We start from the raw sequence: 70851 nt of genomic DNA, 5'->3' as shown, positions 1-70851 counted from the left end.
CCCTGGTCCGGGGGTCCTCTGTGCAATCTCCTTGACTCTGCAAGGGAACTTAAGCCAGAGGCATTCGGCTTCCTTGGCTCTGCTTTGTGTCATAGGGCAGGAGGCACTTACATGGTGTGAATTAGGAGAAACAATTAGACTCTCTGCAGCCTGGAGGTTTCTCCAAATGCCACCCCCACAAGTCAGGGGGTAGTGCCTAAAAATTCATTAGTGACTCAGTCCCTTGGTTAAAGCAGTGCAGACTTCACATCTGACATAATCAACCATTAATATTTTAACCATCTGTTTGCTTGATCTTTTTTATTATTGCAGCAAGATAAGGATCCTAGAAGGTTAGGGCTGGAAGAGGATTCAAAGATCTCACTGCCCTACACAGCCTTCCCGTTGCACGTTTGAACACTCCAGGGGAATAGGAGTGATGGGGGAGGCAGTGGTCCCACCCTGGCACAGGTGGGTCTCTTCTGGCTTCAAGCTCACTCTGCTCTCCTGATTCTCAGAACAATTATTTTTCCCCCCCGAGCTGAAGCTGGGGGTGGGATCCAGAGGGCGCACCCACTAGCTGAGCACACCAGGCCCTGAGGGTTGCAGGAGAAGTGCAGACCTCATGGCCTCAACCACGCACGGATTCCACTGCTCCCATTCGTAGAGGGAAAGCATGAGCTGCCTCCCCAAGTCACCGAGCCCCTTAAATCCTGAGGCCGGGTGATGCATGTGAGGTGAGGAGGGTTCCACACTCCTGCCCCTGTAGGGACTGGTGTGAAGGACACTGCTCGGGGACCCAGCCTCCCGATCCCTCACCACTTGTGCTCTGACGCTGGGAGCACTCCTGACTTTGACATGTCCAGGCGGGGTCTCCCCACCCCGAAACTCTGGGGCACGCTCCCCATTCTTAATTATCAGTTAATATCAGCACTTGATAATAAAGGGATGACTGTTTGCCCAGAGCCTTGTGCACATTTCGTTGGTGGGTTCTAGTAGAGGAGAACATAGGTGAGTCCTAGAGTCCCTAGACTCTGGCATTATTTGCAGAGCTCTGGGAGGGCCCGGAGGGATGAGTGGCCACTTTCTAGGTGGGCCACCTGGCAGGCCTCCCCTCATCTGTGAGATTGGGATAATGACCACACCCACTTTGCAGGGGGGGTGGGAGGACAAAACAGGTTAAAGCAGAAAATGTTTAGCCTGTAGTTGGCACTCAACAGTGTTCACCATTAGATGACAATGATGATGTTGTCGTCTACATTTGAAGTAATGAAGAGTGAGGATTATTCGAGCTAAACTCAAGTCTTTCACCTTCTGAGAAAGTCACAGAAAAATTAAGGTTCGGGGACAAACTTTTTAAAGATTCGAATCTAAGGTCCACAGCTAGTTCAGGTGGAAAAAGACATCACCACATGGTGACGGCTCTGCTATGACAATGTTAAAAGTTGCCAAATTTGGGGAAAGAAGAAAGAGTGAGAGTGAGACACATTTCTGAGTCTGGGATTTGTGTCATAACATCGTTGCAATTTTAAAGATGATTAATGTCCACGCTGACACAGGAGAAACTGAGGCAAAAGGGAATGGATGTGTGCCTTAGTTGAGGTTGATGAGAAGGTCAGTAGGGTCTTTTGCCTTGAACAGAGAAAGTAGAAATAACAGTGTTGGAGAACGAATAGTATGATGAGGGAATATAGGGCCGTGTTATGAGGAACACCCAGTCTGGGGGGGGGTGGGACACAGCCATGTCCTCGGGGAGGTCTAGTTTAAAGGAGAGGCAGGGCAGATTTTGCTTTTGTCATTTGTCCCCTGCCCTGATAATCGTGTGTCTTCCTTCTGCGCTGGCTCACTCTGTCTTGCCTTTAATAGATTGCAGTCTCCCAGAGGACAGAGAGGAACTATTTACTCAGAGTCTGTATAGAGCTCAGAACAGCAGGTGCTCCATAAATATTTATAACCACTAATGATTTAGCACAATAAATAAACTTAACCTCCGTTACAGAAGCCTGGTAAACAGTGTGCAGCAGCTGTGCTGGCAGGGCCATTGGTGGGTGGGAACCTGCTGGGGAAGGAGTTACTAAAACGCTGGCAGTAATCAGAGAGGACGTGGGCAGGGGGCCCTTTGTCCTCTGTGGCTCCCACATAGGGTGGCCCCAAAGAGAACTCCTGAGCAGGGCTGCATGGGCTCCAGCCAGTTCTGCCTTGGAAGGTTCCTTCCTTCCTTAGAAAAAAAAATCTGTTGTCACAGCTGGCCACCTTTTTCCCGGGCAAGGAGGCATCCTGCATCCAAACTACACCGAAGCCTAACCCTGGATTCGGTGCAGCTGGGCTGGAGGGAGATTAGATTATCACAGCTCTGCTTGCATTAATTCCTACCGAACCTAGAACAGAATTTCCTAAACCAGTGGCAAGGTCCCCTGGGGTGCTGAGTTCTATGAATATGTTTTACATTTTAGCTTCTTATTTCAGTAGCAATCTAAAATTCATTTTTTTTTACCAAAGCTGCTCCTTGAGAACAGCCCGTTGCAACTTAAAGACAGTGGGAAGAATAAGAACTATCATGGAGAACGCTGTTTTGAGGTTTTACTATGTGCCCAGCCCTGCTTAAAGGTTTTACAGGATTGAGTCCGTTAATCCTCACGCTGTGAGATTATCCAGTTTTACAGATGAGGAAACCGAGGTATTGAGAGGTCACATGACTTGCCAAGGTCACAGGGCCAGGATCCCAGCTGAGGTCAGTCTTCGTGCTAGGAGGTAGCCGGACACCATAGGCCACGTGCTTACCGGCGGCTGCCTTGCCGCTAAGTCAGACTTCGTAAGAAAACACTTCTCAAGCCGGGGCCTCCTGAAGAAGCTTCCTTTCAGAGGTTTCTGTCGTTGTGCACCTGTGGTCGATCTGCCTCTGTCCACTCACAACGCCTAGAATCTTTGTTTTTCCTTCTAGAATATCCTCGTGAAGGACACTAGCCCTCCCTGCTGAAATTCTACCACCTGTCAAGGCCATAGTCATCACCACTCCTCCAAAAACCCTTCCCTTTGCCCTTGGTGGTGGGAGGGAGGGAAGTCTTTGGCAGAATTCCCATGGCATTTTGTCACTTTGTTTTTTCTCTACCTTGAGATCGTGTCTTCTGTGAAGGGGGTCACATCCTAGCGTACCTGAGCTCGGATGACAGCTCTGACTTTTGTTGTAAGTTGTTGAGCAAGTTATGCAAGCTTCCTGAGCCTCAATTTCTCCACCTGTAAAATGGGCAGAAAGTATTGCATTATTGAATGGTTTAGATGAAATAGCATGAATAAAGTGCCAGACACACCGTGGACACCTCCTTCCCCCCCTGGATTGTAGTTATCCAAGTATGTGTTATAAGCTCCTCCTGAGAAGAAGGGACAGGTCCCATCCAGCTCTGTCCCCCCACCCCGTGACCTGCACGCCCATACACAGCAGCGCTTGACAGAGGCCTGACTGAATGGTTGCGTCGCTGCTGCTGTGGAAAGCCCGTTGCCACGTCTGTGGGGGTAGGGGCAGGGCAGAGGGGCTGCAGGAGGGAGGGATTCACTGCCATGGTCCAGACCTTGACTCCAGAGAAAGTCTTCAGGGAGGAGGCCAAAGGCAAAAAAAAAAAAAAAAAAAATATGATGAAGAAGACAGGGGCAAAGGGAATGGGAGAGGCAGCAAATTGAAAAGGACAAAAGAAGCTCTATTTAGACTCAAGGACCCAGAGGGAGACAAATTCTGTCCTCTGTCCTCACACTTGAAGGGGCCGGGGGGTGGCCAGTGTGCTGCAGTGATCTCAGTCTTCACTGCCCCTCCCCAGATTTCATCCACACGGGGCTGGAAAGAAACTTGAATTGGTCACCATCTAGCCACATTGCCCAAATGAGGAAACCGAGGCACAAAGAGAAGTGGCTTGTTGAGGCTGAAGGAGGTCCAAGGCCGGTTCAGGGCAGGGACCCAGCAGACAGAACTGTCCCACGTGGTATCGGCGTGGGTGAGAGCCAGGAGGCTCCTTGCAACCTGAGGACAGAGGTATCAGGATGCAGAGAGCAAATCCCAGGGTAATGGAGCCTGGTGTTTGCAATAAAAATTTAAATGTGCTGTCCTGGTGGCAGGGCGGCTTTTATCTGATCGCCTGTCTGCCTTAGAAGGCTGGGTCCTGCAAATGCGAAACCAAATTGAATTCGTACTTACTGCTCCTGAGTCTGTGGGGTTTATTGTTTCCAGTGGATTAGCCTGTCTCCTTCTCTCCCTCCTTTTCCTGTCCCCCATCCTTTCCCTTCTCCCCTCCTCCTTCTCTTTCTTGTACTTCTAAGTGGTTTCATGATCCAACAGCTCACTGGGAAAGTTGACAAGGACGAAGGCTCTCTGTCTGTGCTGGTTACTTTTCATGTATTTGCTCCTCCAGATAAAGTCTCCGGCTTCCTCTGTCCTGCTCCGGGCACCTGCAGGCAACCCTGTGTGGTCCCCTGCATGCGGGTCTCTCACCTGCTGGCCTCTGGTGGGTCTGGCTGCCGGGGTGAGAGAGACACGCTTATTCCGTGCCCGGCTCCCTCCTGGGCTGTAGTCATCCACGGCTTGTGTCTGTCTACCCAGGGCCACAGCTCCTGTTGGCAACTCCTCTCCCACGACTGTAACCCGGGCTGGGTTCTTGAAACTAACGTCTGTCATTGTCCCTCCAGGCCTGGGGGGGGAAAGGATGAAAGGCTCCCCTCTGTTGCCAGCCCCTGGGCACGACACCACCCTTCTTAGTTTCCCCTGACACTGCCCACATCTCTATGAATAGTCCCTTCTTTCTGTTTCCTTCAGGCGCTCCTTTGATTCTGTCTTCTGTTCCCTCCCAGGACCCTGACTGACCATGTGTCTCTGCCCCTTCTCCCCACAACTGGGGGCCACGGAGAGCAACGTAAAATGGGAGCAGTTGGGGGCTTCCGTTCCATTGCCTTTTGCTAAGGGGGAGGACAGGTCAGGGGCTCAAGCTGCCCCTGATCTCTGGGGAGGCATTTGCAGTCTGTGCATGGGCTAGAGATGGGACGTTGGCCTAGCACCCCTCCGCCCCCCGAGGCCCTGGAAGTCCTGTCCCTTTAGTGCCACTGGGGAACACCACGTGAGGTGGGGAAGCCTGTTGTGAGGTCCCACACATAGGCCTTTCCCTGCTGTGCCTTTTTTCTATGACTTCTGTCTGCTGGGGGAATTTGGGGGGGCTCAAAAACAGCAGAGGTAGCCCCAGCTGAAAAACCCTCTTGCTTTTGTGTGTCTTGGTTTCCCGCAAGTCCAGGTTGGCCAGCAAGTGAGGATCCTGTTCCAAGGCCAAGGCAAGACCAGACCCTGGGGGTACAATGTGGGATTGCTTTCCCTGTCACCATGTTCCCCACGGTGGCAGCCCCCCGCATGCCACCCATAAACTGGCAAGATGAAACATGCAAATAACACCCTTTGGGAAGGAAATTTGATTTCCTAACTTTTTTTGTTTTAATAATCAGAGGTGTTATTAAGAGCCCAAGATTAAATACGCCATGCTCAGGTCCTACCAACCTCATCATAGCTGGGCAGGGTGATAACTGCAAGCCTGCGTAATGAGACTTGTCCTCAGAGCAGTGGGAGGACGTGATTCCCACGATGCTCAGCTGGGCCTGCCCTGCAGGGGCCCAGCATTGCTCCACAAGAGGGGCTTCCAGCCAGCCCCCCACCAGGCCCCCTGCAGTGAGAGAGGGGGCTCTGGGGAAACAGCAGGGCATTGCTAACATCAGCCGCAGACCTGGGAGGCAGAACTTCAGGCTGATTCTGGGTAGAAAAAAAGAAGATATGGCCCCGTCCTCGGGGAGCCCAGTCTGAGGGGACACATGGCCCCGTCCTCGGGGAGCCCAGTCTGAGGGGGACACGGCCCTGTCCTCGGGGAGCCCAGTCTGTGGAGAGAAATACAACCCCTGCCTCCACTGACTTTCAAGCCTGGTGTCAGGGTCGGATGTCAGCCCATCATTGCGGTCTTGCCACAGTGAAGTTTACTGCTACCCAGACTTTGCCAGGCCCCTATCCTGGGTGGCTTGAAAAAGAAAAAACAATTTTAATTTCAACTCTTGCCCACTGTAATGAGGAGAGTAAATCACAGGGTGAGCACCCAGCAGCAAATGGAAAGGAGTTTGGGATTAACTGCCTCTTCGCATTGTCCACCCCACTGCTCCCTCATCAGCCCCATCCCGGAGAGGCCTGGGCACTGGCGCTCCCTGGCGTGTGGGGGCTGGGGGAGGGCCAGGGGGTGCCTGGAGGGCGGGGTGCGGGCGAGTCAGTGCACAGGGTGCTCTGTGGTTTCGAGGAAGGGAAGAATGTGTGGGGTGGAGACAGCGTGGCCTGGGCCTGACGCTTGGATCTGCTGGTGGAGACTTTGGGCAAGTGAGAAAGGCCTGGAAATGCCCTGGCCACGGGAAACGCATCCCTGTGTGTCTACTTCCTCCACCCTCCCCCTCCGAGGTGAGAAGGGAGGGAGTGGTCCACCCGGCTCCCCGCAGCCCGGTCCTTGCTGGAGAATTGGAGATGCTTGAAATAGGGGCAGGGGTGGGGGAGGTTTAGAGAAAGATTCGGGAAAGTCAGGACTGAATCCAAGCTAAAATCTCTCAGTGTGACACCAGGGCCCCCCCCCACTCACACCTGAGGGCTGGGGTGAGGCTGACAGGTGGGAGCACGGGGGGACATCCAAGGCCTAGATCAGGGGTTGGGAACCTGCGGCCTTAAGGCCCCATGTGGCCTTCTAGATCCTTAAGAGCAGCCTTCTTCTGTAAAATTTAGATTTTAAGACTGCACGTAAGGATCTAGAAGGCCACATGGGGCCTTAAGGCTGCAGGTTCGCCACCCCTGGGCTAGATTGATGCTGAGAGCTGCCAGCCCGTGGGCTGTCTGTGTCCCCAAAGCAGGGACAGATCCCAGGCAGCCACGGAGATGAATGTATTTGGAGTTGACAACACGGCAGCAAAATAGCATTTGTTTCCATCAAAGCTGAACAAACAAGCCATGCTCCCTCTCCCCGCCCTTGTCAGCCTCACTCACATCCAGGCCCCACTGGTGACCCCCGGCCCCCCACCCGCACAGCCCTCAGTCGGGAAGCACCTGGGTCACTCCTCGCTCACCTCCATTCCCGCGACACCCCTCAGGCAGTCGCACACGCCCGCTGCCACACACACTGCTCCATTCACATTCCCACCTCCGCGATCACACGCCTCGCCCCACCCGTGCAGGGCCTCCCTCCGTTCAGACACAGACACGCGTCACACACTGGCTCACACGTGTCTCCAGACAGCAGACGGCTGGTGCTCGGCAGCCCAGGTTGTGAACGTGTTGGGTGGAAGACGTTTTCCATGAAACCATTCCTGCCAGTCGTTCCTGCAAGAGGTGGCTAGCGTCGCTGGTCATTGAGGAGAATGCACGTGGTTTTCCTATCACTGTTCATTCCCTGTGTCTCAGGTTTCCACGGTGGCCCAGCCTCCGTTGGCACCTTACGTAATGACAGTTATAATTAAGAAGTTTGTCTGGGGCTGGATTTCCCAGAAGCGGAACAGTGATTTGAAACAGGACTGGAGTGTGAGTGGTTGATTTGGGGGATGGTTGCAAGGAACGAGGTAAGGGAAGTGGGGAAAGGAGAGGAGGAAGGGAAGGAGGCCCATTAGGGTGTGTTCAGGAGCAGGGGACTACGAAGGGAAACTGAGGCTCAGCCCCGTTTGGGGCCTCTAAGAGACCATGTAGGACGTACCTGAGCATTTTCCTCCCTCCTAGGGGGTGAGGAAGCTGAGGTATTTGCCCTCCATCTGCCTCCTTGGCACTGGTGGGGGACTGCTCTCTGGGGGCATTGATTCTGCAGCTCGGCTGGCCTGCCCTGCAGGGGCGAGCCTGCTCTTAGAGTGAATCAAAGGGTGCAGGGCATCAGATGCGACAAGAGCTATGACTGCTCTTGCTAGAGCACTAATTCATTCATTCATTCACTCACTCATTCTCTCATCAAACGTATCCCGGGTGCCCACTCAGTGCCAGGGACTGGGTCTGCTACTGCCAGTTCGGAAATGAACGATAGACAATCCCTGCCAAGAAGGGGTTCCCGGGTGAATGGGGGTAGAAGGCAGACAAACACGTAATTATACTGCAACACAATAAACACTATCATAGATGCGTTAACACAGAGGCATAATGCTGTCACTGAGAACAGAGAGGAAGCAGTTCTGAGCTTAATAACTTACTTACGATAACAATTGCTTATCTTGCACAATAGAAGTTTAAACAGAGCCTAAATGGGCTCATTCTGCCCTTTTGATGTTTTAGACATCATCCTCCCGCCTTTTTTCCTGTCGTCTGTGCACCAAAGACTGCTCTTTTACCCAGTTTATGAAGAAGTCTGGGGCTTCGGGATGTGGTTCTTGTCCTCATGGCTCTGTTTGGAGACAGCACAGGGAACGCTCTTGCCCGTCCTGGGTGGGTGTCTTTCTGCAGCAAGCAGACTAGAGCCATTTGGGGACAGGGGGCTCCTTTGGAGATCCTCTCTCTCTCTCTCACTCTCTCCCCCTCCATCCACAAACCCCATCAAATTACAAGCTGTGACTCCAAAGTCAAAATAGTAGTTCCCTGAGATCAAAGGCTCCCCTGCCAGATCGGAGCTCTCTGGGGTCAAGTGCTGTCTCCTTCCCCAAAATGCACTCATTGAGCTTGTCCCCCTTTGCCTCTTCTCAAGGTTCTAGAAGGATCCTTAGGGTGGCTTTGGGGAAGAGGGTTGGGAAATCAGCTCTCTGATGCTAACTTGTTTTTCTTACCCTTAGAAGAAGCCCCAGACTGTCGGGGGCTGTGGGCACCATTCAGGGAGGTGGACGTAGTGGACATGGGGCAGGGCAGGGACGGGGGCTTTGCGCTGGAGCTGGCCCGGCACTAGTGGCAGAGTCACCCCCTGGCAAGTCCCCCACCAGAGAAGCAGCCCCACTCCTACCCAAGTGGAAGCCAAGTTTCCCTCCCCACCCCCACCACCCAGGGCTCACCTTGAGCGTTATGATTTGGGGGAGCAGCGACGCTCCCTCCGGGTGGGGAAGTCTGGAAAGAAAGCTGCTTCTCCCTGGCAGATCCCGCCCCTCCCACTCTTATTAATTCACACTTCCCAACCCAGAGCACCCTGGAGGGGCCATTTCCTTTTACCTGAAGCAGAGACAGGCATCTTACCTGATTTACAGGCTCCAGGGGCGGGTGGCTCTGCGGCTGGTTGCTAAGGTGTATTTTAAATGGAAATCAGGGTGGAGAGATATCACATATATCGAGCCAGCCATCTGCTAAATGTTGCCTCTTCTGTCTGGAGCAGCTCGAGGTGGTTCTGACAGGGAGGCAGAGCCCAGGGGTGGGGGGGAGGGGAGGGAGGCCTGGCTGGGAGGAAAGTCTGTGGTCCGTCCTCTTCGAGCCAAGGAATAGGACATTTCCTTTTCTGCCATGTCCGTTATTTTCCCGCTCTCTCCGCATCTTTCCTTTTCCCTTTTGTTTTAAATATAAAATCCCATCTGGAGATTCTGATCACAAACCAACAGCCTAGTTCCACAACTCTATGTTTATTGGCAGTATATATTTATGAGTGTGTGTGTGTGCGTTTGTGTGTGTGCGTGTATGTGACTCTCCCCCATCAGGGTCTGGCAGGTGGGTCTTTCTAAGCCAATTAGGCCTCTGCTTCTGAGAATACCCGCGTTCCTTCCAGCCCATCCCCAAGCAGGAAACACACGTGCCCAAATGTAGCTGAACAGCTGGGTCGTCACCAGTTACTAAGCAATCCTATAGTGGAAGCAGCCAGTTTCTCTGTGCACACACAGGCTCATGGAAGCCTCTGGAGGGGACATCTCTACTCTGAGGATGGCCTGGAGCCAAAGAATCCTCAGTTTAAATTGTGGCTTTTCGCAGAGTAGCTAGAGGAGCTTGGGCAGGCCCAAACCTCTTTGAACCTTACTTCCTAGTAGTTCAAATGGGGATAACGATACTCAGGGCCACAAGGGATAGTGGGACAGGCTGCTCACTGCACAAGGTTGCTCAGTTAAAGATCCAAAGTGCCCTTGTGCACTAATGGCGGCACTTACCTTGCGGAGTTGTGAAGATCGCATGAAGAAATCCAATCAAGGGAGGGAGGACCTACTGTTCCTATCCTGGGTAAACACCCAAGACTGGGCTGGTTCTCTGGGACACTGTAGATTTGGGGGGTAGGGGTGTGTCTCTCTTCCTCTCCCTGCTCTCCTGTTTCTGCCTCTCCTTGCAAGCCCCTCTCCCTCCTTCCCCCCCAGTGCAGCCTCGCAGACATTCTGAGCAGACAAGCGCCCGCTCCTGTGCAAGATGGACTCCTCCCACGAAGGCTGATTTGATGCCAGCGTCCATCTCACGGCCTGGCTTCTGATCCCCGCACCTCTCCGCTTTGCCCACAAGTAGCCCGTGGCTCTCCCACCCCCTTTCATTCGTCCCTTTGCTCCTGGTCCTGGACCTCTTCCAATTGCCACCTCTCCGTGTTGCCTTCCACCACTCAGGCTGCGCTTAGATGTTGGGAAGATCTAGGCCTGGGGTTCCTTCTTCCAGCGTTTGTCTGAATTCCTGACAAAAAGAGAGCCCCTCACCCCGGACACCTATTCATCCTGTCCTCTTATCTCCCTCCCAACTTGGGGTTTAAGCCGCCTTTTGTTTGGCTGTTAGAATAATATATAAAGTGACAGCTCTCAGAATACAATTTTAATTAAGATTCAATAGTCACTTCTCTGTCAGTAATCTTCTATGCTGATTACTTAAAATATATTTACCCAGCTCTATTATGTCACAGATTTGAATTCATTAGACGTTTGTTAATCCTCAACAAACTTTTTCTTTTAAAATGTGGTTCGTTTAGCATAATTTACAAGGACGCAACTGTTTGAAACCATGTGCCTCTGAGGCTCCAGGGTGTGTGTCGCCAAGTGTCCAGGCCTTCCCTGCTTGCTGCCACCACTGCTGCTCTCCACCCGAGGGCACAGAGGGCAGGCGACTGAGCCCAGGGTAGAAGAGCCGGAAGGACAATGCAGGCAGCCCATCCACACTGCACCGATGTGGTCCACACGGGCCAGCCTCCCAGGACACAGAGTGGGTGGGGGCGGGTGGAGAGAGGATCTGGAGAGACAGAGGGAAGACCACCCGCACATGGGTAGCCTTGGCCCTGGACTCGGGTGTGCCTGACTTGAGAATGTTGGGCAGTGCTGCTTAGCCCTAGGACACTGCAGCGTTTACTGGCAAAAGAGCATAAGGAAGATGGCCTTTCTCACGGGGCCATAGAACACTACCCCCGCCCCCCACAGACATACATGTATAACCACCTCCTGCTTAATTAGCAAGCGACATCCGTGGGTGTGGCTGTCCCCGTGTACCTGTGGGTATAGGGGTACCACTGAACTCTATCTGAGCAGTCACGGTGGCCCGTCACTCTGGACTATGATGAGCCACGGGAGGTGTAGTTGGAAAGTCTGAGAGGGCTCAGTGCAGATGGAGAAGATTCCCGCTGTCTCTATTAGGCCTGAGCCAAGGAAGGACCTAGACGGCCAGAACAGGTTTGAGCACAGAGCAAGGTGGAAGGTGGAAGGTGGAAAGCTTCCATATATCCATACCTGGGACCAGGTGGGTCCAGGTTTAGGGTGGGCTGGTCCACCTCAGGTAGGGGCTTGGTGAGAACCAGACTGGCAGGGTGGGCGTTGGTCACGGGGCACTGAGAGCAGAACTGTGTGGGACTGGGCACGGTGGCAGAGGCTTTGCAGGAGGGTGCCTGTAAGGGAGAAGACGAAAAGAAAAAAAAATATCCTCTAGAACAGAGCTCAGCAAACCTTTTCTGTAAAGGACAAGATAGTAAATATTTTAAGCTTTGCTGGCCACATGTCATCTGAGGCGACTACTCTCCTCTGCCATTGTAGCACGAAAGAAGCTACAGGCAAGTAAGTGAATGAGCATAGCTGTGTTCTAATAAAACTTTATTTACAAAACCAGGTGGCAGGTTATATTTGGTCTATGAGCTACACGGTTCACTACACTGTCCAATATGGTAGCCAATAGCCACCTATGGCTGCTGAACACTCGAAATGTGCTCTTAGAGTAGAATATACACCAGATTTTGAAGGCTTCATGCAAATAAAAGAAATGTTAAACATCTCAGTAATAATTGTATTAATGATGTGTTGAAGTAATATTTTGGATATGGAGGTTAAGTAAGTTATAAAAATTAATTTTGACTGTTTCTTTTTACTTTTTTTAAAATATGGCCACTAGAAAATTTTAAATTACATTATGGCTCACATTATATTTCTTCTGGACAATGATGCTCTCTCCAGGTAAAATATAGGGTAAGTCTTTGGCCCTTGAAGGGTCTCAAATAGGAGATTTAAAGAGACACAATAATGGAATTCAACTGTGTATAATAAAGTATATGTTTGGAATAGGTTTTAAAATACACTACATATCTTTTTTTTTTCTCAGCTAGTTAGTTTGTCTGCATCTGTGTTCCTCAAACTGGGAGCTATGGAGCCCTACTTCCTCAAGATATTAATAATTGTTGCTCAAAAAAGGGTGTATTCATAGTAAAAAAAAAATGGGACTAATGCAAAATTAAATGTTAACCCAATGTCTTTACTGCAGCAGAATTTTCCAACTCTTCTAAACGTGCTAATGTGTATAGAGCTTTTGCAAGAGTGGGCAGCACTTCCCCCAACTTATGGGCATTAGAAGCCATTTTTGCAGAACGCTAATTAGTCCTCCTAGAAGGTGGTTTGAGCAATGCTGGTTTGCACAGTGCTACACAACCAGTGTGCATGATTTTCCAAAAGTCCGACTCAGTTGGTTGTTTTTAGCATTACGTAAATAAAACCACATTTAGTAGAACATGGAATAGTGAGAAAACCGTAAGATTTGGAAGGACAAAGACCTAAGTCAAATTTTTATTCCTTCCTTCCCTGGTCATTCATGCAAAAGCACCTACTGTGTGCTAGGCAGTGTTTTGGGCCTTGGGCATGTATTTGTGAGTAAAAATAAGTCTCTTGCTCTTAGGGCTTTATTACCAGAGCAAAACAAAAATGATAAACAAGACAAGGAGATAAAATATACAGTAAGTTAAATAGGGATAAGTTCCAAGGAGAAAATAGAAAGCAGAGAAGAGGGCCACGCAGAACGGGGGATTGTGGGAGAGGGGGTCTGGGAAGGCCTTGGTGAGAAGGTGACTTTTGAGTAAAGACCAAAAGGAGGCTCTGAGGCCATGAGCATGTCCCCATCTGTGTATAAAGACAGCTCCTTCCTAAAGCCCACATGAGACGATGTGTGTGAGGGTCCAGAGGGCCTGGGACCTAGTAAGTGCTCAGAAGTTCGTTCCTTTGCCTCCTGTCCTGCCCCTTCTTAATTTCCAAAGCTCTCAAAGAGTCATGAACGATGTGGACTCTCCTTAGTGAAGAATTCGTCCAAAACCAGTTCCCCACTAACCTTGGCATTTCTCAGGGCCGATTCTCTTCTTGTCCACAACCTTGTTCTTAAGGAATGCTGGTTCTATTTAATTTCATGCTGAGCCTAAACTGATTAAGAAGGTAAAACTGTGCTTCAAAATACAGTTATAACATCCTTTTCAAATACAATAATTATTGGATGATAATAATGGTATGGTATCATCCAACCATCTGTCCATCCATCCATCCATTTCACAAATAGTTATTGAGCATCTAGCATGTTCCAGGCACCGAGCTAGATGCTTGGGATAGCAATTAATAAAACAGGCAGAAGTAGCTGCCCTCATGGAGCTGCCCTACCTGTCTAGTAGGGCAGACAGGAAACAGCCAAAAAACATCATAAATGAGTAAATTAAATAGTATGTTAGAAGGTTGTAAGAACTAGGGGAAAAAGGAAACATGGAACTGAAGTAGAGAGATTGGTGCAAGAGATTAGACCTGGCATGAGCACAGGCCATTCTCTGCCACCCCCTAAGGCGAGTGGTTAGTGTGAGGGAGGAAGCTCTGGGTGAGGACATTAGGAAGTCTCCTCTTGACCCTGACCTTGTGTCCCTCCCTTCCAGGCACCACGGCCTGAGTGACCAGACCATGGAGACCCTGCTTGGTGGCCTGCTGGCGTTTGGCATGGCGTTTGCCGTGGTTGACGCCTGCCCCAAGTACTGTGTCTGCCAGAACCTGTCTGAGTCACTGGGGACCCTGTGCCCCTCCAAGGGGCTGCTCTTCGTGCCGCCTGACATCGACCGGCGGACAGTGGAGCTGCGCCTGGGCGGTAACTTCATCATCCACATCAGCCGCCAGGACTTCGCCAACATGACGGGGCTGGTGGACCTGACCCTGTCCCGGAACACCATCAGCCACATCCAGCCCTTCTCCTTCCTGGACCTCGAGAGCCTCCGCTCCCTGCACCTCGACAGCAACCGGCTGCCCAGCCTCGGGGAGGACACCCTCCGGGGCCTGGTCAACCTGCAGCACCTCATCGTGAACAACAACCAGCTGGGTGGCATCGCTGACGAGGCCTTCGAGGACTTCCTGCTGACGCTGGAGGACCTGGACCTCTCCTACAACAACCTCCACGGCCTGCCCTGGGACTCCGTGCGGCGCATGGTCAACCTCCACCAGCTGAGCCTGGACCACAACCTGCTGGACCACATTGCCGAGGGCACCTTTGCCGACCTGCAGAAACTGGCTCGCCTGGACCTCACCTCTAACCGGCTGCAGAAGCTGCCCCCAGACCCCATCTTTGCCCGCTCCCAGGCTTCCGTGCTGACCGCCACGCCCTTTGCCCCGCCCTTGTCCTTTAGTTTTGGGGGGAACCCTTTGCACTGTAATTGCGAGCTGCTTTGGCTGCGGAGGCTCGAGCGGGACGATGACCTGGAGACCTGTGGCTCCCCTGGGGGCCTCAAGGGTCGCTACTTCTGGCACGTGCGTGAGGAGGAGTTTGTGTGTGAGCCACCTCTCATCACCCAGCACACGCACAAGCTGCTGGTTCTGGAGGGCCAGGCGGCCACGCTCAAGTGCAAAGCCATCGGAGACCCCAGCCCCCTCATCCACTGGGTAGCCCCCGATGACCGGCTGGTGGGGAACTCCTCAAGGACTGCTGTCTATGACAATGGCACCCTGGACGTCCTCATCACCACATCTCAGGACAGTGGTGCCTTCACCTGCATTGCTGCCAACGCTGCCGGGGAGGCCACGGCCACGGTGGAGGTCTCCATCGTCCAGCTGCCACACCTCAGCAACAGCACCAGCCGCACCGCACCCCCCAAGTCCCGCCTCTCGGACATCACCGGCTCCAGCAAGACCGGCCGGGGAGGAGGAGGCAGTGGGGGCGGGGAGCCTCCCAAAAGTGCCCCCGAACGGGCCGTGCTTGTGTCTGACGTGACCACCACCTCCGCTCTGGTCAAGTGGTCGGTCAGCAAGTCTGCGCCCCGCGTGAAGATGTACCAGCTGCAGTACAACTGCTCCGACGATGAGGTACTGATTTACAGGTGAGCGAGCCGCTGTGGCAAAGGCAGGGAGGGCGTCTGGCCGGGGAAGCAGCAGGTGACAGGGAGGTTTTGCAGCTCTTCCCTCCTATGCCCCTCTACCCCAAAGGTGGCTGCGGGGATCCTGGGGCACACTGAGCCGCCTGTGCAGGTAAGAGGGGACAGAAGGAGCATCAGCCACAGGTTAAGAAGGAAAGAAGCCACACCTGGGCGGCCTGAAGAGCTGGGTGTAGAAGCACCGTGCCTCCCAGGTGGGTGGCTGTGGGAGATGGTCATGTAGCTAACCGCCTCCTAGTTTTCTGTTCTGAGCCACGTTCTCACGTAAGAACAAGGAATAGCCCTCCTGGCCTGCCTCAGTTTCCTCATCTATGAAATGGGGATAACTCATACCTAACTTAGGGCACTTGGTTGCAGGTAATTGAATCAAATTGGCTTAAAACAAAACAAAACAAAAAGGCAAGAACAAGGGAGGGGGACTGTGTTGGCTCACGTCACTGAAAGTCAGGAATCTGCTTCAGGCTCAGCTGGATCAAAGGCCCCTAGAAGCATCCTGTTTCCTCCCAGTTTCTTACCTCCCTAAGGTCCGTCTGCCTCTGGGTTGGCTTTACCCTCAGGAGTCTCTGTCCTCTGGGAGCCCTCTGCTGGGTCCTCCAGGCAGCCCTAGAGCCCACTTGGAGCTCTAGCGGGAGAAGAGAATCCCTTTCCCACTTGAACTCTGATTGAGTCAGACCAGCTCGGGTCTGAGAGGTAGGGTCATCCTGTCCACCTGTGCTGACCTCCCGGGCCCTCAGTCTCCCTCTCTGGAAGTGAAGACAATGATGTTGATTTTGAAAAGTTGCTGCGAAAATCAAGGGGTCATTTCCTAGGTCTGGTGGGAAGAGAGGTTGAGGGTGGAAAGCCTCAGTAGAATTGCATAAGTCACTCAGAGGGAGGAAGGTGGTCACAGGGTGACAGCATCCCAGGGGGCCAGGGTGGTGACTGCAGATGTGTTCCCCTCCCACACCAGCCCCAGTTTATATGGAACATGAGGGACACAGCCTAGAATCTTCCTACTCAGGGAATGCCTGGTATCCTCTGCAATCCTGTGTGTTTTATGGTATGTGTGTAGCATGATTATTCAGAGAAGTGGTTCCACAGGCTTCACCAGGCAGCCAGAGGGTCTGTGGTGCAAGAGAGGACAAGAACACTTGGTCCATCATTGAGGTTTCCACTAGCCCTGACTTTCTGAGTTGAGGAGTCTCTGATGGGAAGCTGTGGGGAGAAGAGCACATGAGGAGGACCAGGGTCAGTGTGACCGAGGGCCGAGGGTGGGTTCGCCATGGACACTGCAGTGGGGCTGGGAGCTCCCTTCCCTGGCAGCTGCTGGGCAGGTCTGGAGAGCACTGTCCCGTCTCAGGATGGAGAGAGAGCGGCATCGGAACTCACATGCGTATATGCACATACATAGAAGTATGTAGATAGAGATAAATAATTAAACTTAAATACACATAAATGTGTATTTCTCATTATAGACGTCATAGTCTTTGAGAAAAATATAAAGAGAGAAACAAAAATCACCTGTAATCCCACCATTCAGAGTTAACCAGAGGCATTCGGAGCGTGCCTCTCAGTTTTATATCAGTTCAAAACGATATTTATGATCAGCCTATTGTATACTTTTGTATCTTAATTCTTTCCACTCAACATTACAGCTTGCTCAGTTCCCATGGTGTTAAAATATTTTTTGTTTAGCTGTACTGTAATTTATTTACCCAATCTTCTCCTGCCGGACATTCATGTGGTTTCCTATTTTTCAATATTAAAAGTAATAGTGATGGATATTTTTGTACATAAATATATTTGTGGAACGTCAGTGAATTTAGCATATTTCCCTATGAGGTGAATTACCGGTTTATGAGTAAATTATAATCTTTATACATGGCATATAAATATTTATTTACCCTCTTGCTAGTGGAAGTGCCCATTTGGACCACACTTTTTGTCAATACTGAATATATAATTACTTTCATCTCTGCCAATTCTAGAGGTGAAAAATGGCACTTGTTTTAATTTGCATTTCTTTGATAACTTGTGAGGTTGACCTTTTGAAAATAAGTATGTTTCTTCACTTGTGAATGTATTATGTGGTCTTGACTTTGATAAAAAGTGTAAAGGCGAGAAGCTACAGGCTCTGAGGCTCGCACAGGCGTGGGCGGGGAGACGCCGCCTGCCAGGGGGAGAGACGCCGGCACCAAGGGGGCCACACGCTAAAGTCGCCAACGTGCGCCACTCCCAGGGGTCTCAAAAGTCCGGGGAGGGGTGGGGAGGGCTGGGGATGTGCTCTGACACTCAGCCAAGGCCGGAACTGAAACTGCTTTTGTTTGGTGATTGAGAACCTGGAGACGCTAGATTTATAAATACGTAAATAAAACGGAAGCATCAGAAACCTCGCAATAAAAAAATGCAGCTAACAATGGTGACTTCCTCTGAGAGCTGGCCGTGAAAACTAGAAGAGATACAGCATGGAAAATTCTTCAGATAGTGTGTGGGCACCTAGTAAGCACTCGAGGAATGTGGGTTATTGTCATCAGCGGTAGTAGCAGCAGTGGCGAGAGCAATAGTCGTATAAAGTAAGACCCTTATCTTGTCCACCATCCTGGGGAAGGAAGCAGAAGAGGAAGATTAGATATCTAATTCAGTCTTTTCTGCAAGAAGAGAAATTTCCAAAATTGTACAGAACAAGGTAAGCCTGAGCCTGTAGCCCGTGAATATAACAGCAGTCACTCTTGTTGCAAGCCTACTGTGCGTTTCACAGGCAGTACCTCCTTGAATCCTTCTGGACACAAAAGGCCAGGGGAATTTTTTTAAAACCTCTCCCCAGGTCACACAGCCCGATAGAGGCCGGGCTGTGATTTGAACCCAGGCCTCTGGCTTCAGCGCCCAGTGGTCACGCCACTCACTGTCCTAAAAGGCAACATGGCTTGAGAGAAATAGGAGACTCTAAGAAAGACCCTGGGGTTTTAGAGAACGAATTGCCCCCATCAGAAAGAAGAGACGGCAGCGGGCACCGCACTCAGGTTTTAGCAGGGAGGGCGATGTATGAGAGAGGGGAGGAAAGGCCTGGATCTGAAGGCGAATATTAAAGAGGAGCACGTGTGGTACAAAGAGAGCGAAAGGCAGCGGCACAGGGCTTTTTTAGCTTATGTTCACAGCCAGAGAGAAAATGCCGGTTGGGAACGAGGCTGCAGTGAGAGTTAGACGAGAGGTGGAGCCTGCAACCTCCCTCTCGCCTCTGTCTTCCTGGCAAGCCCGGTGGCAGCGGCAGCAGCAGCTGCAGTGGCAGGAGCGGTGACGGCACAAACCCTGGGCAACTCCTGCTGGGCACCGCTCTGAGGGTTTTATGTGTACTGACTCATTTCCTTCTCACCAAACCTGAGGAGGCAAAAACTATTATTGCCCTGTACATGTGAGAAACTCGCCCAGGGCATTCCACCGTGGGTAAGTGGCAGAGAGAGACTCCCAATCTGGGCAGCTTGTATGTTTGCCCAGAGCCTCCACCTGGGAAGGACAAGACCAATCCCGAGGAGAAGGATGCTGAAGCCCGACAGACGTGCCTCACAGTTCCATACATGAGTTCTCGTCCCCAGGCCCCGGTGGGTCCCACGTAGGTCAGTAAGGACTAAGGAAACAGGTAGACGAGGTTTGCAAGCCTGTAGTGGTGATCCTGAGATAGTATAGACAGAGAGACGCCTAACATGGGAAAAGGGCAGATATTCTGCTTTTCAAAGAATAAACTTCATAAAGCTTAGTGCGCTATGCTGGACATGGAATCCCTGTGAAATTCTAGAAAGACTTTCTCACCATGGATGGCTGTGAGCCCTTGGGAAAGAATGCTGACCCCGTGTGGATTCAGTAAGGGCAAACCCTGCCTGATTATGAAGCCTTCTCTTCAGGAGAGGCTGTGGACCCGTAGTCTCAACCTTTTATCTGTCATTCACAAGGGCAGCACTCCTCAGGGACATCCCTCCTTGCCTGGTGATTCTCCACTTGACCCCCCGCCCACCATCTCCATGGGGGAAGTGGACCAGCATCTCTGGGGTGACAGGTACACTTGGAAAATGTCCTAGGAGTTTCCACTGGCTGTGAGTCACTACCATAAACAGAACATGTCACAATTGCATAGGACACTTGACAAACCCTCATGCTGTCTTGGAGACAAAAATGGAGAACTGTAGATTGATGAAGTGGACTGGTAACTGGCCAAATCACCAGGTTAGTTAATAAATTGATGTGAACATGCTAGAAAGCCTTTGGTTTCTGCCTCAATATCTGCCCCCATTTCTGTAGGGTTCAGTGTGTTTTCTACCTGACATGGATAACCACGTCGGAAGTGTGCTTGGCAAATTGCCATGTCCACAGATTGTCTGTCTGTCTATTTATCTTCATTGTGGTTCAAGGAATCAATTGTAAGTGCACAAGTTCAAGGTGAGGAAACTATGGCTTGACTAGAATTTTGTGTGCAAAGGCTCAGAGTTGTGGTTGATCTCAAGAACATCACAGCCACGAAGTGACGGAGCTATTGAAAGACTCCTATTGTTTTTAGTTGTGTTAACAGAAGTATAGTGCTCAGAGCAAAGTAGGTTATGGTTCTACTGAGTCACTAAAGCTGGTCAGAGCAGAGCTGTAATATGTTTACTCCAGTCTTGGTGCTCGTGTTTACAAACTACAATGCATCCAGAGGGCAGTTGATGAGAATGGGATTCTGGGAGTGCATGTGAGATGGGTAAAGTCTATCCTGGAGATGAGAAGACTTAGAAAAGAAGTCCTAGCACCTTCAACTTATTCAAAGAATTTGTGGGTGGAGAGAGAGAAACACACACACACTCAGACTCACGTGTTGAAGAAGGCATTGGCCCATTACAGGAGCAAAATTCCAACAGCAATAGCTTTATATACCTCTTTCATTGCTCCCCATCTGGTTATGAAATGATCTGGCTTCGTCTCTATCTTCCTCTCCAGCACGTGGTGTTCACGTGTATTGATCTCTGTGGGCCTAGCACTTAGGAAGTCTCAGCCCTCAGTGGCTACTGAGACAACACTTGGTCACCTGGACGGATTGGCAATGAGCACCAAAGCCGCCCAACAGCAGAATTAGTAAGAGCTGTCACAATGCGGTGAGTTCCCTGTACCAAAAGGGCTCCACAGAACCTGGCTGACTCCATCCCAGGGGTGCTGAGCAGGCAGCCTGACTTCCAGGCAGGAGGGGAAACATTCGACTTAAATGATCCCAGTCCCCACAGTCTATGAATCCACTTAAGACTTTCATAATCCCATGACCAAGACAATATGGCTTCCACAGCTGCTCAATCCACCTGCTGTTGCCAGTTGGGGCCACTATGGCATCTTGCCTCCCAGGGTTAGGGTGCCCTGGCTCATAGGCATTTGAGCTCCAGGGCCTGAGGTCAGAGAAAAAGACCTGGCAGAGGCTCAGAGAATCCAACCAGACCTGGACACAGGTCATTGGCAGGTCACCAATGACTCACCTCAAGGTCCCACTGAAGCTCTGAGGAGCTATAAGCAGCATCTGAAAACACCAGGCTCTAGTCTACATGCCAGGAAGAAGCAGAGGTGTGGGTAACCCCAATCATGGAAAACTCAGCAGGATTTGAATTAGGCTATGAAGTTGTGTCTTGACCTTTCATCAGACACAGACTGCACGTGGGGCCAGGCCTCTTTCCCTTGCGGCTGGGGAAGGCTGGCGGTCACGTCCCTCAAGGCCAGGGCCTGCCCTTTCAGGAAGGGGCTAGCATTAGTGGGTACAGTGTCAGAGGGGAGAGGAGTAAACAGGGGAAGGAGAAGGCTTGGAGAGTGCAGTCAGAGGGGCCTCCTCTACCTCCCAGAGAGAGCAGCAACCCATCCCAGCTTGGCTTCATCCCTGGTGTGACACGGAAAGTTAAGTGCCCTGCATGTCATTATCAGCACAAGTGACATTCACAAACACTTGTCTTTAAGAGTCGTCATGAACATCTGTCACCAGGCGTGATGTTGGAATGGTCCCCAGGCGGGCTGCTCCTACAACACAGCTTGTCGGGATGCGGCCTTGCTCTGTGACGCTTGTTTTGCTGCCACCCTTCCATGCAGGGAAGCGAGGGACTGAGAAGAAAGACCCCATCCCCAGCCCGGCCCTATCTGCAGGCCCCCACTTCATGCTGACGTAGCCCCCCACCCAGAGGAAACTGGACCATCCTACTGAGTTTTGTAGGGGGGGGGTACGTCTTTTACTGCTGCTCTGTCTCCCATCTGGGGAAAGGGCAAGAGGGCAGATTCAGCCAGTTTCCACCCCATCGGGATCTTATCAGTCAACACCTCAGTGGAGCTGTGTGCCCGCCATGAAAACATACCCATCTCTACCATGAGGTGGAGGGAAACTTACTAACGAACTGGCATCTCAGGATCTGGGGCTGCCAGGGTCAGGTGTTCCCTAAAGGAAGAGAGGTTATGCCAGGGACAGGATCTGCCACCCATGGAGGGAGAAGGCTCTTTGACTCAGCTGCTTCCCCAGACAATCTGGATTGTCCTAAAAGAGCAGGTTTAAGCCCCCGCAGGCAGAGGAGGAGAAAGGTATAAAGGAGGAAATTAGGGCAGATGGGGAGGGAAGGCAACTCCTTGGTCAGATCCAAAATCAAAACTGGCCTTCCTTTCACTTTATATTTCTCTAACGTTTCTCAGACTGTTGAACTATTGAAACATGATATCTACAAGTGGCGATGGACAACACGAATAATATTGGGCCCATTTCGTGGACGGTAAAACCAGTCTCAAGCGAGTTGAGTAGATTTCCCCAAAGTTTCCCAAAGACTAAGAAATGTCGTCTCCCATATCCAGGGCCCTTTCTGCCATGCCATGCGCCGTGCTGCAGGGCACATCTCTCTCAGGACACAGAGAGTTTTTGTGAAGGCTGGAGACTCAGGGTGTGGGGGGGACACCAACTCTAACTCTCTTTCTGGGAAGTCTGGGGTAACATGCTGGAAGTCCACAGGGATTTTCTCCGTCGGCTTTAGTTGAGACTCACTCGGTCCCAGCAACACTGGAGCAAACAGGCAATGGGGGTGCCATGAGAACCTTTACTCCACCCGGCCACCTGGGACCAGCCAGCAGAAAATAGGGGCAGGATGAAGATTTCTGGGTTCCACACCTCACAGGTGAGCCACTGTGAAGTAGCAAAGTTACTAGAGGCATCACAAGGAAAAATGAATCTGAAGTTAGAAATTCAGGGTGGCAATTAGGATGAACAGAAAACTCAACCTAATATGACTTAAGCTCGTAAGTGTTTATAGGTCCCTCATGTAAAACAAGTCCTGTGGAAGGGAGTTTAGGTCTGGATTTCTGGGTAGCATGGTCATGGGGGGCTCCTTCTGTTTTTCTGCCCTGCCGTCCTCAGCATACAGTTTCTGTCCTTAAGGTCACCTCATAGTACAAAATGGTTGCTAGAGCTCCAGCTATCACATCTCCCTTTTATGCAGCAGGCAAGATGAAAAGAAGAGGGCAAGAAGGCAAAGTAGGAGGTCTGTCAGAAGCCCCACCCAATAACTTCTGCTCACATTTCATTGGCCATATACTTCTGCAAAGGAGGCTGATAAATGCAAGTTTTTTGGTTTTTTTTTTTTTAAAGCTAAGCACAATGTACCCCCAGTAATATAGAGAAGATAGGAAGGCAGCTAGTATTTCCACAACCTGGGTTTATACCCCAACTCCATCATTTCCTAGTCTGGGAACCAAATCACTTCACTGCTCTCAGTCTTCAATTTCTTATCTGTAAAATGGGAACAGAGATTCCTTTCTGCATATTTCATAGGATTGTGATGAGGACTGAATGAAATCACATATGTGAAAGAGCATCCTTCATGGTCAACTATGAAGTACTGGATGCCAATAAGTATGTTTTTAGTGAGAGCCTTCTCACTTTCCCTTCTCGGACCCTTCTTCTTGTCCCAGTTCCCCAGCCTGCCTCTTGTGTCTCCATTTGTCAAAACCACAAGAGCTGTAACCCTAGAAAATAATTTGATAAGGTTTTAAAGGATCAAGGTATAAGGTATAACCCCTTTCAGAAATATTTGCTGTTCACTTGGGAGCTCTGAAAGACCCAAAGGAGTGAATCTCTAATGGTGGAGTTTTTAAACCTGCAAGAGGCTTGTGAATAGGGGAGATATTTGTCAGGGCACCTCTGAGAGTGTCTCAGGTCGTGTCACTGTCTTCTCATCCTGCACCTATCGCTCTGCCCAAGAAGGTGACACCACTCAGATTCAAAAACCTTCAGGGCATGTGTTCAGAGGTGGCTAATTTCTCCACTTGTCATTCCCTCCTCCCTCTCCAAAAGTTCTGGCTGGAGACAGCTCTGAAGATAGAATAATTAGCAGCAGTGAAAAGATTGCAGCGTGCATCTAGCATCCCTCTCTTCCGAAATGAGACTTTTCCCTCTCCAGGAAGAGAGAACCGGAGAGCTGTCCCTTGTTGATTTTACGTGTATTTGGTTAGTTTGGAGGTGGAGGTGGGGATATTGTTTATTCCATACCAGGAAAACTCCAAAGAAGGTTTGCAGAGGGAGGGGTTGGGGACCTGGGGACGGTGCTGGCGGTGGTGGCCATCAGAGCACACCAAGCACTCGTCTGACAACTGGACTTTCTCAAGCGTGTTCACAGGACCCGGCTCCGTTCAGGCTCATAGCGGACAGGGCTGGGGGAGGAGTTGTATCCCCCCACCAAGACAGAGATTCTGAGTCAGCTGGGGCTGGTGCCTGGACACGCGTGTTTTGGAGGGTCCCCCAGTGATTCCGATGTGCACTCAGCGTCAGGCCACTGTGCCCAGTGACATCGGGAGTTTGGGCAGCACTGGTAGGCACAGATGTCAATCCACAGCTAGGGGTTTGGTCTCTCAACCTCTGGTGAGGGAAGAAGCCGGGAGGCCTGCGTTCAACCCCAGCTCCGCCATGCGCGACTCATCCCACCTCTCTGAGACTTTGCTTTATCCTCAACATCGGAAGACAGATCTCTTCTCTGTGGGGTTATCGCCAAAGAGATAACGTACGTGCAAACGCTTTGGAAACAAACACGCCATGTGCATCGCGGTTGCTGCAGCCATTCTTGCGACCCTGCACTGAGCCTGAGTGATTAATACAAGGAACATGGGATCAGGGGCGCCAGGCAGGGGCTCTTGTCATCTCCCCTCTCCCTCCTTGTCAAAGCCTTAGCCTGCTCTTCTGCTAAATGGGTAACAAATAACTGCCCTGTCCACTTCACAAGGTTGTTGTGAAATTGTGAGATGAAAGAAGGACATTTTGTAAAGTATGAAGTGCTTCTAATAGAGATCTGACCTCAAAGGTTTTTCCAGATCTGAGGGCTGTTTCTGTCATTCTGTCAGAGCATTCCAGAGGGACGCGTCCAGGGCTGGATGGGAGCTGCGTGAGCTTCCGGGGCTGAGCAGGCCGTTGGCACTATCCCTCATGTGTGGCTCGCTGCCCCTGAGTTTATCTTCCCGGACACTTTTCTCCACGCCCCACCCCCACGGGAGTTGCCGACCCCAGGAGCAGCCCTCAGCCCTTAATGGAGTTGGAGGATCTAAGCCCCAGCTTCCTCGCCCTTGGGGAAAGGAGGAGGAGGGCAGCTCTGGGGCATGTTCTGCGCCCCCTCCCAGAGCTTCCCAGCAGGGTGGAGCCCCAGTGGCTTAGCAGAATAATACCCTGTGTTAACTTCCTTCCCCGCTTCCTCCCCAGAGCTTCCGGAGCCACCTCCCAAGTAAACTACTGGAGCTCAAAGCCTTGTCTCAGGCTCTGCTTCCGGGAAGCCCAAACTAAGTCAGGGACCGACCTCCCGATGACTCAGCCCCTGTGACAGAACCCCCAGAAGTCCTACCCGCTGACTTCAGCTGCTGCCTCGGTGGATCTCCCCGTGCACGCTGGAGGCTGCGGAGGGAGATCCCTGCCCAGGCACGCGGCCTCCCCGCCAGATACAGCCCGTGTTCTGCCGGGAGTCTGGGAGAGGGGAAGGGCTGGAGAGGGGACGACCGTCAGAGCTGCATGGGCGAGAGCACCGTCGTCGTCAAAATGTTGGCACCTGCCCACACGCTCCCAGAAGCCAGCGGCCCGTCTGTAGCTGGGGCCAGCTGGGCAGGGAGCTGACGGGGCCGCCGTGAGTGCTCTTTGCTCATCTCTGGGGCACCGAGGCCCCGAGCGACGCAGGGGAATGTCTTGGTGCCTGCCAGTTAGGCCGTGGTCTGGCGTGTGCGTGTGTGACAGGAGTGGGCGCCTTGTGGGTGACAGAAGAGTTCAGACGAAAAGTCAAATTAGCGCCCATCATCTGCAGAGTCTCCGAGGTGGGGTGGGGAGCAGGAAGAGTGGCACAAAGCACAGGGCGTGATGTGCCACCCCAGGGTGAAGGCAGGGCCGTGCAGACTGCAGTGTGGACGAGCGAACTCATTAACTATTGACAAAAGAGAGCTATTTCTAGCCTGGGTGGGCTGCAGGGATGGGCTCGGCTGCCCTGTGGCTGTGGGGCTGATGCTGTGCTGGCAGTGCCGACCCCGCCGTGGGGACAGCGGGAAGGCGCCCGTCATGAGACCGAGCCTCACCGAGATCTTAAACACTGAACCTCCCACCTAGGAAATTAGTGATGGCACTAAGTTAAGGAGCTTTACAGTTTAGTAATTGGCCCCCTAAAAGGTTAAAATGTAAATGGACTTCTTGGTGAAATCTGTCCACTTGAGCTTTTTCGTGAGCTAACTGAAGGGCACGCTCATGCCTGGGCCGGGAGGAGGGTGTTCCCGGGGCTCTGGGAGCAGTGAAGTGACGTGAAGTGTAGGCTGTGTCCCGGGGCCAAGGTGGGACTTGGAGGGAAGAGGGAAGGGGTGACTGTCTTAGGGGGAACCAGTGAGGAGAGAGGCAGAGGCAGGACTGATCGGGCCTACTCAAGGCCCTGCGAGGGCCCCCATGCATCAGTCAGTCACTGCCACTGTCATGCTGCGTAACAACCTCCAGCTCTAGGCGTCTTAGCACCACGCATGTTCAGTTTCCTTTAATGTGGTCACGTGTCTGCACGCTGGTTGGAGTTGAGCTGGTCTCGCCCGGGCTGGGCTGGGCTGTGCTTGGCTTCAGGCTCCAGGCCTGATTTACATCTTCCCTGTGTATCTCGTTCTGGAGCCCTGGGGGAGGGACAGTGGCTATCTGGGTACATTCCTGTCATGGCAAGAGCACAAACGCAGGACGGCAAGCCCAAATACAGAAACAAATGTCCAGCTTCCGTTGGTATCACATCTGCTAAATCCTAGTGCCCACAGCAAGTTACATGGCCAAATGCACTGTACTCACAGTCAAGCATGGTGAGGCGGTGGATGCATTGTTTTGTCACAGGCAAATGAAGAAACAGGGCCAACAATTCAATTTGCCACCCTTGACTTTCCTGGCAGGAAGGCTGTCTCTAGGGCAGTGGGTCCCAAACCTGAGCATGCGTGAGAATCACCTGGCGGGCTTGCCAACACGCAGATGCAGGACGCCACCCCTGAGTTTCTGATTCAGCAAGTCTGGCGTGGGTCTGAGAATCTGCATTTCTAGTACATTCTCTCAGGGGCGCTGATGCTGCTGGTCTGGGGACCATACTCTGAGAACCACTGTTCTGGGGCAGTGATGGGAGTTTATTCAGACAGGGGAGAAGAGGGCAGGGTGGGTGGCCGTGAATGTCACATGCTGCAGCTATGTTTACCAGGCCCTACTCCTGTTCTAAAGATGCTCCGTGCGTGCGCTCATTTGGTACTAACACAAGCCCTCTGAAGTGTGATCCTTTCTGTCATTTGACAGATGAGGGCTCGGCCACAGGGAGTGATATAGTTTGGATGTTTGTTCCCTCCAAATCTCATGTTGAAATTCAATCCCCAGTGTTGGAGGCGGGGCCTGGCAGGAGGTGTTTGGGTCCTTGGGGCAGATCCTTCATGACTGTCCTGGTGCCCTCCACGCGGTAATGAGTGAGGTTCTTTATTCATTCGGGAGAGAGCTGGTTGTTTGAATAGCCTGGCCCCTCCTCCTCTCTCCTGCTCCTTCTCTTGCCGTGTGACACACCTGCTCCCCCTTGGCCGTCTGCCCTGACTAGAAACTCCCCGAAGCCCTCGGTCCATGCCAGCAGCGTGCTTCTTGTACAGCCTGCAGAACTGTGAGCCAAATAGACCTCTTTTCTGTATAAATTGCCCAGCCTCAGCTATTCCTTTAGAGCAAGGCAAACGGACTAAGAAGGGAGGTGGTGTGACTTACAGGGTCCCGCAGCTCGGAGGCAGAGGAGCTGGGGCTCGCAGCCGGTGCTCTGTGCTCGCCTCGGGCTTTCCCCTGTTGGTGGGGGGAGCCAGGGTCCAGTTCTGAGGGGAGCAATGACCGTGGTGAGGAAGACTCTGGATTTAGAACCAGATATTCATTTCTTCAGTGAACAAATATTTATTGTCTGGCCAAGATCCCATGGTTGGAAAGAGATGGGCAAACGTCCTCGTCTGTAAGGGCTCACATTCTTATGGGGGAGAGAGACAAAAATTTAAAATTGTGCATTTAGAAAGAAAAATAAGCAGTGTAAGGAGACAGAGACTAGAGGGCTACTGTTGTATATGGGTGGTCAGGGATGGCCTTGCTAAGGAGTGACATCAGAGCAGAGACTTGAATGCAGCGAGAGAGAGCCAGGCAGGAGAAACAGCACATGCAAAGGCCCTGGGGTAGGAATGTACTGATCCTGTTGGAGAAGCAGCAAGGACTCTGGTGCATCTGGAGGAAGAGTGGCAGTGAATGCATTAGAGCAGTGGTCCCCAACCTTTTTGGCGCCAGGGACCAGTTTCATGGAGACAATTTTTCCACGGATGGGGGTGGGGGGTGCAGAGCTCAGACGGTGATGTGAGCAATGGGGAGCCGCTGTAAATACAGATGAAGCTTGGCTCACCTGCCGCTCACCTCCTGCTGGGCAGCCCCCCATTCCTAAGTTTCATGAAAGACAATTTTTCCATGAATGGGGGGGGCAGAGCTCTGCAGCTCAGTCTCTAACAGGCCTCTGCCCATTACCCGTCCCGGCCCAGGGGTGGGGACCGCAGCATCAGAAGACTGGGCAGGGCTGGGTCATGGAGCCCTTGGGGGCCATGGTGAGGCCTTGCATTTGATCCCGAATGAGATGGGAGCCACTGGGGGAACGGAAAGTGGGAGAGTGGCGCGATGCGATGAAGAAAGAAGATTCTGGTTGCTGCATGGAGAATACGCTGCAGGGGGCAGGGGTGGAAGCAGGGAGGCCAGTGATGGTTGCAGGGCTCTTAGCGGTGCCTTGAGACCCTCCTGCTCCTGAATGTCCACATCCTTAAAATGGGACAAGGACCTCTTCCATCCCTCCCCGTTTGGGCAGGAGGAGATCGGGGTGTGGGTGTGTGACCGGCAGGAAATGCTTGGGTAGGGAACAAAGCAGCGTGTTGTGACGATTTTTCTGGCAGAATCCTTGGGCCTGTGTCTGCCTGGCCTGGAAAACTCCCTGAGGCCCAGCTCGCGGCCTCGAGTGCAGCGGGGGGTCCGACCTCCCTGCGCAGAGCAGACCCCTCACACCATCCCGCCCCGCCCCTCAGCGGGCACTGCCCCCGCGCCCAACCCTCATCCTCGCGCTCTGGAAGGGAGCAATTATTTATGTTCTTGTTTAATTAGCTCATTAGGCGTGTGCTGCAGTATTTCTGATAATAAATCACCCTCTCCAGTGGCTCCTAAGTGCAGTTTTGCTGGTGCCTGGCCCTGGCCACGAAGGTGGCAGTTGTGGGTGTCAGGGTGGGCTGTGGTCAGGGGCTTGGTGACCGGGCTGCCTCCCGAGGCGGTGCAGGCAGCTGGAGCGGCTGCCGAGGCACCGGGCACGGAGACAGGGTCTTAGAAGCCGAGGTGGCAGCGGCAGCCGCAGCCAGCACTGAACACCAGAGAGATATTTTTACCACCCGTCAAAATGCCACTGCGTGTGAGCCTGTGCCAAGGGCTGCTTCCCAAGGCTGCCTTGCTCTCCTCCTTAAGCCTTGACTGTTGCTAGGAGGAAGGTCTGAGTGGAACAGGAGGCTTGGAAAATTCCCGGTGGGCTTGGCTGGCGCTCAGCGGTCCTTTCCCTCAGGGGCAGGGGCAGAAAGGAACCTTCCGTCCTGCAGCAAGAGTGCATAGGGTGGGGGCTACCTCCCCCAGCCAGGAAAGCAGGAGCGCCTGGGTTTAGACCCAAGCCCTACTCTTCCCCACACTGCCCAGAATGGGTGCAGGAAAAGGTCCCTGTTTAAATACACTTCCCTCATAGATCAGAGGACATAAAATTCCACCATTAGAAATGCACTTCTTTGCATCTATAATGGGCAGATACCTGGAATATGTTGAAGTGGTTTCCTCTGGGATTGGCTAACAGGGGATGCTGACCTGATGGAGGGCACAGTGGCAGCCCAAGCAGCAGCAGGAGGAAGTGAGTCAGTAGGGTCCTAAGGCTATCTGAAAGCCCAGTTCCCCTGTGTGCACATGTTGCCAAGGGTATGAGAGAGCCTAGGGGTGGAAGGGCAGAACCAAAGTCCTTGGGACCATTCCAGCTGCTTGTTCATTCCAACTATCTTGAACTCAGTTCTTTTGTCTTTAAAATGGGGCTAGTTCTTGCTACTCTCAGACAAAAAGAGTCTATAATGAGAAAGGTCAGTTCAATGTCATCCAGGCCAACTGTTTCCTTTCTCTGTGACTCTGTGTGGTGCCCACCATGCCTGCTGCCCATCCCTCCTCATTCCTGCCACCCCCTCGAGGTGTTGGCTGGCCCTGTGGGGGAACAACTTCCAGGGATGAGAAACCTCCCCTCTCCTCTTTTTCCAGAGCCCACACTGCTGGTGGGTGCCACTGGGTAAAAGCTTTTTCCTCATTACGGCCCCATAATCCATCTCCCTCCACTTCCCACCCTTAGATTCTGCCTCGAGATCTTCTCCAGGAATAAAATCAATTCTGTTCCATAATGGGTTCATTTAATTTTTGAAGATAATTCTCATGGTTCATGCTATTTTTTGGATTCAACATCCTCCTCCCCTGCCTTCCTCCATTCTTGCCTTCACCTGTAGTCGATCAAGAGGTGTTTATTTTGTGCTTATAATGTCAGGTCTGGGCTGCACTTGGGAAGGTGGCGGTGCGCAGGGCACTCCTGTCCTCCTGCAGCTTGCATTCCCCAGGGAGACCAACATCAAACAGCTATGCCAGGAGACATTCACTGATTCAGCAGCTACGGTTGTGATAAGTGCTATGCAAATATATGTGAGAGCAGGTCCTGGGGGACTGACCCAGCCCCAGGAGGTCAGGGAAGGCTTCCTGGAGGAGGTGACTCAGAAGGTCAAGTAGGAGCTCAATCAGTGAAGAGGAATGAGAGGGCTTGCAGGTAAAGGCTGCCATGTTTGTTTGTCTCTGGTGCAGGACAAGGCCTGGGGTATGTCCTGTGGTGCATCTCCTGGTCCCTTGCTTCTAATCCGTAGCAGGTTTTTGATGTCTCTCTGCCTGTGTAGGGTCCAGCAGCGGCCAGTACACTGGGTGTAGCCTGTCCAGAGCAAAGAAGACTGAGAAAGCCCCTCCCCAGCCGGTGACAGCCCCATCTGAAGGCAGCCTCCACACACCCTCGCTTCCTATGGTGCCAAGTCCCACATAGACAGGGTCCCCCCAACAAAGCCCCTCCCCTCACATTGGTCTGCGCCATCTTGCCCCTCCTCCCTGGGCTGTTCTCGAGACAGAGTGGTCGGGGCTGCGCTCAGCTTGGTGGTCCTGTGGGACGTATAACTGAAGTTACAGCTTGAGTGTCACAACGACCCATCCTGGGGGGGCCAGGCCTTCCAGCTCAAGCCTTTTTATTGATTTTTGATCTTCAATAAACATTAACAAATTGTACTTGTCTCATTTTATGTTTTTATGTTGCAAGTCATCCTGTATCTTTGGTTGGAAATAAGTGGATTATAAATCACGAGGCCAATTGATGGAATTAGGTCAAAGTACCAAGTAAATGCAGGTGGTTTCTGCCCTGATAATGGTGGAATTATAAGAGCCAACCGTTCTGGGAAATTATTCCATGCCAGTACTGCTCTGAGTGGTTTCTGTTTATGAGCTCACTTAATTCTTTCAACATCCTGACCAAGAAAGTACTGTTATTACCTTGATTTTACAGATGAGAAAACCGAGGCAGAAGTTGGTTGAGAAGCTTGCCTGAGGTGTCCCAGCTGGGATTTGAAGCCGGGCAGGCTGGCTCCAGGGTCTGCAGCTTGAGGCCTTGACAATGCACAGCTAGCACCTGTGCCAGGCACCGTCGCAGCCCCCAGGGAGGCAGGCGTTACTGTTTTGTCTGATTTACGGGATGGGAATCTCAGGGTCAGAGACGGTAGGTGAGCTGCCCAAGGTCTCCCAGCGAGGAAATGGCAGAGCCAGAATTCAAGCCCAGGCCTGTCGAGCTCCAAAGAGCTCCCGGCCTCTCCTTGTCCTCCCAGGACAGGAGGTAGGAGGGAGAGGGGGAGAGGGGTGTCTGGGAGGTACAGGTGATGTCCTCAGATAAAGGCCAGTGATGCCATCCCCTTCTATACCGCCCCCTTCCGAGTCAACCCCAGAACCCCCAGCCCGTTGTCACTCAGAGCCACCAGGAGGAGACAGGCGCAGTATGAACCAGCCCACAGTCAGGAGAAACAAGAGGAAACAGGTGAGTGCGTCAGGTGGGGTCTCAGTTAGACAGGTGGAAGAACTTCCGGCAGTGCTGGTGATGTCTGTTCTCTGAAGGCAGAAGGAAGCCGGCTGCTGGAAGGGCCTGGCGGAGTCCATCCGCGGCCGGCAGGCTGCTGTGTGCCTTCTGCCCTTTCTCCACGCGGGGGAAAGCGATGGCCGTGTCTTCGGGCGTCCTAATTTATAACTCGCCATTTGAACCACGGCTGCTCTGCCTCCCATTGCTGCCTCCTCCCAGACTGAAATGCAACCCGGGTCATGGTTCAGCCTAGTGATGGGGCGGGCTTGGGGGAGACAGGGGAGATTTATGGCTTGGTCTCTGCCCTCAATGAGCCATCATCCCCCAGAGCCACTGTGGCTGCTGCCTCCCTGGCCGGGCGAGGCCGGGCCCAGTGCCGAGGGGCAGGCGGCGTGCGGGTCTGGCGGATGGTGTCATGAATCTCTGACAGCCATGCGGCCCCCTGGCTCGGGGACGTCCAGTGAAGGCAGCAGCCGATAGATCACAGCTGGGCTGTTGACCTTGAGTCTTAAGCAAAGTGAAGAATAAAAGGTCATATTTATTCCATAATAGCCACGGGAGCTGAGAAATACCGAACGTGAATACAGACAGTGGTGAATCACTCCCCACTCCTGGGACTTTGGCAGATCTGTCCTCCAGCCACCTCACCCACGGGCGGCTGGGGTCAGTGTGCGCAGAGACGAAGAAAAAGATGAGAAGGGGCTCCAGGGACCCCAAACGGTGCTGTCTCTGGAATGCAGCAGCGCTAAGAATCACTGAGCTTCGTAGCTTCCCAGATGTAAGATCTCCCCATCTCGGATGTCGCCTGCTCGGCCAGGCTGTGCCTGAGCACCCGCTTAGAGCGGAGCAGCCCCCGTCTCCCACACACTCTCCTCCGCTCTCACCTGCTTTGCTCTTCCTTCTCGCCACGGCGCTGCCCACCGTCCAGCATCCTAAATACGTTACAGTCTGCCCTTCCCCCACCAGGGGTGTCAGCTCCACCAGGCAGGGACTTGTGTCACTGGTGGTCAGTGCTGTCCCCCTGTGCCTAGAGCAATGCCTGGCACATCATAGGTGCCCCACGAAAATTTCTTGGAAGAATGAAGGAGTCTGGAAACTACCTAAGAAATGGTCTAATTCCATTTCTTCCTCTTCCCTCCTCATGCAGAGGAAGGAGAGGGGCAGAGACCCAGAGCAGGGATGGGAGCTGCCCCAGCCTCGAAGCCTGGTAGGGGCTGCAGAGCTGGGAGAGGAGTCTGGGCTGGAGACTCCGGGGCCAGAGCTCCAAGTCCTTTACGGTCTGCGCTGCCCTTGAATCCATCAGAAGATGTCCTTGTCAGTCACAGTCTGTTAACCACCTATGGGGTCCAGGAGCTACACAGCCCAGGGCTGGGCAGGGGGAGGGGCTCACTGGCTTCCTCCCTTGATTTAAGAAACAAAAAAGATAATAAATTTACTGATAACTCACTTCCCAACTCAAAAGGGGCCCCAAAATATGGGCTCCCATGGCTGAGGAAGGTTAGGGAATTTTCCTTCCTGAGAATTTTTAAGGGGTGGGTCAGGAGTGGGGTGGGAAGTGTACCAGGCACCTTCACCGGGGGTACTGCCACCGTGCCGAGTTCTTCCCACAGATCACTCGTGCCGTCCTGGCTCGCAGGCTGCGACGAGCATGATAATGATAGGAAACCTCTACTGAACCGTGTGCCACCCTCTATTCTCAGTGCTTTTAATATTCATCCATCTAATCCGTCCAGCGGCCCTGTGGACTGGATGGCTTCTGTGGCCGTGCCCATGCTACAGATGAGAAAGCTGAGGCAAATATGCCGTCAAATAAATGCTCCCGTTCATTCGTCAGTGAGCAAAACAACTGCAGAGCCTGGTCCTCACGGGGGACGGGCAGCAGGCACAGTGAGGGAGTAAATGACTTAGGTGCTGGGAGGCGGTCAGGGCCGTGCAGAAAGAAACCACAGGGCAGGACGGGGCCGGTGCTTCGGGCAGGGGGTGAAGTGCAATATTAGCTGGGCGGCAGGGCAGGCTGCACCGAGAAGGCAAGACTGAGCAGAGACTTGGAGGAGGTGAGCCCAACACAGCAGTGCGGGAAGGGCATCCCAGCCAAAGGGAACAGCCGGTGCAAAGCCCCCAGGGCTCCAGCTTCAAGGGAGCCACCGAGGCCGGGTTGGCTGCAGCAGAGCGAGTGCAGGGCGGGGTATGGGAGGAGGGGCAGAGAGGGAGTGGGCCTGGATCCCTCAGGGCCTTGTGGGACCCTGCAAGGACAGTCTCAAATGCTCTCCCCTCAAGTACATGCTCACAGATGCTCACAGCCTCAGGCCAACACCTCCCCCGTCTCTGCTCACACACAGGGCTGCTTCCACACTGGCCAGAGCACGCCCACACAAACACCAGCCAGCGGGCGTGCACTCACACTCACGTGCTCACACACTGTACACACACACCGGCCAGTGGACACACACACCGCTCCCCCCAGCCCCCGATTCCATCCCACCTGAAGTGCAAGAGGAGCAGGTACGCACCCTCCTCAGCCTCACTCCCGCCTGCCACCCCGCAGGGCCTGTCCCCAGCTGGAGCAGGAGAGGGAGGAGAGTAGGCCAGTTCCTGGGGCTTCAGACCCCTGCACCCCAATAAACAGTGCTGGAGAGACTCCAGACAAAGTACAGAGGAGAGTAAGTCTATGATTTACACACATGATTACTTCCAGACTGAGAAGATCACAGGCCCATATGGCCATCCTCCAGGGACACCGAAGTGCATTGAGTGGCTCTAGTCTGTTATGCCCAGGCAAAACGAGGATGGTGCACCTCTGGGCCAGGCCAGCCTCCCCTTAAAGCTCCTGGCTAATGGAGAAATGCCACAGCTGTCATCTGCCCACTCAGCAGAGACCCCGGCCCCAGGACCACCCATGTCCCCAGATGGCTCACCTTCTGCCACCATGCGAGGTCCTGCTGGGAGATGGGTGCACTGGACGGTGTTAGTGTTGTCTATCAAAAAAGATAATAGATTGACAGGCGGACAGAGGATCCACAATAATAAAGCAGGTAAGCAGTCACTATACACACAAATGATTTATTGAGTATATATTGTATGCCAGTGCTTCACATACATTATTTCTAATTCTCATATGACTCTGCAAACTGAGTTTGCAAACTGCTTTTACAAATAAGACGACTGAAGCTCCAGAAAGTTAAGTAATGGAGTAAACCTATAGCCAGTCAGTTGTGCAGTTGGCATTTGAGCCCAGAGCCCAGGTCACTTTGGTGCTAACTCCTGTGTGCTTTCAGGGTTGGGGACCTGGTGCCCCCACTCCCATAGCCCTTTGATGCTGTGCACCACCCACCTCCTGCCTGCCCTTGCTCCTATCACCTCTTTCCAGTGATGTTCTTGTGGCATTCTAGGATGTTGGAAGTGGGCACTGAAGCACAGAGAAAGCAAGTGACGTGCCCATGTTTGCACAGCAAGTTGTGACAGAGCGGGAGTTAGAGCCTTGTCCATCCAGCCTGGACGGGAGGATGGTGGGTGGGGCAGCTCTGTTCCCTTGCCCTCCCTCCTGCTGACTCCAGGGTTGGGACTGTGGCAGGATCTACCATTTGGCTGGACAGAGTGGCCTCCCTGCTGCCCACCTGAGGTCATTACTCTCTCCACCCTTAATTAAATCCCTTCCCGGCCAGCCTGCTTGTTAGAGGCAGAGGTGTCGGGGGAGCATCAGCAGAATCACAGCCCAGAGAAGTGCTGAGTGGGCGCCTCCTGGCCACTGGGTGGGAAGGGCATCTCGTCACAGGGTGAGCCAGTGGGCAGGATGATGCAGCAACTCAGCACGCCCGTGTCCAGCAGGCAGCTCAGAGCAGCCCCCAAGGAAGTGCCAGGAAGTCTCTCCGTCACTCATGCACGGGTGCGGAGTGTCCTCATTATAAAAAGCAACGCCTTGCATTTGTGGATGCTTTACCACTTGCATACTGCATCCAAGTAGCCTCACATCTTAGTAGGTTTTCCCAACAGTCCTATGGTATAGCATCGACAGAAAAATCCAAACTCTAAAATAATTTAAAGAGGTTTATTCTGAGCTGAATGTGTTTGACCACAGCCCAGGGGACAGGTTCTCAAGAAGTCTTGGGAAAATGCTCCTGAGGCAGCCGGATTATAGCTTGGTTTTATACATTCATAGGGACAGGAATTACAGGTAAAACCAGAAATGTAACACATGGGTTCATTCCTAAAAGGTGGGACATCTCGAAGCCGTGGGCCTGCAAGTCGTAGGTGGGTTTTAGGGATTCTTTAGTGGCAATTGGTTGAAAGAGTTAAGCTTTGTCTGAAGCCGTGGCGTCAGTGGACAGGATGCCTGAGAAAAGGTAGTGGTCACTAGGAAGCTGAGTTAAGGTAAGGGGAGCTTCTATCTCTCATGCGATGCTGTACAGGAATCAGGTTAGAAAGTAAACCACATTATTTCGGGTTAATAAAACCCATTAAGTGAGATTTTATTGTTTGTAGGCATGACTCGCCAAGCCTCTTGGAAAGGAATTTGGGCAAAAGAAAAAAGGTCAGAGTTCAGTCCTCAATAGGTAGCAGCTGTTACCATTCCTGTTTGACAAAGGAGTGAGAGCTCCTTGTTCAAGATTGCTCACCTAGCCGATGGTGGGGCCAACGCTTGATTCTGCTCTTTAAACACCAAATCCACACTTCATCATGGCTGCTTTTCATTGCATAAGCATATTCTAAGCCCTGTATTCAGTACTGAACAAATATCATTGTACTTAATTTTCACGAGGACACCATATGATCAATATTATGAACCCATTTTTCAGCTGAGAAAACTGAGTGAGGTTCAGAGTTGGGAAGTTGGGAAGGGCCTCAGCTGGCACGGCACAGTCAGTAAGCTTCCTTCGCTACGGCACAGATTCCACCTGGGCACTGACACAGTTTCCTTCTTCCAAGAGCTTCTGATCTGACAGAAGGGGAGGATTGTACCTGAGGGAAAAGGTGAGGCCCCAGTACCCGTCCACGAAATACCGAGGGCTTCATTTCACCCTGATTTAGTGTGTTAACAGTGGTTTAAATGTCTGTGGGTTAAAACCTCATCCCCAGTGTGACAGTATAAAGAAGTGGGGCCTTTAAGAAGTGAACCAGTCATGAGTGCAGAGCCGTCTTGGGTGGGATTAGGCCCTTATAAAACAGGGAGCTCTGTCTCTCTCGCCCTCCCACCTGCCGCAGGGACGCGGCGAGAAGGCCCTCACCAAACCAAACGCCAGTGCCTTGATCTTGGACTTCCGGCCTCCAGAACTGTGAGAAAATAAATTTGGGGTTTTTTTAATCAATTACCCAGTCTGTGATATTCTGTTAAGCAGCATGAATGGACAAGACTAAGGGTCACCGCTGTTGTCATTGTAACAAAACCTAGTGTTTTCTGTTCACTCATTTGTTCCCAGGCATTGTGCTAAGTGTTCAGCACACTTGACCTCATCTAACCTGACGATATTCCTACACAGTAGGTGCCAGTGTTCCTGTTTAACTGAGGCAGAGAAGGCGAGGCAGTGTGCCGGGGGTCACACAGCTGGTCAGTGCGGGGGTGGGACGTGACCCCAACCGCTGTATGCACCACCACGCTTCATCTTCAGCAGCCTCTCCCCAGGTCCTGCTCCGGAGCTGCCCTGCTCTGCAAGCCTCAGGACGCATGCACAAGAGCAGGCAGACGGCCAGGGGCCCTTCTCCCCCACCCAGGACCCCTCCCCAAGTGTGCCCACTGCCCCAGGTGAGACAGGGCCAACCAGGGCCAGGACAACATGACCAGGAAGCCCCTGCAGTGGTGACTGCCCCCCAAGCATTCATCAGCCTCGCTGGAGTGACAAATAGATTTCCAACAACCTCTGCTCTCTTGCCTACAAGGCAGAATTCGCTTTGTGATAGGATTTTTTTTTTTTTTTTTTATTGTGGTAAAATATATATAATGTAACATTTACCATTTTAACCACTTTTAAGCGTACAGAGCAGTAGCATTAAGTACATTTACATTGTTGTGCAGCCATCGCCATCTAGAACTTTTTCATCATTGCAAACTGGAACCTTGTACCCATTAAACAATAATTCCCGTTTCTCCCTCCCAGCCCCTGGCAACCACGCTTCTGCTTATGTCTCTATGGATTCGACAACTCTAGGTCATTTACATAAGTGGAATCACCCAGCATTTGTCTGTTTGTGCCTCATATCTTCAAGGTTTATCCAGGTTGTAACGTATCAAAATTACATAAAACTATGGAATGCTTCACAAACTTGTGTTCTCCTTGGTCAGGGGCTATGCTGATCTTCTCTGTGTGGTTCTAATTTTAGTATAAGTGCTGCCCAAGTGAGCACTGTGATAGCATTCTTTTTCTTTTTCTTTTTTTTTTTTTTTTAATTTTTACCGGGGTACTAACATTTAGGTTACATATATCACATTTGCACCACCTGAGTTGGAGCTGCAAGTGTGCCCATATAATAAAGACATCTGCACTCAAAGGTGATAGTATTTTGAAGGAGGCTGGCGCTGACTTTGCCCTGCGATGCCCCCATGAAATTATGGATCTGCCAACTGGGGTGAATGATCAGATCGGGTTCACCCTTAGGTGGTGTTGACTTGGCGTCTGCTGGTTGTTCTAGCCTGTCTAGATGCAGCTGGTGGGGAATCTTCATTTTGCACACGTCTATGTTTACAACAAGGTATAATTGATCTGACACCTTCTGCGTTTTTTCTCTAAGTGATGAATTGTTGTTGAGCAAGCTCTTCTCAGCTCCTCTAGGAGATAAATGACAACTATCATCATCGTAGCCATCATTCTTGTGCTACCAAATGGCTCGGGGAAGGAGCAGACAGTTGATCCCTACTGCACTTAATTTCTCACACTTAGCACAGAAGGTTCATATTACTATCCCATTTCATACGTGAGGAAACTGAGGCTTGGAGAGAGGAAAGAAATGGTCTAGAGCAGCAATGCCCAACCTTTTGGCACCCAGCAACCTGGTTTCATGGGAGGCAATTTTTCCACGGATGGGGGTGGGGGATGGTGAGGCAGAGTTCAGGCGGAGATGCTTGGCACGGCTCCTAACAGGCCACGACTGGCACCAGGACATGGCCTGGGGTTTGGGGACCGCAGGTCTAGGGTCACAGCTGGTCGGGGCAGAACTGGCCTCCAAAGAGATATTTCTCTCTGATTCCAAAGCCCATACTCTTTCTTCTAAGACATGCAAACCCAGTCCTTGGGGACTAGAAGCTAAGGACAATTAAATACAGAAAAAAGTTCCATATCTGTAAAGACCTGAATGAGGAGACAGAGACACAGAGAGAGGTTACATGGGCTGGAGAGCTCGCCCGGTCCGGCTCCACCCACCGTGATGGGGACACTGCTTGAGAACAGAGTGGGAGTGGGGAGGCCCAAGGTGGCCCTGGGGAAAGCACAGGGCCCGTTCACTGACAGTCCGCTCAGCCTGCGCCGCGGTGGGATAGGCGAGAACCCGATGCACTCTTGGGGAGGCCGTGCTCCCGAGAAGGGTGATATTCCAGTGGGGGAATGGGGGGTCTGACTCTGTCCTCTGCTGCCCAGACCCCTCCCACCCGCAAGGAAAAGGGCCAAAGACAAACTGGCGTGCGATCAGACCGGAGCAGCTGGGAAGCAGGCTGGACACTGTGTTAAGAGGAAATGGTTGGGAGGAACGGGAATGTTGCTTCTGGAGAGGTGAAAACCCGAGGTGGGGTGACAGAGCTGCCTCACAGCTTGGGACACACTGACACGTGTGAAAGAAAGAAGCAAGCTTGTCTGGGATGCCCAGGGGACGACGTTAGGACTGGCGGGAGGAGGTAATGGGCTGTCAGATCACGGCCTCGTGTGAGCCACTCAGGGTTGTGCAGGGGTGACGGCCTGGCACATCCCTGGAAGTGTGTGAGCGGAGGGTGCTGACAGCCTGTTATGGGGGCGCTGATGACCAGGGTGGCTCTCAGGGCCATTCCCAGCCCGGAGCTCCTGTGGTCTGTGAACGGAGAGGGCAGAGGGAGGACTGGGAATGGCCAGTGGACACCGTGGTGAGTCAGCAGGAGAAGCACACGGACTGGAGTGAAGCGGTCCCAGTGCCCTGCACCAGGACAGACTGCCAGACCTCAGACGGCGGGGGCCTCCTGAGCCGGGCCGGGTACCTGCCCGCCAGCTGGCACCTGGCCTCATGCCTGGATTCCTTGCTCTGTCCTCTCTGGGGCCGCTGGACGGCGCCCTCGGTCACAATCACTAGCATAAACTGAGCGCTCACTAGGGATCAGACACCGCTTAAATTACAGGGATTGACTCGGTCCTCATAGCAACCCTGTGAGGGGGTCAATCATCTGCCCCCTTTGACGGGGAGGTTAAGTGGCTTGCCCGAGGTCACGCAGCTGGTCGGTGACGGGGCCAGGGTCCGGTGCCAGCGCCTGTACTCTGATCTCCCGTTTATCCTCTGCATGAAGGAGCCCCACGGAACAGGGCGGAATGCCCTCCCCGACAAGTGACCTCCACCAACACCGGCACTGGTGACCTTCCCAGACCTCTGCCAGGCAGCTGGGTCTGCCATGCCGCCCACGCCAGGGAGCAAGGCAGGGCCTCCCCAAGCGTGATCCTCACCTGTGACCAGGTAAACTCTGGGGAAATGAGCACAGAGGCAGCCTGCTGGGGCTCGGCTCGCTTTGGCCTAATTTCCAGTAACCTCTGCAATCACTGAGCCACGTGTCTTCTGAAAAACAGTCAAATTGGGGGGTGGGGGGAGATAGAGAGTTCAAGTGCTGAAGCCAGGACACCTCCCTGCCAGCCCAGCCAGGACCAGGCACCGCCCAAGCCGCCCAGTGTCTAGCTTGTGTGCGGTTTACCTGCCTCAGATCCCCGCGGCCTGGATCTCCACCATCAGAGACATTTCTTTCGGGCTAAGTGGGTTAAGCATTGCCCACTCCTTTATGTAACGGACCCCCATGTGGAGCTCACTCTGTGCCCGACGCTGACCTGGGTGCTTTGTGAATCATGACTCATTGAATCCTCACAACAGCTCTCTAAGGCAGAGATTGTGAATGCCCCGTTTCACAGAAATAGGATATTTCTAAGAAACTAAGACACAGAGAGGTTCAGAAACTTGCCCGAGGTAAGGTATTGCTGCTTAAGTGGCAGAGCCAGGACTCGAACCCTGCGGTCTGGCTGCAGAGTCTGTATGCATGAACACCACACTCTGCTGCCTCTTCAGCTGCCCTTTCTAGTGGTCACATTCCTGGGAAGGAGGGCTGACCTCTATCATTGTCATTGAATGTATCAGGGATTCTTCTTAATGGAGACGCATCCGAAGTGGAAGGGGTGGCTTAAAGGTGGGAAGTGAGAAAGCAGGAGCAGGGTATGGAAACAAAGGAACAGAGGGAGCCCGACGTCCCAGTGTGGCCACGGGCTGGCCCTGTCCGAGGACCAGGGGGAAGGGAGGCAGCTCTGCCAGTGGGACTGAGCCGTGGGGAGAGGCTGGGGTGCAGGCTGAGTGTGAGAGTCAGAGCACTCCCAGGGGCAGATGAGCTTAAGCCAGGCCTGGGGGAACCCCAGAGAAAGCAAGCTGCACCCAGAGGTCCTAGGAGTTGAGGGAAGCTGAAAGACCCACAAAGAAGGGATGAAGCTTCCAGAGCATGGAGAGCAGCTCAAGGCCTGGGCCGAAGCCTCCACTACCAAATCCTCCCTTGGCATGAGCTGTGCCTGAGCTGGACAACCTCCCTGGACTGTCCCAGCTGTCTGGTATGTCAGGGCTCACATAGAAAATGACAGTATTGATACCACCTCTGGGGCACATGGACAGAGCTGCTCAGCGTGTTCTAGAACAGCACCGTCCAATAGAAATGTCTGTGATGATGGAAACGTTCCACGTGGTGCTACCCTGTGTGGTGGCCACTAGCCACATGTGACTGCTGAGCACTTGAAATCTGGCTGCCATGACTCAGGAACTGAATTTTTAATTCTATTTACTTTTAATTAATTTGAAGTTAAATTTAAATGGCCACATGCAGCTACCATATTGGGCAGTGCAAATATAGAACATTCATTTTATTTACCAATCCAACAAATGTTTTCAAGGGCCTACTGTGTGCCCAGTGTTGTTCTAGCTGCTGGGAAAATATCAGTGAATAAAACAGACAAAATAGTCCTGACTTCAGGGAGCTGACATGAAAGAGAGAAAGACAGACAGCTAACAGCACAATAAGTAAATTACATTGCCTATCGGGCAATAAAAGCACAATGGGGAAAATGGAGCAGAGTGAGAGGCTTGGGGAGGCCGAAGTGTTAAACAGGGTGGTCAGGGCTGGGCTCCCTGAGAACGCAGCACTGGAGCAGAGGCGAGACAGTGAGCACAGGGATATCTGGGAAGAGCATCCGGGCAAAGGGAACAGCCAGTGCAAAGGCCCTGAGGCAGGAGCACCCTTGGCAGGTTCAAGAAGCAGCAGGGAGCCCAGGTTGCAGAGTGAGCAAGGGGGGTAGGAGTGAGGAAATCAGAGAGGTGAGGGGCAGATTGTGTGGGGTCTGTGGGCCATGTGAGACGAGCTTCCCAGAGTGCGGGGAGGGGTTGAGCAGAGGAAGGACAGGATCCCTCTGACTGCAGAGATGGGTCTGGGGAGGAAGCAAGGAAGGATGCCCCAATTCAGCAGGGGCGGATGCCCGACGCTGCCTGCCCTTCCAAGGGCTGTGGGAGCAGCTGTCTGGGCACACCTGAGGACTGAGGGGCCGGGTGGGCACTCTGCCTCATAATCTCAACCATGTTGACAGGAACGTGGCTCCTTCACTGGCTGACAGGGTGAAGTCACTGCCAATAAGGCAGGGGAGCCCCATGCTCTCAGGAGCAGCAAAGGCCGAAGAGCAGGGACAGGTCCTGACCCCCAACCCCCAGCCCCTGGGCCCTGGCCCTTGGCCACCAGTCCCAACTTGGAAATTGATAAGAGGCTTCTGATCCTTGGAGCCCTCACTGAGTCACACCAGCTCCATGATAATCCTGTTCTAACAGCAGCCATGTGCCTGTCCTCCTTGTCACTCAGGGCGTGTGTTTAGGGAAGGACACCACTTGGCACCAGTCACCAGTAGAGGGGACTCTACAGCTTGTACTGGTAATTCTGGTAATTCCCTCTAACAACTCTGATCCCTAGACCAGAAATAGCAAATCTAAGACACAGGTTCGTCCAGACCTATAGCAGTCTGTCCCACTGAATTTGAACACAGCCTCAGAATCCTTCTTAACTCGGGGACCCAGCAGCTAATACGCAGAGTTGGAACGCAACAGCGAACATATTGGCAAGCCCTCCAGAATCTGGCTTCTAGCCACTACCTTGGTGACCTCATTTCCTACTGCTCTGTCTTTCCACCTCTCTGTTCCAGCCGTGCCATCCTCGCCTGGGCACTAGCAGCTCCTCCTGCCTGGAAACTGCCCACAGATATCCACGGGCTGCCTCGCTTCCTTCAGACCTCCCATGGCATGGGTCCTGAAGTAGCAAGGCCACCCTCATCACTCACGGGGGTCCCATCTCTGACCCTAATTAGCTAGGTGACCTCAGTGCAGTTCAGTTAACCACTGTCTCTAAAACGGGGAGCACAATTACTAAATGTACTTGCCAGGGTTATCATGAACTTGAATTGAGGAAATGTGAAAGGGCTGAGTTCAAATCCTAGCTGAGCACAAACCTCCTCTCCTGTGAGACCTTAGTCGCTTAACCTCTCTGAGCCTCAGTTTCCTCATCTGTAAGGTGGGGATAATACTAGTACCTCCTTCATAAGGTTGCTACCAGGATTAAATTAGCTAATACATGGAGGGTGCTCAGAACAGCGTTCGACATATAGTAAGCACTCAATAAATGTTAGTTGTCATTGCAAAGTAATATATGGTTTTTGTTTTCCTTTTAAATTACTGTCGAACAGTTGGCCTCACTCTAAGACTTGCTAAAACCTGATTCTGCTGGATTCAGTTCCGTGTGACACAGGACAGGGAAGATCATGCTCAGTGGCCCTGCAGACCCGGCTTAAACGCTGGCTCAGCCTCTTTCCACCTGTGTGAACTTGGGCAGGCGTCCTACCTGCCTGTGCCTCAGTTTCTCTATCCTCGATGTGAGGATAATTCTTCCTGCCTCGTAGACTCAGTGTGCAGAATCAAAGAGACCCTGCCTGTTGAGGGCTTGTGCCACAGTGAGTACTCAGTAAATTGCAAAGAACCAGCCACGTCTCCTCCAATCCTTGCAGCTCGTGCGTGGAAGCAGACAGGCCCTTTGGGGCTCGCAGCAGGGAGGAGAGGCTGGGGAGTCAGGGCCGCCTGCTTGGGTGTGATGGGGCCGTGTCATGCGACGTGAGATCTGGTGGCCAGCTGAGAGGTTGGCAGGCCTGGTTCTGTGATGAACCAGTAATGAGGCTGCAGGGCCGGGAGGAGGGGCGGGGGACGCTCCACGTGGCGTTTCCAAATTAGTGCTGGGGCCCAGCAAGCGGCAGTGGCGCCACCACTGGTGGAGGGGAGGAGAGGACAGAGCACCTAAGAGTGTGGTGCGGGGAGCTGACGGGAGGATGCAGGCTGGAGGGACAGTGCAGATAAAAGAGGCCGTGTTTGGTGACCAGTGTCAATTTCTTCTTCTGACACAAATACACACACACACACACACACACACACACACACACACACACACGCCTGCCCATAACAAGCTCCCCGGGCTCCCTCATCTCCCCCGCAGGGCTGTGCTGGTGGGGGAGGCAGCTGCCCTTGCAGAGGTTGCCAGTGTGTAAAGGCTGGAGCGGGACAGATTCCCACCATCCTCACGGCCGGGGGTGGTGCACCAGCTAAGGCAGGAGACCTTCCCTAAGTGGAGACTTGGACCAGTTTCCACCTCCCCTCAGGCCCGGCTTTCCTCACCACCCCAGGGTCCCCTGGCAGAAGGGCAGGAAGGCGTGGGGAAGGCACTCCCGCTCTTGTGAAGGCTTGGCCAGAGGTGGCACTCGCCACTTCCCTTCCTCCACATCCCATTTGCCAGAAGGTGCCGCTTGGACACACCTCACTGCAGGGGAGGTTGAGGAATGTCGTCGAGGCGGGAGGCCACGGAGGCCACGAAAGGGGGGGAGCAGGTCTGGCAGTCAGCCCACGGGCTTTGCCACGAGTTCCAGGAGGAAACTCTTAGACTCCCCTCCCATCCCCATTCCCCGAGGCCCCAAGGCCGTTTATGGGGGCGAAGTCTGTTCCATCACGAAAGAGTGGGCTTAGCCTGCAAGGGTTTCTGGGAGAGGTCACACAGGGGTCACCTTAGAAGTGTCAGGAGATGTGAGAGCCTCTGGGGGAGCGGGACTGGGTGGTGGGAAAGGGGCAGAACAGTGGCTGACATTGCCTAGGACCAGGGCCCCTACACGTGTCACACACATGTCACAAATGCCCACACGTTCAGCTGACAAATGGGATGTCTCAGATACATAGACGTACACCACACACATCTTCTCCAGCGCGCGTGCGCACACACACACGCACACACACACACACGCACACACACACACACGCACGCACATTCACCTACACGCTGCACTCACCCACCCCACACGCTTATCTGTGTCATCCATGAAAGGTCTTCAGGAGCCCTTGCCCTGAGCCTCAAGGGTATAGAATGACACCTCTCCAGAAAGATCTCAGGAGCAGCCAGGGCCCGAGAATTCGCCTCTAGCTATCCTTTGCATTGAAATAAGAATCCCTCACATTTGTCTAGGCCTTAACATTTAACAAAGCACTTTCACTCACTGCTCAGCCATAGGGTAAATATTTACTCAGCATCAACTCCGGGCCAGATAGAGTGATTGGCAGCAGAGACACAAAGGTGTCCTCAAGGGAAAGGCAGAAACAAACAACCCCCAAGGAGAAGGGCTCTACCAGGGGGACGGATGGAAGGAGGTCTGGGGAGAAGGAAGAGAAGGAAGCCCTGGTGAGGTCAGAGGTGCTGCATGAGTCAGGTCCTAAAGGACGAGGTCACCGGGTGGAGAAAGAGATGATGTTTCCAGGAGAGGGATGGGGTGCTGTGTGCAACGGGATCAACGGGCTTACTTGGGGCATGATGAGTGATTCTGGGCAGGTGGAAAAGTGTTTCCTAAAGCTGGAGTTCCACCAGGTCCAGCCAAGATGCACTGCTGCTGACATGAAGTAACGATAATTTTTCCCCAAGTGCGAGGAAGTAATGATAAGTTAATAGAATATTCTCATCAAATCACATGTTACCTCCTGTGACGTTCATGATTCACTCAGAAAAATAAAACAACAATTAGGGTTTTGCAAGAGGAAATTCAGTGCAGGGACTGGGTTATGGAGATAACACAGTTAACCAGGGGATGGCAAAGTGTCACAGAGATTGGCAACAGCAGGGAGCCACTAGCACCTGACCACCCCCATCCAAAGCTGGAGGACCACGGGAGGAGATGGTGTGACCAGAGAGTAAGATCCAAGTGTGTCTGGCAGGAGCTGGAATCACAGAGGAGACTCAAGGGCTGCCAGGGAGGAACCACTGGAAGAAGAAAAAGAGAAAGAGGTGCCTGGCCTCTCCTGCCTCCCTCCACGGCCTCCCTCGGCCAACTGTACCTGCAGCCCGAGGGCACAGGAACCGAGCAACAGGCGAGGAGCCTGGCAAATGTATTTCCCCACCGCGCACAGCGGGGTAGGTGAAGGGGGAAAGCAGATTTGAGAGCAGACAGTACAATAACCAGTACGCTCCTGTGATCTCTTAAACCTCTGCTGTTAGCTGTAGATGTGTTTGCTAGTGTTAAACTGAACGAACAAATGCCAAACAAGTACTAACAGACAGAGAGAAAGAAAAGACAAACAACTCAGAAGCAGCCGCTTGTGCTTGTTTTGTTTTTCCTGGGTAAGTGCTTGGGGTTGCAGTTTCAAATTGTCTTTTAGAGCTTGTGAGCTTAATTAAATTTAACACATTGGAACAACTTAAAATAGCAATTCATGTTTTCTGCTAACAGAGATGGTGCTAGTTTCCATGACGGGAAGCAACCTATCAGGATTTCAGGAACATGTTTTTCACAGAGAGGGCGGCGGCCCGATGGCTGAGCCAGTTACGGTCCTTTGTCCCTTGGATCCACTCTCCCCTCCTCCACTTTGCTGTGTACTGTAGAAGGCTGACCAGCGTGCGCCCATGAACTTGGGCTTTTGGCCGGGTTCAGCCGTGGAGAGCAGCAGGTGTTTGGGGCAGAGAAGTGAGGTCGGGCTACTCATTTGTCTGCTTCCCACCCTGTGAGGTTGCCCAGCAGCTTCTGTTCCTCAACCAAACTCTCTAGGCCAGCGGTCCCCAACATTTTTGGGACCAGGGACCAGTTTCATGGAAGACAATTTTTCCATGGACAGGGGGGGTGGGAATTGATAGTTTCTGGATGAATCAGACGCATTATGTTTATTGTGCAGTCAAACCTCTCTGCTAATGATAATCTGTATTTGCAGCTGCTCCCCAGTGCTAGTAGCATCACCACCTCAGCTCCATCTCAGATTATCAGGCATTAGACTCTCACAAGGATGCGCAGCCTAGATCCCTCGCATGCGCAGTTTACAGTAGGGTTCCTGCTCCTGTGAGAATCTAATGCCGCTGCTGATCTGACAGGAGGCGGAGCTCAGGCTGTGATGAGAGCGATGAGGAGCGGCTGTAAATACAGATGAAGCTTCACTCTCATGCCTGCTCCTCACCTCCTACCGTGTGGCCTGGTTCCTAACAGGCCACGGACCAGTACCAGTTCTCAGCCTGTGGGTTGGGGACCGCAGCTCTCAGTCAATGTGTATCAATGGCAGAGGGGGGTGATTTTGCCCCAGAGGACATTTGGCAATATTTGGAGACTTTTGGTTGTCACACTGAGGGCACGTTCTGGCATCTAGTGGGTAGAGGCCAGGGATGCCATCGACATCCTACAGCTCAGAGGACAGCCCCACATAGCCAAGACTCGTACAGCCCAAAGTGCTGACAGTGCCGAGGCTGAGAAAGCCTGCTCTGGGCCAGTGCTCCTCAAGCTGTTCTTCATGAAAGGCCAGTTTGGCTTCTCCGCAATCTGTTGCAGACCAGTGCTTTTGTAAGAATAGAAATAAATTATCAGAAAAAAATCATCATGCATTTCAATGTGACAACCAATGCAGAATTGCTATAAAAATTTAACACTTACTCTCAACTTCTGTACTGTTTGATCATGGAAGGGGGACACTAGTTCATGGACACCATAGCATCCATCTGGGGGCCACACCATGAGTAATACTGACCTACACGATTCTCTCTCCTTTGTGGGCCTGGGGGTGGGGAGGGGGTAACAGCTAAATCGCTACTAACCCAGGGTTATTGCATGTTCCCTGTTGTCCCCCAAACCCTATCCACCTCTTTGCGATTAGTCCCTTTATAGGTGAGGTCCTCATTTATCCCTCTGGGAGTGTGCCTTCTGTCCCTGAAGGGCCTGCCTGATTCCGAGGTGTTTTCCTACCTGAGCAAGTTTTTAAGAATGTGGGAAAAGTCAGAGGGCATGTGGCTGGGAGGACAAGAACATGAGGGCAGACTGGTTCGGGCGCCCAGCTAAGGAGCTTGGACTGTCTCTTGCAGATCGTGGCTAGCTCTTGGGGAATATCTCAGCGGGCAGGGGGCAAGGCCACAGCTGTGTTTTAGGTGGAGCGCTCTGGAGATGGCGGTGTGACAGTGGAGTCTCAGGGAGCACAGGCTCAGGCAGAGAGCCTGCCTGGGTGCTGCTGTGTCCATGGACCAGAAAGGGAGCAGCCTAAGCAAAGGCGTGCATGCGGAGTGGAAGGCAGAGCGCTGTGCACACGGTGCAGCCTCCCAACCAGAGCGGTGGGTTGAGGGCAGGAACGAAGGGGCAACCCGGGCTCCCTAGATCCAGCTTAGGGGATAGTGGGTGGTTTGTTGGGGGCATAATGGGGGAGACAGGGGCACACAGGTGGAGATGAATTCTATTTCAGTCACTGGAGTTTGAGTCCTGCCCATTTCGCATGCCTTTCTCATGCAGTTTGTCCATTGGCTGCCCGGAGCAGCGAGTGGTCTAGCTTTTGATTAAGAAGTGTGGGCTTTGGATCCCAGTGGATCCCATCTCCCCTCAGCTCTGTCATCATTCTCCCAGGGGAAAGTACGAACTGTTTTGCTTCCTCCTTCTCTAACTGGGAGTGATAATAACTTCCTTGCGGGGTTGGCAGGAGGTTAAATGAGATGATGCACGTAAACTTCCCAGCACAAGGTAATCCCTCAGTGATATGGTTAGTATTGTTATTAGGCAAACTGGACCTTACCGGCTGGGGCCGTTTTGAGTCAGCTGGCTCTGGCTCTCCTGAAGTTCCCCCAACTCCTCCTGCCCCGAGATACACATACACACACACCATGGGGCAGAGGAACCAGGAGCTGCCTTCCTGCTCTTATCTGACCCTGGGAAGCGGGCTTGTTCCTCTGTTTCTGATGGGCTGGTTACAATGGGAAGCTTTCCAAGCCTGATACTCCCTGGTGCCAGCGGCCTGCCAGGAATCAGCCTCACCCTGTTAGACCCAGCAGCATGGCCCAACTGCAGCTTCATCGCATTGCCAGCTCCCCTGACTTGGGAAGCAGACAGGGTCCCGCACAAACTCGCGCAGGAAGGACAGGAAGATGGGACAGTGTCTGAGATGCAGCATTGCCCACTGGTCAGAAGCAGAGCCCTGGAGCCAGACTGCCTGCTTTGGCTCCAGCTCTGCCACATACTAGCTGGGCATCCTTGGGCATGTAACTAAACCTTTCTGTGCCTCAGTTTCTTATCTGTAAAGTGGCAATGACAGAATAGTAAATATCTTCTGACAATTATTGGGAGTATTAAATGAGATATCCCCCTTAGATATCTCAAAATAATGCCTGGTGCAGAGTAAGCCCCCATATTAGCTACTTTTCATCTTTCGTCGTTATTAGCTGTAGTAATGGTAATAGTATTAGAGTCTGCTTCCTAGGAGAAAGTGGCTAAACACTGAGACAACTTCTGGGCTTGCAGTGCATTTTTCTGTGTACTGACATTTTCCGTGTTAAATGGAGCAATGAATGTGGAAACCCGTGTCATATATCAGGTGTTCAATTAACAAACATGCCCAGCCCCTTCCTCAACTGGATATGTTCTTACATATGCTCACGTCCAACAAGGTGGTGGAGCGCAGTCATGTAGAGCAGACTGGAGCTGACTCCCGGGTCTCAGTCCCTGCTCTGCCATGTTATGTTTGCTTGCCACCTCTGCACCTCTGTTTCCCCTTCTGTCAAAGGAGGACCAGAGAGTTGCTGTAGGACCACGTTGACATGGGGCACTTAAAACAGAGCCTGGTACGAGGTTACCAGCCGATGTTTGCCCTGATTACTGTCACTGTTCTGGGTGTGTTTAGTTCTTGCGTTTCCAGCTGACATCACTAGCCCTGAGGGAGAAGGAACTAGGCCTCGGGGAACTCAAGTGTCCTCTGCAGCACTGGCCACACAGAGCTCCTGGGGCCCTGCCTAGCAGATGTCCCAGCAGGCCGAGATCCTGCTGGTGGAGGAGTGTGAGCCGTGGTGGCCTCTGAGCACTGCTCCAGGGAAGAGAGTAGTTGACCAGCCACAGGCCAAGGCAGACTTTCCACTGAAAGGAGGAAAAACGCCCCCATAACTGTTGCACGGTGAGGAATGAGCCCAGACTGTGGACCCAGCGGCTAGTGTTAAAAAAGTCCCAGCTGCCTCATCCTAGCGGTCCCAGCTCTGCGACAAATGACTTAGCCTCTCTGAGTGTCAGCCTATCCTTCCCTGTGAAGTGTGAGCTCTGATCCCTGCCCTCACGGGACTGCTCTGAGGCCCAGGTAAAAGTGTGGCTGTGAGGTCCTTGGACAGGCCTAAGGCGCTGGCCGCAGCGTCCTTGCTGGGCCCACCCTCCCCACCGTCCCACCCCAAACACTGTGCTGGGGTGGGGGTGGGCTTGGGGGCTCAGTTTCCTCCAGTGCGGCTCTCCCGGCAGAGAGGGCCGGGATGCTGAGGAGGGAGGCAGCGGCCCCCAGGGCTGCCCACTGACAGCATGTCAATATCTGCCTGTCAGCTCCAATCCTTCCCACGGTTGCCAGGTGGAAGTTTTCAGACTTTGGTATTTCCTATTTGAGATCTCAATTAGGTTGCCTGGCTCTGGGTTTGAGGGGTTGATGGGAGCTCATGGAGCCCTTTCATTCTCAGGCAGTAGGGAATGGGAGAATGGGACTTTGGGGGAATGGTGGAGCTCCCAGGAAAGCTGCAGAATGGCACTCTCAGGGCTAGGTAAGTATTTCTGCAGGAGTGTTCATGGAGGTGACAAAGGCACCATCTCTGGAGACAGCAGAAGGCACGATGCCTCGACAAGGGTCCTAGAGATCAGGGTTTGCACCCAGGCTCCAGGCAGGAGGGGCCCAGGCTGCAGTGGGCAGGCCCCAGCGTGGGGAGACTGCTGCCCTCAGACTCTGCCCTAGGGTGGAGGGGGCAGTCAATGTCCTCCTGACTAGAGAAACTCCCCCCAGAGCTCTTGGATGAACCTGGCTGCTATGGATACAAGGAGGGATTATCCCTCTCTTCTGGGATGCAGAATTGCCCTCCAGTCTTCAACACCACACTGTCCCTCCCACTCTGAGCAGCGCGCCTGCCTCTCCGGTCTCCTGTCCCCTTCTGCTTAGAGCCCCAGCCGCAGGCTGTAGCAGCAAATGCTCTCCCTCCTGAGTCACGAGAAAGTCTTGGAGATGAGGGTGGTGGTGGCTCCTCCGGGCAGGACCTTGTCTCTGACTCAGCACAGCACCTGGCCCAGAGGGAAGGCTCAGGAGGGGTTGAGTGTGGGCCTGATGAATCTCAGAGGACAAGGCAAGGCTGGACCGAGCCCGGGGCTGGAGAGGGGCCAGGCCGACTCGACTCTCAGCCTGGGCTCTCCAGAGGCTAAAGGGACATTTGGAGCAGATATGGGGGAAGGAGGGAGGTGGCGTGTCCTCGTGTATAGTCTCTGCTTCTTCACACCTTTAACCTCTCTGCCTCTGGTGTCTCTCCCTCGCCCTCCTGTGTGTCCCCCCTCACCCCTGCTTGAGTCTCCCCTTCTTCTCTTCACCTCCACCTCTCAACGCCTCTTGCCTCTGCCTTGCACTGTCCCTTTCCCGCTCCCTTCCTCTTCACGCTCACTGCCTTTTGGCTTGTGTATCTTCTGGGTCATCTTCCTCACCTGATCTCTGATGTGTCTTTCTCTGTCCACACCTCTCTGTGACACTCCATCCCTGAATCGTTCTCTCTCTCTTTCCTTTTCACCCCAACCGATCTCTCTGTTTCCTGACCTGGGTCTCTACTCACATCTCCTTCGTCTTCGCTATTCCCTACTCCCTATTCGTGTCACCTGCTGCCCCCTGCCTGCCTCCTCCCCCTCCTCTCTGTCTCTCCCTCTTTGTGTCTCTTCACCCCTCTGTGGCTCTTTCTTGCGCTGGGCCCCTGTGTCTCTCTGTCCCTGTGTCTGTCTGTCTCTGTCTCTCCCCTCCCCCTCTGTCACTGTCTGTCTGCCGCCATTCCCTTCCCGTCACCCTGCCCTTCCCCGCCCCCACCCCTCACGCTCTGTGTCCACTCCCTCCCCAGGATGATCCCAGCCTCCAACAAGGCCTTCGTGGTCAACAACCTGGTGTCCGGGACTGGCTACGACTTATGTGTGCTGGCCATGTGGGACGACACGGCCACGACGCTCACAGCCACCAACATCGTGGGCTGCGCCCAGTTCTTCACCAAGGCCGACTACCCACAGTGCCAGTCGATGCACAGCCAGATCCTGGGTGGCACCATGATCCTGGTCATCGGGGGCATCATCGTGGCCACGCTGCTGGTCTTCATCGTCATCCTCATGGTGCGCTACAAGGTCTGCAACCACGAGGCGCCCGGCAAGATGGCTGCGGCAGTGAGCAACGTGTACTCGCAGACCAACGGGGCCGCGCCGCCCCCGGGGACCTGCACGCCGGCCGCGCCGCGGGGCCCCGCCAAGGTGGTGGTGCGCCGCGAGCGCGCGGACTTCGGTGCCAGCCTGGCGCGCGGCAGTGACTCCTCCTCCTCCAGCTCCCTGGGCAGCGGGGAGGCGGCGGGGCTGGGACGGGCCCCCTGGAGGCTCCCGCCCCCCGCCACGCGCCCCAAGCCCAACCTTGACCGCCTGATGGGGGCCTTTGCTTCCCTGGACCTCAAGAGTCAGAGAAAGGAGGAGCTGCTGGACTCCAGGACTCCAGCCGGGAGGGGCTCCGGGACCTCGGCCAGGGGCCACCAGTCGGACAGAGAGCCGCTGCTGGGGCCCCCCGCCGCGCGGGCCAAGAGCCTGCTCCCCTTGCCCCTGGAGGGCAAAACCAAACGCAGCCACTCCTTCGACATGGGGGACTTCGCGGCTGCCGCAGCGGGGGGCGTCGCCCCCGGTGGCTACAGTCCCCCTCGGAGGGTCTCGAACATCTGGACGAAGCGCAGCCTCTCTGTCAACGGCATGCTCTTGCCCTTTGAGGAGAGTGACCTGGTGGGGGCCCGGGGGACTTTCGGCAGCTCCGAGTGGGTGATGGAGAGCACGGTGTAGGCCGGGTCGCGCGTCCTCCCTGCCCTGCTGTCGGGTGGGGACGAAGGGGGAAGAGTCTATACTGGCAAGTCTTTGTGAGTTTCCATGGTGATGTTTACATCCAGGGACAGTTTTGTCTCCCTGTCAACGGCCTCTCGTTCCCCGCCCCCCCACCCCCATCACCTCCCCCCCACCCCCCCACCCCCATCACCTCCCCACCACCCAGCCGGGTTGTGCTCAGGGAACGCGGACTCGCTAAAATGTCGGACTGAGCCCTGAGTGTTTGGAAAGGCGAGACCCGCCTTTCTAACCACAAATGTAGCCTACAAGCAAGCGGCTTTGGATTGCTTATGGGTCCGGTGTTGTTTTTATTTCTTAATTTATATTTTCCATTTCCCAGACTCCTCCTCTTCATTCCCGTGGATAATCGAGAGAGTTTCCTGTAGACGTGAAGGGTGTCCCAGCAGCCCTGGCTGTGGGTGATTGTTGCCAATTGACAAGAGAAGGGAATGATTCGGTTCCACACCTGTTTGGGAAGACTGTGGAGTCCCCTGCCCAGAGCCCCCATTATTCCCCCGCAAGCCCACACCCCACACTGGGAGGGGTGAGTGGCCCCTGATACCCGACCCGGTTTCCTTTGCTCCTCAGACATGAGGCTCACACACATCATAACAGCTTAAACCAGAAGGGTCACTTCCGGGATTCTTTCTGTGGGCAGGGAGAGGGGCTTCGTGTTGTAGGGTGGAGGGACCCTAACTTCTAGAGTTGCCTCTCTTTCTAGGAAGCTGGGGCAGAAAGGCCCCATCAGCATGCGCTGGGCCACCGGGGCTTCTCATAAGGAAGCAGTGTGGGGTGGCGGAAGGACCAGTGGACAGTGTCCAGAGCCACATGAATTGAATAGCCAGCTCAACAGCGTGGGCCAGACCCTTTTCTCTCCTGGGACCTCACTTTCCTAATTCGTAAAATATTGGGATTCTGTTAGAAAGTCTCCGGTTCCCTTCCAGTTCTAAAGATCGATGGACTCTTCATGACTAGATATTACTGTTTCCGGTACAGTGGTGCACACGCTGGTACAACAGTCCCTACCCTTACAGGATGCAGAGGGAGAACGCTAGAGGCATTGGAGAGGGAATGCTGAATCTTTTTAGAATGGTAGTGTTTTGAAGCCTGGGGAGGTGTTTGTAATCATCCCTTCCTTAACCCTCTCGCCACCTCTCCTAGATTATAGGAACTTGCCCAAGGTCACACAGTGAGTGAGTGACCAGGTAAGGGCAGAGGCCAAGGCTGCTTACCTCATGGAGATGATATTTGGGGTCTGTAACTCTGTCCTCACCCTGACTAGGGAAGTTCTGTGTCCAAAGTCTGTCCCATGTTTGTTCGTGAAGAAGGTGGCTCAGGGTGGGACGTAGGAGATGACTTCTCATGCTTTCCTGAGGAGGATCCATCCTTTGAAATTGCAGGATGAGAATGAGAGGGGCCCGTGGGCTTCTTTCCATCTAGGGATTCATCCCCACGCCCTAGACAGTGAGATTCATCCCCACGCTCTAGACAAGAGAAGGGGCAGAGGAGATGTTCCCAGGGAGAAACTGCATTAGGCAAATTGGACTGACTTTCCCCGCATCTCTGTCCCTCCTAATCTGTTTCCTTCTGGGTCTCTCCTCATCGGCAATGCACTACCTCTCCCTCAGTCTTCCCAACTCCTTCTTTCCTTTCCCAAGCCTCCTCCGTAGACCTCTGTCCTCTCTCTTGTTCTCCCTCCTTCCTCCACTTGCCAGCCACACAGCCCACACAGCCTACAGGTAAGGCCACTTGGGACTTTAAAGTTCTGATGGGCTTCGACCTGGAGCTGAGCTGCTGGCCCCCACCCCCAGCCAGGAACAAGCGAGGAGGAGGTCAGGAATGGCCTGTGCAGGGTTGACGACTGGCTCCAGCCCAGTAGCCTCCGAATCCCATGTCTTCCCCGTTCCTCATCATCCTCCTCCCCTCTCTGCTCTTCTTCTTCTCTCTCCCCACCACCTCTCCGCTCTCCTGTCTTCATTCTTCGTTTTCTTCCTGTTATTCTCTGCCTTCCTCAGCCCTTTTCTGGTCCTGACAAGGTCATTTAGGAATCCATGACCCTGTCTTCTCCCTGACTAGGGCAGTTCTGTGTCCAGAGTCTGTCCCATGTTTGTTCCTAAAGAATGTGGCTCAAGGTGGGACACAGGGGATGCCTTCTTGTGATGATACAAGGCTAATCTTTCCCGAAACTGCAGTTAATTTTTCAGGCCAGTCCCCATGCCAGAGCACATCCCTCCCATGGTCACAGTGGCACCCACAGAATCTAGTGACTTGAAAGGAAATCTCTCCCACCCTTCCTCTTGTCCCTTCCCTTTTTTTCCTGCTCTCTTTTCTCTCTCTGCATCTTTCCCATTGATCCTTTCAAAATGTAGCCATTGTGGAAATGGTCTCAAATACCACTTTCTTTTTGCCTTCGGATTCGGACACGCAGAGGGCAGGTGGTGGACAGCAGGAGGGGAAACACCTCACTGTCTGCTCTCATCGGCAGCCCTCAGCTCTGTCGGGACACAATATGTACTTGCTCTTGTTTGTCATGGGTTTGACTTGGAGCTCTGGAAAGCAACGTCCCTGTGGTCAGAATATAAATGCCAATCTTCTCCTTTGCTTTAAAAAAAATGTACAGTGTGTACAGTTTTAAAAACAACTACCAACCATACTTCTTGGGAGGGAGGAAAAAAAAGAACATTCTCATGTCTGTGAATGTCTGCTGTTCATTTCTCTGGAAACTCTGGGGTTTTCTAAAGATGGCTTTGAAGTGGCATTTTCTCTTGCACCTGTGTTTGTTACTGCCTGGTGGGAGCCTGCCTCCTGCCAAGTTCATGTATAAGGTGGGGAAATCTCGTGAAATGAGAGGATGAGGCCGTCCTCCCGGAGTAAAGGAAGGTAGAGGAATCTGGAATGAAGCTCCAGGATGAGAAGGGACTAGTCCACCCCAGCTGCCCTGACTGTCCCACCTGACATCTCCATCCTCTGATACACCAGCCCTACCTACTTTTCCTGGCCCGAAGCCACCACAGTGTCTGGCCACTAGGGGCGCACAGGTATCCTCCACCCATTTTGGTTGAGCCCTGGATGGCATTTTTTTTTTTTTTTCCCAAAAGGGTCTTTTACTAGGAAACCACGGGAAAACAAACCAAAACCCAAAACGCGACCCAAGGTATAGAAACATGGTTTCCTAATCCTGTCTTTAATGTCTGGATCATCGCTGTCCAGTAGGAATAAAATGTGATCCACACTGTAGTTTTAAATTTTCTAGTGGCCACGTTAAATCAAGCATAAAGAAACAGGTGAAAATAATTTGAATCATATATTTTATTTAACTTAAATGTATCCAAAATATTATTTTAACATGTAATCGGTCTAAAGTTATTAATAAGGCATTTTACAATCTTTTTGTGGCACAAAGCTTTAGAAACCTGGTATGTATATCACACGTATGAGACATCTCAATTTAGACTAGCCACCTTTAAAGTTCTTGAGAGCCACATGTGGCTAATACTGGCCACTGTATTGGACAGTGTGGTTCTATTGACTTGAAAACACAGCTTTTTAAAATGGGAAGGAAACTAACACTTACTGAGTACCTACAGCTTCCAGGTACAGTGCTTGGTGCTTCACATACATTTCTCACTGAATCCTCACTGCAGCCTTTTAAAGTAGATATGATTATGTCCATTTTATAAATGAAGGGACCGAAGCTCGGAGGGGTTAAGTAACTTGCCCAAGGACACACAATAAATCTGACTGCAAAGCCTTAGTTCTTTCCACGACACCACACTGCCTCCCCTCCTCTATCCTTTCTTCCTTCTTTCAACCTCTTATAGATTGTATTTTACATTGACTGAACTATTCAAATTTACAGCCTAATCTAGAAGGACCTTAATTTGGCCTCAGGTCTGGTAGGATCCTCAGAGTGTTGACTCTAGGCAAGAGCACCTTGGTTAAGTGGTTCCTTCTGACCTCACACTAGCCTTTCTGGCCCTTCCTGGCTTGTAACCCATTCCCTCCTCTGGCCAGGAAGACTCCTCCAGGACTCAGACTGCCCTTCCCAGACCACCCTGTGGTTATCTCTTCTCCCCTTTTGGTGACCCCTAAGAGGAGCCTTGTTCAATGAGATACAAAGCCTCACGCCAGCTTAATTCAGTGTCCAAACCCGTCTTCTCACCTCGTCCCAGTCTAAAACCCTTGCCAACCCAGACCCTCTTTCCTGATACAGGGAAGCCTTCAGCTCCTCAATTTTTGGTGGAGGTCAGATGGCTGATATAACATGAGCCCAGTTGATTACTAAGCTTTCTGACAAAGAGTTCAACCCCCTTCCTCATATTTTTGATAATGACATATCCCTCAGGTTCCTCTCAAAGGAAATGTTTATTTTTCTATTCTTCCATGATTACAGTGCTGAAATTCTGAAAGACCTCATGCACACTTTTTTGTTAAGGAATATAATTTTCAGTCAGGTAAGAGGATGGTCACTGTCTCAGATTTCCCCTTTCCAAAATGGAAAGTAACATTTCTTCCAAAGTTTGTGGGTATTGATTTTTCATAAATACAGCCTGAGTACTTCTGTGTCCTCTGTTCTCAGTGTGTCTGCAGTGAAGGTCTCAGAGCTGTAGCAAGCTGGGTGGTGCTTCCTCTGTTCTTGCAGCCATAGAGATTTCTGAAACTGCTGCTAGAAAAATAGACACACTTATTCAAAAGAAAAGACTGTTGGCAGGCAGCTGTCAAAACCTGAACATGCAGTTTTAAATATCACACCTAGATTCTCAAACCCAGCTATTCCATGTGATTCAGTTGGCAGCCAGAGAAGTTTGTATGATAAGAAGGCTTCTCACAGGTAGATACCTGAGGTTTCCACCTTTGCATCGTAGAATCAGCCCCTTTCAGGTTACTCCCTCAATATCTAAAAGGAGCATTGTCCTTCACAGTTTAAAAATATCTATTTGTGCTTTCAGACTTTAAACCAAAGATCTTAGTTTTTTAGCTTCCATCATCTGAATTAAGGTTCTCCACCTCACAGCCAGTCAATGTTTACAACAAGGCTCGTGGGTTTCCCTTCCCTGAAGCTTCTGGTAGAGGGAAATTGACATGCTTCCCCCAGACCGAAGAGGAGCTGGCCTTGACCTCTAAGGTTATTCTGTGATCCCCATCAGAGCCATCTTGGATCTCCTGACATGTCTGGTGATCTTTCCCCCTGTCCTCATTTCAGATAATGTCTGCAATCTTTCTTCTGTTCACTGACTCCGGGGAAGTGGGCCCAGATTGTGGGCTCTTCCCTAGTTATTTTCCTGTTCTTGTTGGGATAATTGATCTTATGGTCCCTATAAGCAACAGCTAAACGTGCTCCTGGTGAATCAGAGCCAGGATTCTCCTCCACCATCTCACGCCAGAGTCTGTCTGGGGTGGGGGCAAGGAAGATGTCATGCTCTAGTTCTTTCTGAGATGTCAGTGGATCCTGCAGTTACACATTTTGTTCCCTACTGAGGAGGGTGAGTGGAGCTGGAACTTCACCCATCTCCATGGGATCCCCAAAGCCATCCGGTCTACAGCCAGTAAGCCCACTGACCAGCCCTCCCACGGCCCCGGCCCCTCCATCCAGGCTGTCCATCTGGTCAGCTGATGATGAGCAAACCCCCTCTTCTTCTGCACCTCCTCTGCAACGTGTGTTCATTGGTGCTCCCTGGCATACCCGGAAGCAACTCTAACATTGATATACTTTGTAAGGGTGAGTTTTCTTTCCCTGAATCTCCTAGGCTATATCCAACATGTCCCTGGTTCCCGACACCATGTCACCTCTGTTAGCTGACCTGTCTGACATGGTTCCCACTTTCTTGTGAAGTAAAACCTCAGAGCCCCATACTTGTTTCCTCCATCACTTGGCATGTCCTGGCAAAAGCAGGTATCCTGCTCACCATGTGAGAAGAAATATTGCCATGAAGAAGGGATTTAAGTCCTCAGTTACAGCCATTAATCCTGAAGGCTTTTTTCTTGGGTCCCCTGTCATGCTCTTCCCATCCATTCCTTTGGGCTCTGTTGAGGACACCGCTCTGCCTGGCCACCAAAGATGGGCAGGTTGCCTTACCAACCCAGACTAACTATGGCAAATTTCTTATACTTTCATTAGTTAGACATAAGGTTGGCATTTTTCAGGGGGATATTGAACTGCAAAATTAAATTGATAATCACAGCTGACATTTATTGTGAGTTTCCTATGTGCCATGCACTGTTTGAAGAGCTTTATATAGATTATCTTGATTTATCATCAAAACAACACAATGAAATAGGTGTTATTATTATCATTCCCATTGAGGAAGCTAAGGAGAGAAGGGTTAAATAATTTGCCCAAGGTCACACAACTCTGAGGGACACAGTTGGGTCAACACCTGAGAAATGGATTTGCTCAGAGACAGAGCCGCAGAGCAGATACAGAGGCTGAGTAGTCTGGGTTTCACATCAAAGGCCTGAATCCCAGCATGTGAACCTTGACTTTCAGAAGACTGAGCCCAGCAGAAAAACTCAGAGAGGTGGAGAAATTAGTCTGTACTCCCTCAGCAGCTTTCGCTGACCTGCTGTGTGCCTGGTACCATGCCTGGTATTGTGAAAAATAAAAGTGAAAGACACTGTGCATGCCCTTGAGGGCCTCACACATTTCCCTGAGGGGTGGGAACATGAGCTAGTGTTTAGATCTCCGGGTATACAAAGATGGGTCTGCTTCCACTGATTTCAAGATAACTTATAGATCTGGGGAAACCATTATCCAAGAAGAGACAGACAGATGGACTGGCCAAGGGCTACAGATGGCACTTCTGACTGGAAGAATTCACTGGAGTTTAAGTTATAAAGTCTTGACTCATCTTACAGAGGAGGAAATTAAGACCTGGTATGGAGAAGTGAATGGCTTTGGGTCAAACATGGGCCCAGCTGGGACTGGAATCCTGTCCCTGGACAAGCAGGGGCTGAAAGAGGCAACACTAGCTGTCCCAGCAGCATGTGAGGGGCGTGGAGGGTGTGGTGGAGAGAGCAAAGCAGGCCCAGAGGGGCAGCTGCAGAGAGCTGGGGGGCCCCGAGTAACCCAGGGCAAGTGCAGCTGCTCCTGGCTGAAGGGCTGTTTTGTGGCAGGACCCGAGTGGAGAGCCTGTTTCTGGGCCACAGTTTCCCTTTGGGGAAAATATCCACGGTAAGTACTGACTTCAGTAAGTCCACCTATGGAGTACTGTGTAGTTACACAGATAGCATATTGGATTGGAAAAGGCAGAGTGATAACAGTCATCATTATTAATGATACACATCATTGAAAACATCATAAATTACTGCATATTAATGATAATATTAGGTATATTAGGCTCATGGAATCTCAGGGCTGACAAAACTGTCAGAATCATCTGCTCCAGCCTCCTTTGATAGGTATTAGAATCCCCTGTTCAATATCCATAAAAACTCTTATTAATATTATTACAAGCAAAACCATGGGTGATGAATCTCAGAATTCATCCCAGGCAAGGAGTGGTTCTCTATGCTCTAATCAGACCAAGGCCTGATGGTTCATGGCTCTATATTCCTGGTGGGCCCATGTGAATCCATCATTCTTGCCTTCATGGTAAATCCAGAACCCAGACCGAAAATAGATCCCAAAGATTGCTATGGTCAAAATAGTGTTAGAGAACTAGCTACAGATCCTCGGGCTCAGCTGGGGAAATCTCAGTGGAAGGAGACAGGAAAGGGGGCAGAGAGCACACGGCCACCTCAGCTGCCTGATGCCCTTCATGCTCTGAGATACACAGCAGTCCCAACAGCATGTGGAATGACCTGGAAAATTCCACACCTCATTGCTGGGGTGAGCATGGTTATTCTGCCCCTCATTCATGGGTTTCCCAAGCCTTGCTCACCCTTCATTCTCATTCCAGGATTGGCTTAACAACCAAAATCTAACACCCAGCACTCTGGAATGACACAAATGCTACCACGAAAAAACTCCCACTAGTTTACTTCATCCCTTGGTTAGCAGACTGTTTCCCTTCTAGGCTGGGGAGACTCTGCCAGGTGGCTGGCAAATCACCCCGTGACAGCCTGGGACTGTTCAGAGAGCTGGAGTGGGCCAGAGGTTCTCCACTTGTGATAGGAGGTGAGCACTTCCCCAGGGATGGTGGGATGGCCACAGGTAGCCCACCGACCAGTCCTCTCTGCCTCCCTCGAATACCGAGGTCCAGGCCTCCCTAGCCCAAGCACCATCCACCTGTTTCAGGGGGAAAGATTAAAATTGCTCCCATTTTGGTCTCTGAATAAACACACCAGTCCCAATATAAATGAAGAAGGAATGTTAGAGAAATGGCTTCATCTTGTCTCAAGGTCAGGGTGGGTGGCTGGAGTGTGCGTAGCTAGACAGGCCCCTCGGGTAGAGCTGATTCCTCACAGTTGGCTTCAGGGAGAGCTGGGGTGCGCCAGGACACGTTGCCGGGGACGGGCTGCCTGACCCACATGAAGAGGCTGGCTTCCGTGTTGCAGGTCACTGGAGAAGAGCATGGGTCACCGGGGCCTGGGAGAAGGTAGGGGGCGGTGGAGTGCAGGGGCACAATTCTTCCTTGGTCGTTACACTTTGAAGAGTCCTGGTGAGATTCCACCTTCTGAGGAATCGTACAAACAGCTTGGGGTTAGTTCCGCCTTGACCTGCAGGGGAAGCAGAAGCTGAGACTTTTCTTGGCACTTTTCTTTTGAGCCTTAAGGTCTTCCACCCTCCCAGAGTATATGGAAAATGAGGGCCTGTGCCCAACATGCGTAAACCGGAGCAAGGTACCAACTTTGCTTTCCCAAAGATGGAGGGGCTCAGGCCAGAGCACTGATTTTAGGTGTGGTCAGCTGGGGTTCCTTCCCCGCCTACACCCAGCCTGGTCTGCAGAATGGTGGAAAAGACACTTCACTGGAGACATTTACATGTAGAGGAGACAAAGGCAGCAGCAGAGTCAAAAAGATTGTACAGCATCTCAGTGTGCCAAACATTTCTTTAGCATGGATTATTATTCCTTCCATTCTTAACCAAAACATTATAGCTTTCTCTACTATACAGGTTTTATAATCTGAGGATCAAAAGTTGTTTATTTGGTTTAGTTCTTACAGAGCTTATGGGGCAGAAGTGGGTCTCAAACTTCAAATCTTCTGACCTCGGAACTAGAGCTCCCTTCACACCACACCCCACACTCGGCCACCACGCTGCTGGCTGGCTGCCCCAGCAGGGAAGAGGGCAAGATGTGAGGCTGAGAAGGCGGCCAGAGCTAGGAAAGACAAGGCCCACATGAGTAGGGGAGTCAGGCTGGGAGAGGCAGGCACAGGGCGCAGAAGCCTGGAGAGTTGAGATGAAAGGGCAGCTCTGCCAGAATTCTCCACAGACACGAGGCTCTCTCAGCTCTCCAGTGCCCATCTAGCTGGGACAGGGGTCGCAGAATGTTGTCCATTGTTGGCTAAGCAGGAAAGAAGGGGTGAGGGGGTCCAGGCAAGGATAAGGAAGGGGAGAGGGGCAGAATCAGCAGAATCTTGTTGCAATGACACAGCTGTCCAGGTTCAGGGTGTGGGTCCAGCCCACCCACCATCCACGTGTAGAGGAGGGAAAGGAGCAGAGTGCTAGGGTAGGGCTCGCCCTGGAGTGTCCTTGTGGGCCCTCTACTTTGTGAAGCCAGGAGGCAAGAGAGCCCAACTAGGGGTCATGGTCATTTTCACGATTCAAGTGTTTGTCTTTGAGGCTCTAGTTCTTTCCTGCGGGAAGACAGACTCCTGATCCTCCTCTCTCATGTAGGAGTAGAGGCGCTTTGGGAAATCTCGGCTGTCTGTACCTGTGTTTCAAGGCTTAGTGAAGGGAGAAAGGACTGGCTTCTCCATGGATACTGGAGGCTTCCGGGCACAGCTCCATTCATCAGATCCACTTGTCTCTTCCAAGTCTCCATAAGGGGTTGGCTGCAGACTAAATGGGCAGAGCATGCTGAGGGTAATGAGCCCCAGGAGTTCCAGATAGTTCCAGAGTGCATTAATCAGTTACATCCAGTCTCCTTGGGAGGGAGGCTGTTGCACAGAAGGGTGGGAATCTTCCAGAAAATGTCATGGAATCAAGATTGGCCTTGAACCAGCTAGAGAAAGAAGAAGTCATGAGGATAGGACTCAAGACTCTTTCCCCTTTTGGTTGTGAGGCAACATGAATAGAAAAGCTCTTAGTAGAGTACAAAGGACAGTCTAAAGAGGGAAGAGGAAACTTATGTTATTTGCCAAACACTATGGGAAGCATCTCACATTTTTCATATGTATTATTCCTCAAAGCCTGACCCATCCCTGTGACATAGGGATTAGATCATCCGTTTTACAGCTGAGAAAAAAACTGAGACATACAAAGGTTAAGTAGTCTGCTATAGGTCATACAACTGTTAAGGGAAGAGCTGGGTAAGCACACAGCACCTGGAGCTGCTCCTAAGTTACTTAAGGGACATTAGAATTTCAGTGAATTTTCTGGAAGGAATCATAATGTGAGCAATGTGGTTAAGAGAGTGAACCTAACATTAAAAAGTAGAAGCCATGGAGAAATGCATTGAGCAAATATTTAGGGATTTCTCTGTGCCTGTCCTAATGCCTCGTATGGTGAGAAACAAAAGGCTTCTCATAAGGTCCTTAAAATTTGTCCTGACAAACTATGCATTAACTAATTCCCAGGTCACTGTTATTTTTTTGTTTATGAAGTGCGGGGGTTGGATAAAGGGGAGGAGCAAGAGGGAGAGCCCTGAGGAAGTATTAGCTGCGTGGGACAGGTGGTTCCCTCCCCAACCAGGGCAAGGGCACTGCACACCACCTCCTTCAAGGGAGTTGAGCCTTTTTCCTGGTTTTGGTATCCTCAAACGTAAAATGGCTGTGCTATCTATCTACCTCAAAGGATTGTTCTGTTTGTAAATTAAAGAGCTCTATGTAGTTACACAAATAACCTGTAGGATTTGAGAAGTCACCAACTCATGATGATTAATGTAATGGATCACTGATAACACTGTTATAAATTACAGGACATTAATGATCATTACATGCATATTAGGCCCTGAGTCTCAGGGCTGGAAAAGATCAGAAGTTTCCAAATAAGCCCTCCTTTGCTCATCAATATCCCTGCCAGGTGGTATTATTCTGATTACAAATTATTGCATAGCTTTAAGTCATAAATCCTCCAAGGAAGAGAACACATAAGAATGCATTCTCATGTCCTGTGCTCCAGAGTTCATTACTTGATTGTGGCTCCAGGTTTGTACAGACTCTACCATTCCTGCTCCTTAAAAGGCCCCAGAGCCGTAACAGAATACAACTCCCAGGATCTTCCATAATCACCACTGGGGTTGAATAACAGCTAGTCAGGGTCCCTGCTAGTCAGTCTTAGGGATGTCTGTTCTCTCACCAAATCAGCTCTGGTCTGCATGGCACAGAAGGAAAGCAAGGGGACAGGAGCGCTGGGCACCTCTGAGGTCCCAATAAGTGGATGTTGTATTCTGCTGACTTTCACTGACAACTGAGAGGTCCAGGAAAGCTGCCCACCACCTCCCAGGTTCACAGCACAAGCCCATGATGGGACACCAGCACTCTCTTCACACTGTAAGGACACCACCACCCTGCCACTAGTAATTGTTCCCGAATATTCTCCCTTTGCCCTCATTCAAGAACTGGAAGAACAAAGTAATAAAAATAGTAACTAATAAAACTTCCAAGACCTCAATATGAATCACTACCTATCCCCTCACATGCTTCTGAATGACCTGACATCCTGGTAGGTACATTTGTTCCTTTAGTTCTTGCTCTACAACAATGTAAATGCTCAGAGAAAATTCTGCTGGCTGTTATTAAACCAACTGGTTCCAGGGCCAAACCTAAGCTGACGGGAGCACATCATTCAAAAGGAGGTGGAAGGGCCAAGGACACCCTTTAGAGACAGCCCCCCTCATTGCCCATCTCCTTCTAGCACAAACACAAATTCCCCTGGTTTGGGAGGGAAGGGAAAACAAGAGCCAGGTCTTTGTTTCTGAATCAGCACACCAACCACACATCTAGGCAGTAAGAATGACATGAAGCCTTTATTGAACTTTCCCACTCTTTCTTGAGGTATGAGGGACTTCACTGGGGCCTGGGTGACTGACCAGGCTCCTTGAGCTCCACAGGCCTTTCACAGAAGGGCAGTTTTGAGGCAAAAAGATAATGCACAAGAGAGGGAAACTACAGCCACATGAAGAGCCAAGTTTCCACGTTGATGGTAAATGGAAAAACCTTTGGGTCAGAGCTGAGCTCGGGGACAGAAAGGAGCAAGAAGAGTGATGAAGGGAGGGGACTCACTTCCTCTTTACTGATGTTAGAGCTCATAGTAGGATTCCAGCTCACAGCCTGCCCTCTCCACTAAGGAATCATGTGAACCTTGTCCTTCCAGGGAACCTAGACCTGTGAAGGCTGAATTTGTCTCTTGCTTCCTGAAGCTCGAATCTCTTCCCTAAGGAAGAGTATAGGGTGTTCTGGGGTGTGGTGCAGGGACCTGGAGTCCCAGGTCTACTAGCAGATCCTTTTCCAGATAGCTAAAGCTCAGGCAAGGCTGGGAAGCCTGGGCAAGGTCCCGTGGGACGAGTCCTTCTGAAGGGTGTCTTCTCAGTTCCTAGAAAAAGGCAGTGTGGACAGACAGACTGCCCCCATGCTCTTTGCTGCAGCTTGTCTGAAGATCATGGGCAGGTACCATTTCTGTAAAAGAAACAAAATCAGAAGACACTTGATAGACAGACAGCAGCAGGGAAAGCAGACAGTTAAAAACATAGTAAGTAACTGGTGGCACATCTGTTTTCAAAAGACATTCACATCATCACTCCCATTCTCACAAGAATTCTGAATTGGGCATTATTATTATATTTCGTCACTTTTCAGGTGACAGGACATCTCACAAAGGGTAAGGTGTATTTCCCACGATCACACAGCCTAGATGGAAGCCCCTGGACTTGGCAATGAGATCTGCGGGCCCCAGGCGTGGAGTGCCACCACCCCAACCTTCACCGGTCACCACGGGGAGGGCGGGAGCCCCGGCACCGGGGAGCCGGCGGGCCCAAGAGAGAACACCCGCACCCTGCGAGGGGGCCAGGCCCGGGAGAGGCCGGCCAGGCGCACGTACTTGTCCTTAGAGTCCTGGGCTTTTTCATGGCACGCGGGAGACTGTCCTCCCTGGGATGGGAGAATGGAATCCTTCTTCCACGACAGAGAAAATACAAAGCTGAAGGAGAACAGGGCGGAGATGTGCGAGGGCCGAAGAGCTCACGAGCGGCTTCGGAGCGGCCCGGGGCGCATCAACCCGGAGCCGGGAAACCCACGCGGGGTAAGTCAGAGGGCGCCCAGGCGCTCCACGTCCCGGCCTCAAGGGGTTTCCTGCCTCCTCAAGGTAATTCTGCGCTTCCCGGGCCGTCCCCACCGACCGGTCTGTCACCTGGAAGTCGGCTTAGAGGACCCCGGAGAAACAACCGACCCCGGTGCAGCCATCGGAAAAGTAACTGCCAACGGCTTTCCACCGCACCGTTAGCCACGCCCACCGCCCCGCCTCCCGCAGGCCTCCGCCAATCACCTGCCCTGCCCTGCCTGCTTTGTGGGAGGGGAGGAGCCCTGGGCCTTCCGGAAAGTTCCATACCTCTGAGGGCCCTGGAGCGGTCTTCCCGGGCAGGAGTTGGGGCAGGGCGCTCCTGGGGTGGCTGGAGCGCGGGGCTTCTGGGGAGCCGGTGGGCCAGGGGCCGCGCAGGCGGGGCTTTGCGGACTGCGGGTCAGCTGTGGTGTGGCCTGAGTGGGGACGCGCGGTGCTGGCGGTGCCTTCGCTGATACTCACTGGGCCCCTGACCCACGGGTACTGGCGATCCCCGAGTCCCCGCGTCCCTTTATGCCCGCACAGGGCGTCGTCCGGAAGGCACACGGCTTAAGGCGGCACAGAGTTGGGGGTAGGGCTGCAAATCAGACCCGCCTAATACCAACTTCCGACCGTTTGCCACCAACCAAAACCTGTCATTTGAAAGAAACGCTTGCTCGTGGTGGACCCAGAACCCTGCCCGGCATCTGAGCCACAAACCCCCACTTTCTCCCGCCCAGCTGCAGTGCCTGGAAGTCCCCTGGTTCTCTCTCAAAGCCACCGCACCCAGGATTCAGCCAATGGGAGAGGGTTGCTGAGCAGATGTGACGGCCGCTGACCAATGGGAAGGGGAGACGGTCCTAAAGACTAGTTAAGGCTCAGCCCTCACCATCTAGTCACTTCCCAAAGGCCCCACTTCCTAATACTGTCACTTTGGGGGTTAGGATTTCAATGTGTGCATTTGGCGGGAGGACACGTTTAATTCATAGACAGTTCCTTACAGAGTACAGGATTTACAAATATTTTCTCTCGGTCTATTTGTTGTTTTTCCACTTTTTTGTAGTGTTTGTTGCACAAAATTTTTTATTTTGATGAAGTCCAACATATTTTTTTGTTGTTGCTTGTGGTTTTGGTGGATTCTCATATGTAAGATTCTGTTAGGTAAAATTCTTATGTCTAAGAATCCATTGCTAAATCCAAGGTCATGAAGATTTATACCTTTTTTGAAATCGGAGTTGTTACAGTCTTAGTACTTACATTTGGTCTCTTATCATTTAAAATTAATTTTTGTGTGTGGTGCGACTAGGAGTCCAAATTAATTCTTTTGCATTGGATATCTAGTTGTCCCAGCACCATTTGTTGAAAATACTGTTCTTTCCCAATACTGAAGGGTCTTGGGACCATTGGCAAAATCAATTAACCATAGGTGTATGAGTGTATTTCTGGACTCTGAGTTCTATTCCATTGATCTATATGTCTGTGCTTTGCATTTATTCATAAGTTTTTGGCAGTTTGTGTTTTTTCTAGGAATTTATCCATTTCATTTAGGTTATCAAATTTATTAGCATACAATTGTTTATATTATTACCTTATAATCCCTTTTATTTCTGTAAATTTAATAGTGATGCCCCCTCTTTTATTACTGATTTTAGTAATTTTTTTTTCTTTTTTATTTTTGAGACAGAACCTCGCTCTGTTGCCCGGGCTAGAGTGAGTGCCGTGGCGTCAGCCTAGCTCACAGCAACCTCAAACTCCTGGGCTTAAGCAATCCTCCCACCTCAGCCTCCCGAGTAGCTGGGACTACAGGCATGTGCCACCATGCCTGGCTAATTTTTTTCTATATATATTTTTAGTTGGCCAGATAATTTCTTTGTATTTTTAGTAGAGACAGGGTCTCGGTCTTGCTCAGGCTGCTCTCGAACTCCTGACCTAGAGCGATCCACCCGCCTCGGCCTCCAGAGTGCTAGGATTACAGGCGTGAGCCACCACGCCCGGCCTTGATTTTAGTAATTTGAGTCTTCTTTTTTTGTTGTTTGTTTGTTTTTTGCTTAGTCTAAAGTTTTGTAAATTTTGTTGATTTTTTTTTTCAAAGAATCAATTTTGAGGTTTGTTCATTTTCTCTATTGCTTTTTTGTTCTCTATTTCATTTGTCTCCACTCTAATCTTTATTATTTCTTTGCTATGTTTGCTTTGGGTCTAGTTTGCTCTCTTTTCCCTTAGTTCATCAAAGTGTATAATTAGGTTATTGATTTGAGATATTTCTTCTTTTTTAATGTATATGTGTGCAACTAAAAATTTCCCTCTGAGCACTGCTTTTACTATATCCCATACATTTTCGTGTTTTAGTTTAGTTTTAATTTATATCAGAGAATTTAAAATTTTCTCTTGTGATGTCTTCTTTGAGCCCTTGGATTGCTTGAGTGTGTTGTTTGATTTCCACATATTTGTGAATTTTCTAAGTTTCTTTGTTACTGATTTTTTTTTTGTGGTTTCACTTAGTTACTTTTATTAAAAGTATTTATTAACATGGAAAATGTTATCCTTTAAATATTGACTATTACCATTTTCAGATTAGTCAAATCCTAGATTACTAACTCTGAGAGACTGTATAAATCCATGAAAGGAGGAGCCATTTCTGTCTTGTCTAAAATATTCCCAGGGCCTAGCAGATAATTTAAAATGTAGAAGACTATAAGTAAATATTTTTAAATAGTTGAGTAAATTATTGAAAGTATGAACAAATCCAGGTTGTCCCCAAAATCAACAAAACTGATACAATGGAGATCATTCTTTTCTGGTGTTAACTTTTGTGCACAAATTCTATCCTTGAACTGGTTTAAGAAGTGTTAACTTGCAGTAGTTATTTTTCAGATAGAGGCTTTTAATTTTCTGAGGTGTCTGTCTTCCTTCCTCTGTCCTCCTCCATCCTTATCTTTCCTTTTTTTCTCTCTTCTTTCTTATTTTCTTTTATTTTTTTCAATTTTTAATTTATTTTCTTTTTTAAAGAAAATTTCAGGATATTATGGAGGTACAAACATTTTGGTTATATACAATGCCTTTGCATCGCTCAAGCTAGAGGTACAAGTGTGCCCATCCCCCATTCAGTGGGCTTCTCACCCATTACTTATGAGTTTACCCATCCCCTCCACCCCCTCCCACCTGCCCAGCACCCAGCGAGTATTACTTCCATGCGAGCACCTAAGTGTTGATAAGTTAGTGTCAACTTGATGGTGAGTACACGTGGTGCTTGTTTTTCCATTCTTGTGATACTTCACTTTGAAGGATTTGTACTTTTATTCTATTGTGGTTAAATAAGACCCTTTGTATGATTCCATTATTTTTATACTTACTGTTACTTCTTTTGTTGCCAAACTTATGTTCTATACTGGAGAATGTTCCACGTGGACTTGGAAAGAATGTATATACTGTTGCTGTTAAGTGGAGTGTTTTATGGATGTCTGTTTTGTCCAGTTTTTTTATAGTGTTGTTCAAGTCTTCTATTTGCTTGATGATCTACTGTCTCATTATTGTATGCATTATTAAAAGTGGTATTCTGAGGTATCCAAATTTTATTATTGAACTGTTTCTCCCTTCAACTTGACAGTTGTTATATATTTTGGGGCTCTGATGTTATGTACATATAGCATATAATTCTTATAACTTCTTGATTGATTGGCTCTTTCATTATTATACAATGTTCTTCATGTCTTGTAACTATTGTTATCTTAAAGTCTATT

At 51.6% G+C, this 70851-nt stretch overlaps 1 protein-coding gene and 1 non-coding gene across 2 annotated transcripts; one reads left to right on the top strand and one right to left on the bottom strand.

Annotated features, from left to right (window-relative positions):
• The first annotated feature begins 14046 nt into the window (after positions 1-14046).
• On the top strand, positions 14047-53718 carry LRFN2 (leucine rich repeat and fibronectin type III domain containing 2). The gene is made up of 2 exons (XM_045542109.1): positions 14047-15446; positions 52755-53718. The coding sequence occupies exons 1-2, from the start codon at positions 14047-14049 to the stop codon at positions 53716-53718; spliced, it is 2364 nt and encodes a 787-aa protein (XP_045398065.1).
• Positions 38408-38512, bottom strand: LOC123633689. Its single transcript, XR_006733712.1, has one exon. It is a non-coding gene; the product is annotated as a U6 spliceosomal RNA (small nuclear RNA).
• Positions 53719-70851: the final 17133 nt, after the last annotated feature.

The sequence above is a fragment of the Lemur catta genome, chromosome 2, assembly GCF_020740605.2.
Source record: "Lemur catta isolate mLemCat1 chromosome 2, mLemCat1.pri, whole genome shotgun sequence".
Taxonomy (NCBI): domain Eukaryota; kingdom Metazoa; phylum Chordata; class Mammalia; order Primates; family Lemuridae; genus Lemur; species Lemur catta.
This window is presented reverse-complemented; position numbering and strand designations above follow the sequence as displayed.

Coding starts and splice junctions, on each gene's coding strand:
- LRFN2 (XM_045542109.1), top strand. CDS start 14,047: ATGGAGACCCTGCTTGGTGGCCTGCTGGCGTTTGGCATGGCGTTTGCC. Junction 15,447..52,754: donor GATGAGGTACTGATTTACAG/GTGAGCGAGCCG, acceptor CTCCCTCCCCAG/GATGATCCCAGCCTCCAACA.